Raw genomic sequence first — 72089 nt, 5'->3', positions numbered from 1 at the left:
GTTGTGTATGAGCTCAGACCTCGCACTATTATTATTACTTTGAGAAATAAATTTTACAGGATACTAAAAGTAGCCCCACCTACTACCATCTATTTGATCTCTACTAAGTAATGCAACAATATCATCTCACGGACCAAGAAATTTTTTTTATTTCGGATTCGCTCTCAAAGCAAGGGGAAGATAGTGGCCACATCCATGGCCCTGAGTACGGATTCCCCCACACACTAGAAGTAGGTGGATAATTTCATGGAAGAATCCAATTCCATTTTATCCTCACCCAAAGAGGTAACTTTTCACTGTCAGATCAAGCATTCGATCGATTTAACTCTCAAATCACGTCTACTCAATGGGTTGATATATTGCCTCTCTATTCTAGAGAATGAAGTGTTGATTTATGGTAGCATCAGATGTTCTCTAAGTCTCAAACTTTGTAGGTAGGATTAGACACATGCATTCTCGAATACCCAGAAATCATTTTGGGAAATTCCACCCGGAGACAGTTTTATTAAAATAAATAATTATTTTTAATAGGTGCCTAAGTCTAAAGTTAGGAAATTTAAATAATTAATGGGTATTAATCTAAACTATGGGTGAAACTTCTAGAAGAAGATGGAGATAGAGTCCAAATGATCTGAGCCATTGATTAAAATCTAATATGGGTCGTTGGCTCTCAACTAGAGGATTATAAGAAGGACATTGATGGGCACTTGGAGAACACATCAAGGAGAGCTTAGAAGATCAAATTTCTAAAGAAGAGCAATTGTCGGTGAGAAATTCAAAGTGATATTTTACAGTAAGGGGAAGAGATAGTTCTGGTTGGATATTTCTCCTAATCCAGGAATACTCAATAGAGACAGTTCCAATAGAGGTAGTACAGAGTCAAAGAGGTTGACGCAAGGCATGCTTGGCCAAGCAGAGGTAGCATAGAAGCCTAGAGGGAATCCATAAATTTCTTGGAGAATTGATTTCCAGAGCCAGAAGCTACGGTGTGAGACTGAGAGAGCATAATTCAAAGCCTCAGAGGAAAATCGATCAGTTAGAAGGAGTGACGCAGACCCCAGTAGTTGTGACACAGGGCCTACATAATGATTGCATAGAGACTGCACAGAGGCAACCAGGGGCTCGCCATTAATTGGTTGGATCAGCCAAGATTTTCAGTGATAGTGTGAGGTAATCTCACTCATCTCTCTGTCAGTGATATTATATGTATTGGATAGGGAGCAGGGAATCCAAAGATTGTATTTAGAAATTACTACTACTTAATAATACCAACGCCCAGTTGCTACACTGGTTTTCCCACATTGGGTTTTTTCGGGGACATTTGTCCAGAAATAACTATGTAGATGTGTTTTGTATTTGTTTCTTGTTAATTTTCTTGTTTCCGACTTTTATTTAAATTTTGAAGGCTGCAATGTATTAGTTTCGGTATTTACTGTAGGAAATAGTAAATAATTTGGTTCAGTAATTAACAAATAGGAGAAACATAATAAATTGTTCAGTAGAAATTTAGGCATCGAAATTTTCACATGGTATCAAAGTTGCAGGTGAAGCAAGAGAACAATGTTGGAATAACCTAGCACTGAAGAAAGAAGGGAAGTCAAAAGTGATGCATAGGCAACAAATTGAATCCCCAAAGGGATTGCGCAGTTCAGGTGAGGAGGGAAATATCTTTGTTGGAAATCTCTCTCTGAGTGAATCGACAGAGAGGTAGGATTTCCAAATCAACATTTATCATCAACTGAAGGAGAAGCACAACAGTAACTTCTAGTGTGATGCATTTTTCTACAAGCAGTTGTTGTGCAGAAAAATGTCAAAGGGAAGAAGAGACACTTGAGGGAGACTCTTCCTTAGAGAATTCCTTGTCAAGGAATTCGAATTCTCATTTGCTAAGCAATAATAGGAGAGAGGAGGTCATTTGAATTTTTTGATTGGAAGAGATGGCAGCCAGTGGGTTGAGAGATCGGGATTGGTTGGATGGTGCATCCAACTATGTGATATAGAAGGAAAGGATGCCATGCCTTTTATATGAACATTTTCTCAAGACCTACATTGATAGTGTGGTATCTATGCCCATGAATCCAGATCCTCTCAGGAAGTACAAGGGAGAAATGGTGAAGACAAAGAGAATGATCCTCGACATAGTGAAGGATCATGTGGTTTGTCACATCACTAACAAAGGGAATTCCAAGGAGATGTGGGACGCATTGTCAATGCAATATGAAGGATATTCCGAGCAACAGAAGATGTAATTAGAGAAGAAGATGAGGTCCATGTAGATGCAGAAGGGGGAAAACATTGATATTTTCCTAGAAAAGCTTCAGGAGACCCGAGATGAGCTAGCAGCTATGGGGTCTACACCTTAGTCTTTCGAGATGGTAATACTAGCCCTACCCTTAGTTTTAGAGGAATGATAGGCATTTATTTAGAGCATAGTGGGCAGGGATAACTTACTAGACTAGGAAGGAATGTGGGAAACTCTTAAGAAATAGGAGCTGAGGAGAGACTTGGTCGAGTGTAAACTTGACAAAAGCAATAGCAGTGGGTAGAAGCCCAAGGAGGAGGACGAGCATGTAGCCCTCACATGTAACAGACAGTAGGAGTAGCGGAAGAAGAAGAAATATGTTTCTAAGATCAAATGCTTCAGGTGTGGTGAATTCGGTCACCACGCAACATAGTGTCCTCTCAGAAAGAAGGAAAAAGATGAGAAGAATGATATGAAGGTTGCACCTGCAAAGATCAAGGAGGAGGTGTTTTCCATGTCAGCCGAGATACCTCCAGGAGGGAGGTGGGTTGATTTAGATCTGTATTTCTAAAATACTCTAGATGGGCACGATCCTTAAGGAGTCTACCTCTTGGATCAATTCCTTGATATGGGAGCCTAGATCAGTAGTAGCATGATGGACCAGGTTAGTTGATGCATAGGAGTATCAGAGTGATAGTTGTAGTGGCTTAGAGCACTAGAGATTGAGAAGCACAGAGCTAGAGTTGATAACAATGCAATTGACAAAGAGCATAGGTCAACAACAACACAAAGACTTCAGAGGTTCAACAAAGAGACTAGTAGCAGTCAGACTCCAACAACGAGATGCATCATACTGGACACTTTTTTAGTAATTTGGGATGATTTTCCATTGTTCATGAAGTAGCAGAAGTAGTTGGAAGAGGTTGCAGTGAAGATGTAGTGTAGGCAGTGGCAGGGCCAACAACAACATACATGTAGAATTTCAGAGGGATTTGTAGTACAAATGCAGTGTTGATAATGGTAGGGTTAATAACATTACAGATGCAACATTTGTGCAATAGTTGGTGGGTAGTGATGTTGGACATCAATAGCGTAGAAGGAGATGTTACAAAATAGAGTGAAGATTTTGCAGGTTGCATTCGAAAGAACATTTCTCGCTAAGAGGGAGTCTTGATTTCTAATATCATCAGATGTTCTCTAAGTCTCAAAATTTGCAGGAAGGCTTAGACACATGCATTCTCCAGTACCTAGAAATCATTTTGGTAAATTCCACCTGGAGAGAGTTTTATTAAAATAATTAATGAGTTTTAATGGGTGCCTAAGTCTAAACATGGGAAATTAAAATAATTAATGGGTAATAATCTAAACTGTGGGTGAAACTTCTAGAGGAAGATAGAGATCGAGTCCAAATGATCTGAGCCATTGACTAGAATCTAATATGGATCTTTGGTTCTCAACTAGAGGATTATAAGAAGGATATTGATCAGTACTTGGAGAAAACATCGAGGAGAGTTCAAAAGATCGAATTTTTGAAGCAGAGCAGCTACAGGTGAGAAATTAGAAGTGAGATTTTGTAGTGAGGGGAAAGGATAGTTTCAGTTGGAGACTTTTCCATATCTTTGAATACTCAATAGAGAAGGCAGAGAGAGATCCATTAGATGTACCGTAAAGCCAGAGAGGTTGACGCAAGACCATGCAGGGCCAACCAGAGGCAACGTAGAAGCCCAGAGGGGATCCATAAATTTGCTATAGAACCAATTTCTAGAGCCAAAAGCTGGGGTGTGAGATTGAGAGGGCAGAAGTTGAAGTCTGAGAGTCAAATCAATCAGCCAGGAGCAGTGACCCACATCATAGTAGATGTGACACAAGGCCTACGTAGTGATCACGTAGAGACTACGGAGAGGCACCCAAAGGCTGGTCATTCAGTGGCTAGATCAACCATTATTTCCAGTGATAGTGTGAGGTAATCTCACTTATCTCTCTGTCAATGATATTCTACGTACTAGATAGTCAGCAGGGTATCCAAAGATTGTATTCAAAAATTTCTACTCCTTAATAATATAAACCCTCAGTTGCTACACCTATTTTCCCACACTGGTTTTTTTTAGGGACATTTGTCCAAAAATAATGGTTCAGATGTGTTGTGTATTTATTTCTTGTTTAGTTTCTTGTTTCCACATTTTATTTAAATGGTGAAGGCTACATTGTATTAGTTTCGTTCTTTACTGTAGGAAATAGTAAAATAATTTAGTTCAGTAATTGAAAAATAGGAGAAACGTAATCATTTGTTACAGTAGAAATTTTGGCATCCAAATTTTCGCATGAAGAAATCAAGCAACAAATCTAGGATTTGACGCAAAAAGGGCACACCTGACCAAGTTCCTCACCTTGTGGCAACCTGATTGTTCTTGTACAGAAGAAACATGGAACCTGTAGACTCCGCATTGATTATTGGGCACTAAACAAAATCACTATCCCACATACTGATGACATTCTTTCTCAGATCAAGTGGGCCAAATATTTTAGCAAAATCGATTTGAAGTCTGGCTATCACCAAGTGCCAATAAAACTCATATATGTATGGAAGACCACCTTCAAATCAAAGAAGGACCTTTTTGAGTGGTTGTTCATGCCTTTCAGGTTAACAAATGCCCCTACAACTTTTATGACAGTGATGGATGACATCTTGTGGTCCTTCACCAAATTGTTTGTGGTTGTATATATAGAAGACATCCTCATCTTCAAGAATATTTGGGAAGAGCACCTACAACAAATTTTTAAGGTGCTTCAAACCCTACAACAACACAAACTATGTGCCAATTTGGAGAAATGCACATTTGGCATGAGTTAGGTCTAATGTTTAGGCTGCATCATTGATGAGCAAGATATGTGTGTTGATCCAGATAAGGTCCAAATCATTTGCGATTGGCTAGCCCTAACCACTCTAATAGAGCTTCGTAACTTTTTGGGCCTTGTCAACTTTTATCAAAGACTCGAGTTGGGATTCTATCATATCATTTGGCCTTTGTGTCAGGTTACCAAGGGTGGAGCGAAAGTATCTGAGCCCCAACATAATGATTTTGTTGAGAAAAAGCACTGCCTCTCCTTTTCACTTGTACTCACATTTCTATACCTACAACAACCATTTAAAATTGAGATGGTCACCTCTGACTATGTTATTGGTGCAGTTCTCACCCAACAGAGGAATCTGGTGGCCTATCATAGTGAGACACTTTCCGATACAATTCACAAATACCCCACCTATGATAAAGAGATGTATTCAATTTTCCAGGTGTGCTGACAATGGAAACATTACATTCTAGGGAAGAAGACAGTCATCTACACAGACCACTGACCTCTTTAGTTCATCCAGAAACAAGGGAAGTTGCTGAATGATCAGAATCAAAAGTGGTCTACATATCTACAACAATTCCACTTGATCATTAAATACAAGAAGGGAAGCACCAATAATGTTGTAGATTACCTCAGTCAGCCCCTCATTGTAGAAATGACTACTATTCTAATCTCTTATGGCCACAAGACCTATGAATCACCACAATTGTACAAAAATAATCAAGAGTTTGCCACCACGTACCAGATTCTAGTGGATGGCAAGAAAGTTCCATAGTTACACCTAAATGATGGATTATTATGCAACCTGGGCCACCTTTGTGTTCCTTAAAGCAAGAATTCCAAGCTGATTTTGGAGGCACACTACAATCAATTCGCAAGACGCTTTGGTGTGAAGCAAATTGTTGTTGTACTACAAAACTATTTTTATTGCCCAAAACTCTAAGAAGATGTTGGAAATCATATCAGATCCTACACTACCTGTGGAATTTCCAAGCCAACCATCAAGAAGCAAGGACTATACACTCCTATGCCTAATCCTAGCTAGCCCTGAGAATCCATCTATATGGACTATTTGTTGGGTCTCCCTTCTACCAAGAATGGTAATAACAGTGTATTTTTTATTGTGGAAATATTTTCTAGGATGGTTATATTGACAACTTGTAAGAAGAGTATCATAGTAGAGGACACTACCAAACTCTTCTTTGAATGAGTGTGGGTACATTTTGAAATCCCACAAACCATTATATCAACTCGAGATATCAAGCTCCTGAGCACATTCTAGGGTAGCCTCTGAACATTATTGGACACTAATCTCACCAAGTCAACTACACTCGATCCCGAGACTAATTAATAGAAAGAGATCATCAACACGATGATAGTGCACATACTATGCATGTATAACTCTAAGCATCTATGAACCTGGGATGAGAGCCTTCCTTATGTGAAACAAAGTATATAAGAGCCCTCCATAGCTCGACTTGTCACAGTCCTTTTTAGGTAAGTCTAGGTTTTCAACCATTGTGTCGGATTCATGTTGTCATGCCTCATGCAACTACACAAACATAATCCACACATATACAGTCAGAGTCTAATAAAGCAAGCAGGTTTATTGAATGCATTCAACACATCCTCTAGAAAGTGCAAAACATCTTGAATAAGTCCAATTCCATGTACAAGCAACGACATGATCAACATCAGTGCCAAACAAGTTTCAGGTGGGTGACAATGTTTGGTTGCATTTGTAGAAAGAACACCTTATCAAAGACCATTTGAGGTTCATACCACTACGATATGGGAATTACACCATCAAAAGGTTGTGGGAGACAATGATTTTGAAATCAACATTCCCCCATTCCTTGGCCTCCACCTAGTGTTCAATGTGGCCACCTTCAACCATATTTTCCAGTATTACTTAACACAGTAGACATTGAAAAATAACTAACCCCAACTGATCTAAACAGAGACTACATGGAAAAGACCACAACTGATCGAATCATGGACACACATATCAAGAACACTTTCTAGCAAAATATCCAACTATATCAGGTTGTCAAAGTTGGCCAACTCATGCACCAAGGCAAGTGGCTCACAAGGGGCGAAGTTCAATAGAAGTTTCCCTGTCTCATTGAGGCACTCAACACAATGGATACCATTTCTTCCTAATGGGGGAGGACTAATCCAGGTGGATATTGGTGGCCTCCCACCAATTCTAATTTGACCCCTACCATTATTTCTTTCAATTTCCTTCATTATAGAACAATTTATTGTTTTTCGCTTTCTTTCAAGTCCTGAACTTCCGAAGCTGTTTCGAGGTCCTAAATGACATTTTTTGGAAAACATGCAAACCCAAACCCAATAATAATGGTTTGTAGTTGAAATCTATAGTACTCAAATAGATATTTATAACAAGGTATCATACGCAGCAAACATAGAACATATGCCAAAGTTACAACCCTCGGAGGTGGATGTACCAATTTACCCCAACGTGGCCTACAAAATTTTGGTGCTTCATCTCCTAGGGTAAGGTTTATGGATGTTTATGGTTTTCCATTATTCCTCAATAATAAATAGGCCTTCAATCCACATTTTAACATAGTTCAAAAGGAATGTATCTGCCACATCTACCTGAGCTAGTTTATTTCCATTTTGCATGGAAACAATTTTTAGTGCTTTGTTATTAATGAAACGAAGTTTTGTTTTCACTGTATCTCTTTCTTTTTGTTTATATTTGTATTTCATTTCATTCCTTCATAAATTTGTATCATTGGTATCAAAGTTTTCTTCTTTCTCTATTTTTTTGTGCATGTCCCCAATGAGGTCGCGGTATAAGGAGTTGGGACCTAAATTGTTTGAGATTTTGCATTACCATCCCTGTTGACACGAGTGACCTCCCATGGTAGAAGAAAATAAATATGATGGAGTAGGAGATCTTATCAAACTACTAACTAAAGAAGCCCTAGAAAAGAAAAGGAAATATATGATGGACAACTTTTCCCAGATCCTTCAGCGGATGCCCACCAATGATGCATCTTCATGGAATAGCCATTTCAAAGGCTTTACCCCCTTTTTATATCAATATATTACAAGGTCAAATAGATGTAGATGTTGAAGATAAATGGTTGAATTTGTTGGAAGGTTATTTTTCCATCCATAAGTTTCTCTAATTGGGAGAAGATTACTTCTTCATTACTTAAGGTTGCCCCTCATGTCAAGGAATGGTGGAAAACTTACTATGAGAAAAAGGCCAAGGAACCCTCTCTATTTATAGTCGCCCCCTCTTAGAACTCTTTCCACAACATTGTCAAGGAACAATATTACCCTATGGGGAGTATGAGGACAAGTACATAAATTGGACCACGCTACGACAGCAAAGCAACCAAGACGTGCATGAGTTCATAAATATTTTTCATAATCTACAAACAAAGTTGGGTATCAAAGACTTTGAGTGACATATGGTGCTCAAGTACCATGGTTGTTTTCACAAATACATTCATGAACAAATGGAGTTCCTGAAAATCTCTTCACTTGGTGTACATACTGATATGTTGCCAAGATTGAAAAAAAAATAAACAAAAGAAGCGTGACTTTGCATATGTGAATCAAACGCAAGGAAATAGCACCCACAAATCATAGAAAAATGTACAGAGCCAAGGTGGAGCAACCTAGGACAACCCATCAAAGCCATAAATAATGAATGTTAGCATAAAGACAAAGAAGGACACATGAAAGTGGTGTGAGTTCCATAAGACACCCACACACAACACAAATGAGTGTCGTGTCAATCAGTCATTGGTGGCCGAGTTGAAAGCTTTAGAGTATGATGCATTTTTTGTTTCTTAGAAATAACCAAACAAATGGAATGACAAGGGGAAGAAAACTATTGACACAAAACCTAGTGCCCCCATTACCACCACCAAGGTCCAGAAGATTGGGCCTGAAGATCAAGAGGAGGGGGAACATATCTTCCACTCATACATGCGGGTGAAGGGTTCTTTATTGTAGTTCATTGTCAGTAGTGGGATCCAAAAGAACGGTGTCATTTAATCATATTTTATGAATTGAATGGGCCTACTAACCACAACACACCCACAGTCGTACACCATCGGGTGGCTTCACCAAAGACATGATCTCCGCGTTAGCCAGCAGTGTCACCTTCCCTATAACATCAAGCCCTTCATGGATGAGGTATTATGTGATGTTTCTCCACTTGAAGTTTGTGATGTGTAATTAGGCCAACTATACTTGTGGAAGCATCATGTTGTGTATGAGTCTAAGCCTCACATTATTATTATTACTTTAAGAAATAAGTTATACAAGATATCGGAGGTAGCCCCACCTACTGGCATCTCTTTGATCTCTACTAACCAATGCAGTAAGACCAGTTCTGAGACCAAGAATTTCATTTTCTTTCTTATTTTATCTCAATGTAAGGGGAAGGTAGTGGCCACATCCATGGCCCCCAGGAAGGGCTCTCCCACATAGTAAGAGTAGATGGATAAGGTCATGGAAGAATACAAGTACATATTCTCCTCACCCATAAGTGTACCTTTGCATTGTCAAGTCAAGCATTTTATTGATCTGACTCCCAAAGCACCTCTACCTAATGGACCAATATGTTGTCGCTCAATTATGTAGAATGAAGAAATCAAGCAATAGATCCAAGAGTTGCTGCAAAAAGGGAAGATCCGACCAAGTTCCTCACCTTGTGGGAGCCCGATTATCCTTGTACAAAAGAAAGATGGAACTTGGAGACTCTGCATTGATTGTCAGGAACAAGTATTCAATCCCATGGATTTATGACCTTCTTGACCAAGTCAAGGGAGCCAAGTATTTTAGAAAGATCGATTTGAAGTCTGGATATCACCAACTATGAATAGAACGCACACATGTATGGAAGACCGCCTTCAAATCTAAGGATGGATTATTTGAGTGGTTGGTAATGACTTTTGGGTTGATAAATGCCCATGCGACTTTTATGAGGCTCATGGATGACATATTGCAACCCTTGACCAACTCGTTTGTGGTTGTATATTTGGATGAAATCTTCATCTTCAACAAGAGTTCAAAAGAGTACCTACAACACATTGGGAAGGTCCTTCAAACCCTCCAGTAGCACAAAATGTGTGCCAACTTGAACAAATGCACATTTGGCATGCGCTGGGTTCAATTTTTGGGATACATCATTGATGAGCAAGGATTGCATGTGGATATGGCTAAGATAAAAGTCATTCGGGATTGGTAAGCCCCAACCATTATAACAGAGCCTCACAGCATTTTGGGCCTTGCCAATTTTTATTGGAGGTTCCTGTTGGGATTCTCTCATATCGCTTGGCCTTTGAGTAAGGTTACCAAGGGCAGAGAAAAAGAAAAGATTTTAGGGTATGAGTACCAACAAAAGGCATTTGTTGAGCTAAAGCACCGTATTTTCTCTACACCTGTACTAACATTGTCAAACTCGTAGCAACGATTTGAAATTGAGACATATGTATTTGACTATGTTATTGGTGCAATTCTCACCCAACAGGGGCATCTAGTGGGCTATCACAGTGAGGTACTTTCTGATAAAATTTAGAAATACCCCACCTCTAATAAAGATATGTATCCCATCATGAAGGAATTCTGACAATGGAAACATTACATTTCGAGGAATGAGATGGGCATCCACATAGATCATCGATATCTTCAGTGTATCCTGACACAAGGGAAGTTCGAGAAAAATCAACATCTGAAGTGGTTTACATATCTGGAACAAATCCATTTGAACATTAAATACAAGAAGGGTAGCACCAATCATGTTCCAAATTTCCTTATTTAGCCCACAGTTGCATCTATGACTATTGTTCTCAACTTTTGTGACCACAAGACCTTCATATGGTCACAATTATACAAAAATGATCCAGATTTCACCACCACATGCTAGATGCTAGTGGATGGTAACTAATTTCTTTATTTCCACCTACAGGACACAATATTATGGTACCTCGTCCACCTTTTTTTTCCTTAAAGTGAGTGTGCCATGTTTATTTGGGAGGAAGACTACAGTTGGGTCACATGACACTTTAGTGTGGCGAAAATTGTGGCTGTTCTACAAAAGTATTTTTATTGAAAAAATATCTGACAAGCGGTTGGAAAATATATTAGATCCTGCACTCCCTATGTCATCACCAATACAACCATCAAGAATTACTATACACTCCTTTTCCTACTCCTAGCTAGCCCTAGGAATCCATCTCCATGGACTATCTATCTGGCCTCCCTTCTAGCAAGCATGGTAATGATTGGGTATTTGTGGTCATGGATTGATATTCTAAGATGGATATATTGACGACTTGGAAGAAGAGTATCACACATAGGACTTTTTGAAACTCTTCTTTGAATGAGTATGGGTACATTTTGGAATCCTATAGACCATTATATCAGATTGGGATAACAGATCCTTAAGCAAATTATGGTTGAGTCTCTCAACATTGTTGGGCACTAAGCTCACCAAATTGACTACATTTCATCCCCAAGCTAATGGCCAGATAGAGGTCAACAATAGGATCGTAGTGCACATACTTTGCATGTACAACTCCAAGATTCCATGAACATGGGATCAGATCCTTCCTTATGTGAAACATACTTATAACAAAGATCTATGTAGCTTAATTGTATGCAGTCCTTTCAAGTGGGCCTGGTTTTTCAAACATTGTGTTTGATTGATGTTGTCATGCCTCATGAAACTAAACAGAAAAAATACACACATGTATCGTCTCAGGTTGATAAAGAAACTATGTTTATCGAATGAATCCAACACATCTTCCAGTAGGTACACGAAATCTTAGATAAGTCTAATGCTAAGTACAAGCAGTAGCATGAACAACATCAGGTGCCACACAAGTTTCAGGTGGATGACCAAGTTTGGTTGCATTTGTAAAAATAATCCCTTATCGAATGGCATCATAAGCTCATACCACTTCAATATGGGCCTTACATCATCACCAAGGTTATGGCAGACAATTATTTTGAGCTTAAAATTCCCCCATTCATTGTCCTACAACCAATATTCAATGTGGATTGCCTTTTACAATACTTTGCACCATTACTAGACACATCAAACATTGTAGAACAACTAACACTAACTGAGATAAAACCAAACTACATGAAACAAGACATAACTGATCAGATCATGGACACGTAAATCAAGTAGTGGCCACCAAAATATCCAGTTGTATTGGGTTGTTAGAGTTGGCCAACTCCTGCACCAAGGTAAGTGGCTCACTAGGGACCAAGTTAAATAGAAATTTCCCCATCTCATGGAGGCATTCAACCCAATGGGGAAAATTTCTTCCTAAGGGGGGAAAATTTCATGCATCTTTTGTGAAGTTTTAAGAAAATTTTAGGAAGATATTTTGTCCTCGACACTTTGCAAGTTCACTATATCAAGAGGTGTGATGGCTTATTTTAATTAGTACTAAAAAATGTAGCTCATCATATTTTCCCAAAAGGGTAATTACAATGGGACACACTATCCTTAAGAAGTGTGATGCGCAAAAAGAGTTTGAAATTTTTTAAATTTTAGCCATCTTTTCCCCAAAATTTACAAGCTTGTGATCTAATGCATTTCTACTTTGACATTTGCAGGTGTTTTATTAAACAAAAATGGTGCTATCTTATAGGGAAATAAAACATGAGATCGAAGATGTGATTTCAGCAAATGACATGGGGATTACACAAGAAATGAGAAATTATGGTCTCTTGAAATATTTCTGGATCCCACGCATGAGAGCCCCGATGGATTTATTGAAATATTTAGTGAGGGCTTAGGATGTACGAGGATATCATTCTAGAATTAGTGAACATATAGTCACCATAAATATTTAAGATATATATTTATTGATAAGACTCTCAAGAAGAGATGCTCATATTTCTTTGTCTAGATATCGAAGAGGTAGAGAGTCGATGAAATATTATGTAGCTACAGTGGTGAAGTAAAATTATAAGTGCGGACACAAAAAAATTCCTCTAGCCCGATGATGGGTCTAGCCACAACAAATACATTCTATGGAATATTTCCTTCGGTTAGAACCAATTAAGAGGATCTAACTCTTAGTACTCTTATCCCATTTGATGATGTCCTTGCTCACTTGCTCCAGCTATCTCTCACTTCCTTCTTCAAGCACCTAAAACAAGTAAACAACAATAAACAAAAACCATGCAATAGACAAATTGTAATTCAACTTACTTAACAAGTCAAGAAACATTAAGCCATGAATATGTAAGATGACAAAACATGTAGGAAATCAATCGATAGTTTCATATATATTGATATCAAAGAGAGATTACAATCATTGCCTTGACATTGTTTTTCTCCTGTGACAAGACTAGGCTCCCAAACACTTATGCTAGCATTCCATGATGGCCTCAATCAACAATAGTTTTAAGGCTCTTCTCTTTAGGCTTCACTCCAAACCAAATCACACTTCTCGCGCACACAACTAGATAGCTACAATTATGAATAGCTTGTTGTTTACTCCAAACCAAAATAGCACTAGCACACCAATATTAACACTAGCTTGTGCTTGGGAAGAAGGGAGGTTTATATAGGATGAATGGATGGGAGATGGATCCTCTTCTCATGGGAGAATGTATTATCCCTTGAGGTAGTTCCATCATTATAGGGGAAAGGATCCCAAACTGCAATCCTCAACCCCATCCGACCAAATCATTTATCAGAATTCCATTACGAAGCTTCTAAAGCTGGAAGCTTTAGCTCCTAATTTAAAAAACTTTCCATAGTAGGACTGGCGTGAATGTAACATAGCTCAGTCACCCTATTCGGCACTAGGGATAGTGATGATCTTTGCATATCAGTGCAGAGGAGACAAAGATTCGTAGTGTCAGTCTTGTAAACAGGGCAAAAGAGAAGTTTCAAGGGAAATGGTGCAAAAGGGAATTGATCTCCTCATGAAGAGGGACACAATGGGAGTTTCTTCATGAAGGGAAAGCATGTGGGGTTCAATGTAGAGGTCCTCTAGGATCAAGGAATGGGGAGTACAGGGACAGTGAAAAAATGTTGTGTAACAGATTCCCCCTAAAGAGTGAAGGCAAAACTAGAGTGAGGGATGAAATGCTTTATGAATTAGTGTGGGGAACCATAGTATATCGTCGAAAAACCTGCAAGATAGTACATAAACATATAGATAACTAAGAACTATATGAAATGATACATGAATCATGGCATGGACACATCCATCCAGAGAATGATCATGTAACTAGATCTAGGTATGGGTGCAACCATCCCTCAAAGAGGATCATCATGAAACCAAGGTATGGTTGCAACCATCCAATAATGATAAGGATCACATATGATAACTCACGGTATGGTCACAACCATCCATCTGAAAGAGACATGCATATCAACATAATCATGTCACATCACTTCACAACCTGGACTTTTGTGATCTAAGCCCAGGGTCTTGCGCTCCAACACGACTCAAACAAAGTACAAATTCTAACATGTGAATAGATGTGTTGACATCGAACATGCTAGAAAGTCACTTAATTACCAATCAATGATGTAAACTGTTAACAAGCGCGATAGAAACCACCAATAATGGGAATGGTCCTCAAGGTACTGTCAACACAATTCACAGAATGTGAATAGAGGAACTGAAGTCGAACACCTATGAAATCACTCAATTGAAAGCCAATTATGTGAACTTGTTGCCAAGTGTGAAGAACTTTCCATTAGGGCATGCAAGCTCTAAGGTACTCGAAGGGATTCCCTTGGTCAACTTCCCAGAGAATGAGTTAAAGTCGACAGAAAGCGACGGTGTCGAAGGAGGGCCATAATGTTTCCCACATCATCAACACTAGACGAAAGGATGCAAGATTATTTTGGATGATGCAGAGAATCAGAGGTAAGTGTAACTACAAAAGGACAACTCTTGAACATATCGGCGACACGATTGGAAGTTTGGTAGCTTTTGGATCAATGGGATTAGTGGTCATGATGATGTGGCAGAGATCAAATGGAAGGCAAAAATGAACAGCCCAACCCAGGAAGGTCAGCGATACAAAAGAGGATATCCCAACCTAACACGAAGTAGAAAGTGTCATGTTCAAGAGTGAGCTACCAACACAACTGATTAGATTTCCAAATTTCCCCCCACCATTCGTGGAAGGTACCCTAGTTATTTTTACACAAGCTTAACGGGGATAGCATATGCTTGTATTATAACTCCATCCTTTTGATGGATCCATCCTAGTAAGTTTTACAATACCTAGGAAGGAGAAGCTCACGTTCATCATTGTGATGAATCTGATGTCGTTTAATATTTTAACGAGTCCGAAAAAGGTGTAACTCGGTATCTTTTTCATGTTTAGAGAATTTGAAAAAGACATCAAAAAGAAAACTCCACATGGTGCCTTTTCGTACATTTGTGTCTCTTAAGCCCGAAAACGTAGAAAACGATACTTGAGAGAACCGCTTGACCATTTCAGTAAAGGAGTACATTTCTCGTAAATAGTGCCTCCCAATCGGAAAATGGGGTAAACTTATACTGGGAACATGACATTTCACATTCGTTAAAGAGTTCGAAACGATAAGGGCTCAGCCATATTTTCGCTTTTAAAGGGTCGGAAAAGAGCTTGAAAGTGGACCCCCCATTTTATTCTCTTTTATGAGTCAAAAGGGAAAAATACTTGGCAATCTTTTCATTTTTTACGAGTCATAAAAGAGTTTAAAGTTGACTCGTCCTGGACGAACAAATGGTATAAAGGGTAGCAACTGGCTCTAGAAATGGTGGAATTGCTCAAAACATGCAAGGGTCAGGAGGCTAGCTAATAAAACCACTCATCACTACAGTTCCTCAGGAAAGGAAAAACAACCAAGTGAAAGCATATGATCGACCAAAGAGATGGTGGCGATGGAATGAAACAACCAAGGCTCATCTAGCAGAAATTAGATGATAAAAACGGCAATCATGAGATGTGAATTGGGCACATGGGTTCATTTTTACACAAGCTTGAACCATGGAGAACTCTTCTTGGATTTGGTTTCATGTTTACACAAGCTTGAAACGAAAAACTATGCTTGTTATAAGTTTGCATGCCCCCAACATAATGACTCAAATGAGGTACATTCCCTCCAAGCTTCATTTCATTCAACTAGGTGGATGAAATGAAGGTTCACTTTTGAGATCCAGAAAATACTCGACTCGGATCTTACGAGATCTTAATCAAAGACTCGATTTGGACTAGGGATTTGTTTCATTTTTTAACGAGATTGACATAGTAAAAGAACTATCCATAGACATATGTTTCATTTTTTAACGAGGTAGATATAGGAAGAAACTATCCTCGGACCCTTGTTTCATTTTTTAATGAGCTTGACACAAGACAAGGAACTACCCTTGAACATATTTGGTCATGACCCATAAGAGAACATGGCTCCCAAGAGGTCTTCACTAGACGGAAGAACCACACTTTGGGAGGAATACATGTCATTTGGTACCAAAGATAGGTCGGGTTCCAATGCCCCCAGTACATAATGTACAATACCATATGTGTGATCATCAACAAATGTGAAGATAAAATGGGTAGCCACATAATTGACCTGTGGCGAGGAAGGTAGTACTTGCAAACAAGATCTGATAGTGCGCGATCGTTGCAAAGGAGGTGCTTGGTGACCAATGAACAACAATTGATTAATAGTCACAATTATCCCTTCGCGAGGAAAACAAACCACATGGAAAAGTGAATAAAAAAGAGCTCTCATGACATAAACATAGTTGTGTCTAAGGAGAATATTGAAATCTAAGGGACCTTGGACTACCATCATGTTTATATATACGGTCTTTCCTCCCAAAGTTATAGGGAACTTCGGAAGGATCCCGAAGGATTGATTGGTTCCTTTGTTGAAAGCCAACATATTCTAAGTGACAGGCACAAGCTGTGGGGAGCCCAAAACTTACCAAGTAGTAGAATACATGATGCTAACAGACACTCCTTCATCTAATATAGTGCGATTTACTACCATATTATAGGCTAGTACTGTGATTTGGAAAGGCACATAAGATGGGAGGCGGAAAGTAGTCAATTGAACTCAATCGAAAGAGACGACATAACTACTTGGTGAGGGTATCATATGATTTCTCCCATGTTGTACAGAAATAGGAGAAGTACTCTCCTAAACAACCGGGATCGGAGGGTCATGCTTCGATTGATGAGAATCTGAGGAGACGAGAAGAGCATGAGCAGTATGATCACCACTCTCTTTGGGAACAGAGTGAGAAACTAGAGGCGGAGCCAAGTCAACACTCTTTTCAGCCAATGGTTGGTCAGGAACAGACACAAGAGAGTCACGCTTAGGAAGAGCAAGACAAGCAAGAGATGAATCCAAATCAATCTCTTTACCAACCAGGAGAGGGTTAGAAGAAAGCCTCTGATAACCAATAGGAAGTTGGGGTTGAGGAGATGTAACGTTTTCCAAAAATTTGGAAGCTTTATCCATAAGAGGACAAAGGTGAAGAAGATGCTTCCCTTCACATAACCTATAGGGGAATCTAATCTTCCCTATTTTCTTACCATCACTAATTGAGGGTGCAACATTGATAGGATCTCCAGAGGTCGATGGGGATGGTCGATCCAGATTTTGAGACCATACCTCTAAGACTCTGGGAATGCTAGGATAGTCTCGAAGGAGATGGTCACCCTTGCACAACCTGCAAGGGAATTTTACCTTCTAAGAAGGATCAGAAGGTTTGTCGACGGGGGGTGCATTTGGAGTAATAGGTGCACGGTTGGCTTCTCGCATATTTTACTTCTTCTTATTCATATTCTTCTTCTTCTTCTTAGCCTCTTGGTTACTGGATTTCAAAATTTCACCAAGCGAAGTAGAAGAGGATGGTGAAGAAATGCGGAAAGAGGGTGAGGGGTCAATGTTAGAATCATCATGGCATGATTCGAATGAAGGAGATGGCAGGGCACGACTTGGGACACTCGGGACCACTGAGGTTAAAAATAACGAGACAGGAAAACCAATGGTTAACCCTGGAAAGGACAACGTCGCCATATAAGGAGCAACAACATTTCCAAAAGAAGGAAAAGGACCAGTATACCCATCTGAGGGGAACCCTTGACTGGTATACTCTAGGAATGTTGCCATCGGAATCGACCCTAAAGAATCACTAAGGAAGATAACTTTAACCAGGAATACTTCATGGGCAGTTAATTTTAAGACACTAATACGAAACTTTGCCTTCTCATATTTTAAGAGTCAAGAAAAGGACGAAAGGTGACTCTATCACTTTTGATTTGAAACTAGCTCGAAAGGACAAGTGCTCAGATGATATTTTAAGTTTAAAGAGTCAAAAAGATCAAATGACTACTCAAGATGATCTAGATAAAAGTATTACCAAGTGACCGTGAACTGCAAAATACCTCCTGACAAACCGAGAAGTATGGGCAGGCAATCTCCCCGAATGTTGTGTTCATTATAACATGTTCACAAGGTAGCAAAATTGGGTTCCTACAGATAAAGGATTGCAACCTAGTGGGGTATCCCTTAATATACACGATGGTACAGGGAGCACAAGTCTGTACTAGCATTGTCTAGTGTTGAAGTGAACGACAGCTGCTAGGTTTTAAGATGTTGGAACACATCTCTAGCCTAGACCTCTAAATGTAAGTGTTAAGTTTCAATGCTTCCTTAGGTTAATTTGATAAATTTTAACGGTTGATCTTGAATTAGGTTTCAATTAAAAGGCCCTACCGTTGTCATCTGACAAAACTCCTACATGCATCTATATGAGAAAAGAGATCTTTGTCTTCGATGAAACTTAACACTAATTGAGAGATAGGGAACACAAAACCAATGCAACAATCAAAGAATGAAATATTTCTCTAATAAATCTCCTAAATGCACTTAATCTTCCCTTAACAAAAAAAGAAGTTTCATTTCATTTCCATGCCTATGATGATGCAATTCTAACTTCTCAATAACGCTACTAATGCAATTTTTTTAATTAAGTGAACTAGAATGATCTTCTTCTTTACATAAAATTCAAAGTGAATCTTTCACATAAAGCACTTTAATGAAAATTTTCACAATTCCGAAAAAACAAACATCAATCAAATCCAAAGCATTATAAATGAAACTAAAAGCAAATTCTACCCTGGATTGACTAAACCAAACACATAAATTCTTCAATCAAGAAACCAAGCAATGTAATCTATGCTTGGAAAGAGAAAATAGACACTTGAAATAAGAGAGCAAACAAGACTCTTTCACTCATTCTATTGAAAATGAAGCAAACAAAGCATCCTAATCACTTCTGGGAGGAAGAAGAGAGTCTGAGGGTCAAGACACACTGACACTAGAATGGGAGAAATTCTTATTTTTCTTAACTCAAAGATTGGAGCAACTTTTGGGCCAAAAGTAGCGCTAATCAGCACGATCAGAACTACTTTCAAGCTAAAACTAGTGCTGATAGGCCTAATCAGCATGATTGTTTAGCCAAAAATAGCGTTAATTGAGGGATTCAAAGAAAAATAAAAAAAATAAGAAAGAACTTCACACAATACCAGACTTAACAAATCAAATGGTGGGCTAAACCAAGCAAGCACACAAATCAAGATAAATGAAGCTCTCTAGTCAGGGAGAAGACGGTCTAAAAGGCTTACAGGGTCAAAATCATGAGAGAAAAACACACTGGCCAAGATTGGGGACAAACCCTAATCTTCAATTACAGGCATCGGCGTGACTTCCTAACTAAGAACAAGAGCCATAGGGAGGTCGGCGCAATTGTTTCTCAGCGTATTGCGCTGATCGAGGAAGTTGAAAAAAAATTAAAAAAATTAAAACAGGGACCAAATATGCTACTATGAATTTCAAACTCAGGCCAGTAAGAAGGAGAAAAAAATAGAACCAAAGCGAAAAAGTGGAACTAGAAAATTCATCCTGAAATCATGAAATCCAAGAAAAACAAAAGGATTGGTTCCCCAGTGGAGTCGCCAATTTGTGGTGAATTGAAATTATAAGTGCAGACAAAAATAGATTCCTCTAGCCCGGTTATGGGTCTAGCCACAACAAATACATTCTATGCAAGAATTCCTTAGGTTAGAACCAATTAATAGGGCCTACCTCTTAGTACACTTATCCTGTTTGATGATGTCCTTGCTTGCTCGCTCCAGCGATCTCTCGCTTCCTTCTTCAAGCACCTAAAACAAGTAAACAACAACAAGAAACAAAAACCACGATAATAGACAAATTGTAATTCAACCTATTTAACAAGTCAAGAAACATTAAGCCATGAATATCTAAGATGACAAAACATGTAGGAAATCAATCGATAGTTTCATATATATTGATATGAAAGAGAGATTACAACCATTGTCTTGACGTTGTTGTTCTCCTCTGACAAGACCAGGTTGCCACACACTTCTGTTAGCATTCCATGATGGCCTCAATCAACAATAGTTTTAAGGTTCTTCCCTTTAGGCTTCACTCCAAACCAAATCACACTTCTCCCTCACACAATTAGATAGCTAAAATTATGAATAACTTGATGTTTACTCCAAACCAAAATAGCACTAGCACACGAATATTAACACTCTAACACTAGCTTGTGCTTGGGAAGAAGGGAGGTTTATATAGGATGAATGGGTGGGAGATGGATCCTCTTCTCATGGGAGAAGGTCTTATCCCTTGAGGTAGTTCCATCATTATAGGGGAAAGGAGCCCAAAATACAATCCTCGACCCCATCTGGCCAAACCATTTACCATACTTTACGAAGCTTCTAGAGCTAGAAGCTTCGGCTTCTAATTTAAAAAACTTTCAATAACAGGACCAGCGTGACTGGAAAACAACTCAGTCGCTCCAGTCTGCACTAGGGGTAGTGCTAATCTCTATACATGAGTGCGCGGGAGACAAAGGTCAGTAGCGCCAGTCTTGTAAACTGGGCAAAACAAAAGTTTCAGGGGAAATGGTGCAAAAGGGAACTGATTTTCTCATGAAGAGGGACACAATGGGATTTTCTTCATGAAGGGAAAGCATGTGGGGTTCACTGTAGAGGTCCTCCGGGATCAAGGAATGGGGATTACAGGGACAGTGACAAAATGTTGTGTAACAACTACTCACTATGGCAATTCATTATCACATGTTTGGATGGTAGTGCTTCTCCTCATCTAGCCACCAAATCCCAAATGCAATATGCATTGGAGTATTTGGTACCTACAATTTTTAATTAGTCTGAAGGGGTATTGGCCAACTTGAAGGAACAACTAAATAGGTAAGAACCGGATGATTTAACAACTTTGGATATGGTTCAATTGTAGTCTCATTCTCCCTAAAGAAGATTCCACTATTGCGATCTCAGAGGATATCACGAGAGTTTCCTAGACATAGAGAGCCTCAGATTAGGCAATGGGTGGATAAGATGGCTCTCCATGGAGGAGGATCTATGATGAGGTTCACTCCTACATTCTTAAGATCATTGTGAGAGCAGTTGATCATGCTCAAGGATTATCCTTATGATGGAACATATTTCAGAGGTTATCTAGAGCTTACCCTACTTGAGGGTGAGCAGTGGGATGATGCAGGTAGAAAGCATTATCATTTTTGGATTTTATATTTTATTTTTATTTTTTATGTGTGAGAGACTAAATATTGTATTTTCATGTAGACATTGGACTAGTATGACTAGTGGGCATGTCAGCACTTCATCAATGGCCACAATTGTTGTTCGAATAGGGTGGAGTGAAAGTGACGGATCCAGATTTAACAAAAACATTGGGAAAATTAAAGGCTTGTGTGGAGGGTTTGAAACATTGTATTTCAAATGCAAGTATTGACGATATCCTAATCCATTTACAGAGATATACCATAGGGGTGCTAGCTCGGATTAGTCAACTACTGCGATAGGTTTCTCGTGTTGTTGTCTATTACCATGAACATCATGATTATTCACCTAGGGATTTTAGAGCCACATTTTAGATTTTTTCATGTATTGGTATATTATAGGCTATGAACCATATGTGTCTCAGACACAATTTTTGTAAAACTAAAACACTATTTACAATATATATCTATGGAGACTTTCCACTTATTTTTCTTTCCTGTATAGTGTATGATTATTATTATATTTGTTTAAGGATGTTGCAAATGTCTCTCTAAAAAATAATTAGCTAATGTTTCTCTTAATGTATTTATATGTCTCAAACCATGTTTTTATTCAACATAATTAAAATATTTTTCTAAGAGTCGAACTCTCAAAAAAACTCATAACATTGTTGGACTTCTAACTGAATAGACATTATTCAAATGCAGTTCCACAAGTTGAGAATCAAACCTGACAAACAAACAATCAATGCCATGTGTAATGGAATCGGATAATAGCTCAATAACTTGATCACGTGTTGTACTCAACGATATTCTTAGTTGTGTGACCGATACATATTCCTTGTCGAATTATCAACTTGCTAGTAGGACCATAGATTTCCCATGATCCAAAGAAAGATTCTAAGTACTACGGCTAGCGCCATCAGCATAACCAACATAGATTTGATGGAATGCAGACATTTACAAATCAAATTTAATACAAGATAAGTTGAAACGGTAGAAAAACTCACAAGAAAACTATACTACAAACACACCAGCAAATATGTACATTATGTACAAAGTAACTATGTAGACGAAATTGTATGCATAGTACTTTTTCAAGTACAACCCACTACGAGGTTGTGCCATAGGAACTTCATCAAAATATATTAGCTCATAGGCCCCTTTTGCAAGTACATGTTTGACTATATATGGACCCAACCACACAGGCTCAAGATTCCTAACTCCTAACTTGTCTCTTTCTTGGTGATATAAAAGGACCAAGTGACCTTCTAAGAAGGCACGAGGTTTGAAATTGTGATCAAATTATGTTTTAATGATTTTTTTATGAGCCTCACTAGACATTGTAGCATCATGACAAGTCTCATCTAGATGTGATAGGTATAAAAAAATTTCCTTAGTGGAGGTAGCAACAAGAAGGTAGATGGATAGTTTCAATGATGGGATTTCACATTCAAAAGGAAGAAAAAAATTCTAGATCATACACTAATTGAAATGGTGTGAATCTGGTTGTGGTAAAAATGGAGGTATGGTATTCCCACAAGGCTGAAAAGGAATGGTATTCCAATTCAATCTATGAATCCCCTCAATGCGTTGAAGCATCATTTTGTAGAATTTATTCATATCTTCCACTTGGGCATTGGCATGTGGGTTGTACATGAAAAGTGCACAAATTTTCCATTGTTATCAAATGTAGGCATCATGTCAGCCCACTTAGTGAAATAATTGATTGCAACGATAATATAACCATGCCCCTCGGTTGAGCGAGGGTTACATGTCATAAAGTTGATACCCATTTAGCGAATGGTCCAATGGTGACTATTGTATGTAATGGAGCGGGTGGAGCACAGGCATTGCGAGTATATATATGGCATGCATGACAGTTTTGGATGACCTAGATAAAATGTCTAAACATGGTAGGCCAAAATTAACTAACATTTAGGATTTTTTTTGCGGTAGCATAACTAAACATACGTCCATCGCATGCTCTAGCATGACAGACATTAATGGCTTTCTCAGCTTCCTCATGTGTGATACAACATCAAAAAATCATGTCGACACTACAACAATGAAGAGTATCACCGATTATAATATAGTGTCGATCCTGGTACTAAATACCATGTCGGTCAAAATGAGTTAATTGGGGCCAGAAAGTCTATGATTGTAGATAAATGATTATATCCCAATACCACAGCTTATAAGAGATAATAAAAACAATGTGTCATCAGGAATAAGATATTCATCGATTATTTTTTCATAAGGGTGGGGAAAGTCACGTATCAATTCAGTAAATACTAGTGATTTCTTAGATTTGGATTTGAAAATTTCCAAATCAAACTCTTGGAGTATCAAAATCCACTTCAAGTACTTTCCCCAAAGTAGTTGTCATGATAGTATGTAACTCATAGGGTTGTAATTAGAAACAATAGTATTCTTGGGAAGAAATATATAACGACAAATTTTTTTAGCAGCATGTACTTGTTACATAGTATTTTGTCACACCTCTTGCACTTCCCTATGACATACCCCAAAGTTCCCGAAACATGACCATCATGGAGTGTACTCATTCATATATGCATCTTAGATCATCCCTAAGACATTGATTGGAAAATTCCTTGAGCTCCCCATGAAGGAAATAACTCTAAAACCCTAATTTGAGAATCAACACTCTTATGAGACTAAAAACTACGATGGTCGCCTATTGCATTATACTCAACCCATGATGGCATCACTTTATTTACTTGTATACCTACGATGATCCCAAAAAGGCAATTTTCCCAAAGAGTATGAGAAGCTTCGTGATCTAGAAGCTTCCATAGTGGTGAGCTGGAGGTTGTTCGACATAGACGAGGTAGAGTTCTCCCAACTTGGCCTCTTGGTCTTATCCCTATGAGCTACCTCCTTGAGATGAGGGAATACTCCTATATTTGGAGAGATCCTAGCTCCCTTTCCCTACCTATATATTCATCGTCTCCAATTCCCAAATGGTTCATCTATGTCTATTTGCACCCTTATGCTAATATTGTGCCTATATGCTACTCATTTGGCTTGGAGAAGGAGTGCTTGGAGAGCTTAAGCTTGGACTTGGACATTCATTCAAGGAGAGCCTATTGACATCAAGGCTTGGTTGTATGCTTCCTCATTTATTCTATTAATATAAAACTGTTGGTTCATTTTCCCTAAATGTGTATGTTCATGTATCATTTAGCTTAACGCTCCTTGATCTGTTAAATAGGTTACTTTTTAATATGTTATTTGTATTTTCATGCCTTGTTGTGCCTTGATCTCTTGTGCAGGTGTATAAGCATTGTGAGAAGAAGGAATGAGCCTGTGATACAAGTGATTCAAGGTCTTCAACAAAGGACGACAGGATAGCATCAGAACGAGGTAGGCCATCTTCTTAGTCTCTTTTCAATTGTAACTTAGGAAAGTGTCCAGTAGATTGTCATGTAGGTTGCTAGTCCCCCTCATTGGGCTAGATGGATCGTCTTTGTCCGCAAAGAGGATTTATCTCAACAATAGTACTGCTGCAAAAGAAAACTTTTCGACATGTGAATACTTGTTCTTAGTATTTGTCAAATTTCGACTCAAGTAATAAATTACATGTTCATCGCCTGAGTCATCCTCTGTACTAATACCATAGCGATAGTAGTATCATATGAAATGAGATATAAGAAGTTATTTGAGTGGCAATTAGGGGTTATAACAATAACACATGAGCTATTACAGTTTCCAAGGCATTAAATGGTTTTTTGGCAGCATGATACCAATGGCAGGGTACCCCTTTTTTGACAATCAGGTAAACCCCTTAGTATTTTTGCGTAATTAGGGACGAACCAGAATAGAAAATTTTCTTTCCCTTTTAAACATCGTAGTTGAATGGGGTTTGAAGGAGCAGGAAAATCAAGGATTTCTTGAACCTTAAATAGATCGATGAAAATTCCATGCTTAGACACAATGAAGCCAAGGAGTCGATCAAATTCTACACAAAAGACAGATTTGTGGGGATTCAAAACTATTTTGTAATGTCAGAATTCCAAGAAAATTACTTGAAGATGCATAGGGTTATCTTGACGATGTTTTGAATGGGTAGGTAGGTCATCAAGGTGTGGCTACACGATGTGCTTAATTTCATGAAAAGTGTAATTCATGGCTCGTTGAAACGTTTCCCCCACATTTTTTAGTACAAAGGGGAATTTTCGATATGAAAATGTGCCCCATGAATAGATGAATATGATTTTATGCTGGTTGAAAGGAAGTATATTTATTTGATTGTAGCCGAAAAATCCATCCATAAATGAGAATATTTTGCTTCTAGCGCAATCATTAATAATTTGGTCGATAAAGGGAGTCATATAATTATCCTTAGGACAAACTCGATTAATATCCCTATAATCGACACATGCATGAATGGTTCCCTATTTATTCATCACTAGGATGATATTTGAAAGTAAATCAGTTAATTGAACAAGATATATAAAACCAGCTCGTAGAAGTTTTTCAACTTCTACATTGATGGCGACAACTTTCTTCAAGTGTATTGGACGTAATTTTTGTCTAACAAAGTTTGCATCCAGGTACATCTTTATTTCATGTACCACAAGTTTCATATCAATACCTTGCATATCTTCATGGGTCCAAGTGAATATATCACAAAATTATTGAAATAAGGGCTTATAAATTTGAATCTCGATATTCCCAAAATTATTTTTAGAAATGACATTGTATATAAAAACCATATTTTGGGAATGCTCCATAATATTAGGTGAAAATAATTCATCAAAACTATTCTTGGGGATCTCCAACTTAGGTAAAAAGGAGGAAAGATGATGGTTATCGTCCTACAGTTTCTCATCTGACGATATGATTTCCACAATGCTCTCATCAGTAGGAAAGATATCATTGAAAGGGTTAGAACATGAAACATAAATTAACTTTGAATCATGAGAATGTTCACCAATCATGTTCACTTAGTTGCTTGTTTGAGTAATTTGCAGGGAATCTAGGTGAATAGTTTGGCTAATTCATTAAGGTTGAGCGGAATGGAGTCACCAAAAGATTTTATATTAGAGTCATCAGGTACTATCAAAGGATCGTATGGTTATTAAAATGATACATTACTAGACATGATCATATACATTGGGGCGACCGTAATAGAAATGTCGAGATGCGGAAGTAGAAAGGTTCCCATTAAAGATGGATATTTTAATAACCTACCCCAACATTATCATAAGAAAGCAACATTTTATCCACAAGTGTAATATTTCCAGTGGTCTAGGAATCAACATTGTAAATGGTGAGCTGGTAAACAGTCATGATATTTCATCAATGATGGAAGAGGATCATTCAAAAATATAATGAGGGTACATCTTCCATAGCATAAGTTCAATTACGACCCAATAAGGGTTTATATTCTAATTGATCATTGACGAATTCTACATATACTAACGTTGTTTTAGCTACTAATTCAATGGGTAAAGAGTTCAATATTACATAAGACTTGAATCCTCTCCTGTTAAATGCTTTGAGGGTTGTTCAGGATCGAATGATCGATGGAGAGCCCAAAGCTTTCCAACATGATAGCAAAATGTAGAAGTGGAGGAACCTTCGTCCATTGTTGTTCGAAACACATTATTGCCTCTATAAATAACTTGAATCATGAACGCAAGTTGATGTGGTAGTCGGGGTGTATGGTTTTCTAAATTAAAAAAGATCAGGCCTGAATCTGAAGGATCCACCCATCCAATTATTCCTAATAATGATTTCCTCTTTGTAGGAAAATTTTTCAAGACTTCAAGGGTCAACATAGAAAAAGGATCTAGGGCCATATATTCAACAATGTTGTAGATTTTGGTGGCTCTCACATGATGATTAAATGACGACTTATGAAAAACTCCTTTAAGAGGAGCTTTAAAAGTCATTTGAGCAACTAGTCTCTTAATTTGTAGAGGACCAAAACCAAGTGGGTGTAGAAGTGGAAGGTTGATCAATATCCTTTACATTTGGAATATTCGAGGAACCATAGTCCTTATTCTAGGTAGCCACCAAGACATCTTCGTTGCACATTAGTATGTTGGAAGAATTTTGGGAAGAGGAGGACAAGTCTTGTGCAACCATTTTGGTCTCCTGATTAGGGAAATGATCTATCAACACAGGGAGTGTAGTAGATGAAAACTTTAAGAATCAATCGATTTCTCCACGGTGAAGACATTCCTTGGTGAAATGATCCTTTTTACAAATGAGACAAGGATACGTGGTTTTTGCTTCTCATCAAGAGACTTAGTTTTTTCTTTGTCTTGTCGATGGATTTATTTTTTGTCTTTTCATTTACCCTTCTTTTTACTTCCCAGATGTCGAGATATTCCTTTAGTAGCTTGGATGGTGTCAATCTTAGATGTATTCATAGGTGCACAAGGAGAGGGGCTTCCTGTTGTCAAAGGAGTAGGTTTTAGATTGGATTGACTGGATTTCACATAACATGCTTTAGGGATATTACACTCCAACCTAGATGAAAGAGAATGCAGTGAAATGATTGAACGAAGTGAGCATCTTATGAAATTTGTATAAAATGGGATTTGAATTATGTGAGCATCTAACAAAGTCGACATTGATTAAAATTTGCATCAAATTAGAACTGAAACGATCCCTCTAGCCATACAGAAAATTCAAAAAGATCAAGGAATGAAGTAGACAGACATTTTGCCACAAGTAGAGGGTTGAAACATAGCAACATGTTATTGATCAGATTTTCTAAGTTGTCTATTAGACTTTCAAAGTTTTAAAGAGTAATTAGAACCTTATATATGTGATGAAGTGCAAGAATATGCCCTTCTCACTTACTTATTGATGGCCTACTTCACAATAGGCATTCCATAATTTCAAATTTTTTTTAAATAAATAATTATGGCCGGTATAGATTTAATGGTATGAGAATATTTTTAGTGTATACACAATTTAATGGATGAAATCAAAATATTGTTAATCATTTTTTTTTTTCCAAAATATTGAGATATCAAGTATCTGTTGGAATTTCAAAATATAATTATACACTAGAATTTCAAAATATAATTAAAAATATTGTAAACACTCCACTTATCCTTCTATCTGTTTCATTGCTCAACATTCTGATTCAACACATCCCATGAAATAGAATGGAAGACAAACAAATTATTGAGAATCTGTGAGGAGCTCACAGGTGAGGGATTCACCTGGAGACAAGCTCCTGCAAAATGCTCTTCTATAATTCACATTGATCTCAATAATAAATAGTTTACAAGTAATTAGGAACATGAAACTAATCATCCTAGAAAATAGGATCTAAATCCTAATGAAAGAAACTCACGTAACTAAATAACAAAGGAACTTTCTCCATTAATTCTAACACTCCCCCTTAATGAAGAAAGGATTTTGAAACACACCTAACATGTCCCTAAATGACTTAAATTTTATTCTTCCTAGAGGCTTTGTATATATATCAACTACATTATCACAATTACTACAGTATTCAACAAATTTCTTTTATCTGCACCTTTTCCCTAACAAAATGTAATTGTGTGTCAATGTGCCTGGTGTTTTTGTGGAACATGGATTGTAAGCAAGTTTGATGGAACTTTTATTATTGCATCTGATAACTATGGCCTCTCTTTTCTCTTCTCCTGCATCCTAGAGAAGTCTTCTTAACCAAACTGCTTCGCACATTGCTGCACACATAGCTTGATATTCTGCTTCTGTTGAGGATAAGGCTACAGTATTTTGCTTCTTACTGCACCATGAAATGACCCTGAATCCAATGTTGAAAGCATATCCTGTAATGGATCTCCGATCATCTAAATTTCCCACCTAGTCAGAGTCTGTGAAACCTGCCAGTCTAACATCAAATGAATCAGAATATAAAATGCCAAAATCTAAGGTTCCTTGCAGATACCTTAGGACTCATTTTGCTGCAACCCAGTGGTTCTCATGAGGCTTTGACATAAACTGGCTTAATACACTGACTGCATAAGCCAGATCAGGCCTAGTTGTAGTCAAATAAATAAGACTACCAACTAGTTGTCTGTACAATGTTGCATCTGCCTCTTTGGAACCATCATCAACCTGTAACTTGTTGTTCTGTTGTAATGGTACTGATGCAACCTTACACTGATCCATTCTAAACCTATTCAACAAATTTCTGACATACTTACCTTGGGATAGAAAAGTCTGGCCAAAATCCCTCCAGACTTCTAGACCCAAACAATAATGTAGCTCTCCAAGGTCTTTCATTTCGAACACTTGTGACAATTGTTGCTTGATTTCTTCAATGATTTTTCCTACATTTCCTGTCATGATGAGATCATCTACATACAAAGAAATCAACACAATCTGCTCCTTATCATCATACACAGTGTACAGATTAGGGTCATTTTTACTCCTGATATAACCATGCTTAAGAAAAAATGAATCAATTTTGTCATACCATGACCTGGGGGCCTGTTTTAGTTCGTACAAATCTTTCTTTAATATGCAGACTAAATGTTCCTCCCCCTTTCTGACAAATCCCTCTGGTTGCATTAGGTATACTTCTTCTTTTAAATCTCCATTTAAGAATGCAGATTTGACATCTAGCTAGTGTATTTTCCAATGATATTTAGTAGCTAATGCAATTATCATTCTGATTGTGTTTAACTTAGCTACCAGGGCGAAGGTTTCTTCATAATCAATACCTTCTTTCTGAGAATATCCCTTTGCAACCAGCCTAGCTTTATGCTTATCTATAGTTCCATCTACCTTAAACTTTAATTTATACAACCATTTGCATCCTATGGGTTGTTTTCCAACATGAAGTTCAACTAAATCCAAGGTATTATTTTTAATGATTGAATGATATTCCTCCTCCATTGTTGCCCTCCATTCACTACATTTACTTGCCTCATTATAATTAGAGGGTTCAACAATATTTAACATACCAATTATGAGTGCATGATCCCTATATCTCACTGGAAACTAAATTTTCCTACTTGATCTTCAGAGTGCTGGTGTGACGTCCAATCTATTTTGATCTCCCCTTTTCAAACTGGTTTCAAACTTGATTTGATCAGGAACTTCTTCTTTCTCCTACTGTTGTTTTTGCTACTCACCGGTCCCTGTTTCATCACCTTCTTCTAACAGTAAAGGCACATGCCATTCTTCATCATTCCGAATAGGGTTCTGATCATCTAATTTTTCATGGAATACAATGTCTCTACTTGCAAACACCTTGTGAGTAGAAGGATTAAACAACTTATAAGCCTTAAACTCACTACAGTATCCAATAAAAACACACTTAATGGCTTTTGAATCTTACTTCTTCCTATCTTCTTTCGGGACATGAGAAAAATCCTTTCATCCAAAGACTCTAAGATGACTTACTATAGGCTTGAAGCCAAACAATGCTTTGAAAGGAGTTTTATAATCCAAACACTTAGTAGGACTCCTATTCTTAAGGTACACTGCAATATTTACAGCTTCTACCCAAAAACCATTGGTCGGATTATTACCTTTCAACATACTGCGCACACACTCCATGAGGGTTCTATTTTTCCTTTCCGCAACCTTGTTCTACTCAGGAGTGTAAGATGTTGTGAATTTTTGTTGTATTCCATGTTTTTTGCATTATCTCATGAAGTCACCCTTCTTGAATTCTCCAACTTGGTCTGAACAAATAATTTTAATGAATTTTCATGTTTGCTTCTCAATCATACTTCTGAATTGCTTCAAGTATTCAAAAGCATGACTTTTCTACCTGAGGAAATACACCCACGAGAACCTTGTACATTCATCAACAAAAATAAGAAAATAGTAAGCCCCTCCTAATGACCTTGTCTGCATTGGCCCACATAGATCAGTGTGTACAAGTTCAAGTATATCCCTTTGCCTCCTATCAATAATGGCAGGAAATTCTTCTCTATGTAATTTACTAAGGGCACATGCTTCATAGTCAACATGCATACTCTTCAAAACAGGAAGGCCATTCACCATACCTTTTTTCTGAAGAAGTAGTAGGTCGCTTAAATTTCTATTTCCAAATCTCTGATGCCATAGATTATCTGCAAACATTCTTGACAATGTCAACGCTTGATGTGACACACTTCTGACATCCATTTTATGCAATCCTCCTACATGTACACCTGTTGCAATGGACTTCATATGATCCAGCAAGTCTTAAATTACACAATAAGATTTAAAGAACTCTACTTTAAGATCTTGATTTGTTATTCTAGATACTGAAATCATGTTCTTTTTAATCTTGGGTACATACATAACATCATGAATATGCCTAATGTTTCCATCAGGTAATACGATAGGGACATCACCATATCCCTTGATTTCATACCCTCTATCGTCTCCAAGATAGACCTTCGTACTAGTGTTGGATTCTCTAAAAAAATTAAACTATTGCCTCTTACCTGTCATATGGGAGGAGGCTCCTGAGTCCACGAACCAAATTTCTGCTTCATCCTCCTCAGTCGACAGCACAGAATCAGATACAAAAAATCTGATATTTGAATTCTAACCTGCATCAACCATATGACCTACATGCTTCATGTGTCTTTGTTGACCTTCATCAAACTTCTTCTTCTAGCAATGTTTAGCTATATGACCAACTCTACTACAATAAAAACATTTTGGTCCTCAATCACTTCTGTTTTAAGACATACCTTGAGATGGAGGTGGCTTTCTTTGTGGGATTCCTCCGCTTTTGTGTGCTGCATTTTCCTTTCCTCTGGAGGGCTTCTTCTTTTCCATTAGGGCAAGATCTGAGCTCTCAGGTTTTAAAGTCATCTGCCTTTCCTCCTCCTACATTAGGATCCCTGTCAATTCTTCAAACTTGGGGAATTTTTCTCTCACATTCAACCCGGCGATCAACATCTGATAGTCGTCGGTGATACCATTCATGGTAATCATGACCAGATCAGTGTCTAACACTGTTTCGCCAATGTCGCCCAATTTATTCTTAAGTTCCTTGATATGAGAGATGAACACTGCTACTTATTCATTCTCCTCCATTTTAATGGAGAGAATCTTGCTCTTTAGAAACAGTAGGTGATTTGTGTTCTTGATCTCATAGAAGTCTTTGAGAGTTGTCCATATGTCTGTTGCAGATTCCCAACCTCGAATATGAGGAATAATTCAATCTTTCACAGACAATTTGAGCAACACCTTTGCTTTATTCTCCCTCTTTTCCCAGTCCTAGATTGTTCCCGTTGTTCCACCAGTAGCTAGGGTCAGCTTCAACTTATCACCGGTTGCAATCGCCTATGCGTTATACCCCTCCAACAGAGTCTCCAACTTAAATTTCCAATTGGAGTAATTGAAACTATCGAGCTTATTGCTCTCGTTCAAATAATCCTCCATCTGGTTGTTCATCTTGACCAGTTTCCCTCAAAAACAGAAAAAACAAAAAATGACCTACAGCAATTAAAAGACGTATCTAGACACTCCCAAGAACAATTTCAAAAAAATTGAATGCCCTCTACAAAAAAAAAGGATCCCTTTCATTTTTTTTTTATAAAAAACAACCTCACTCAAATCCACCGAACAGAGTATCGGCACCTTCATGAACACCCATGTCACTAGCATTTGCCAACATAAATCTGTGTTCTTTGACGTCAATATACCCCCCGGCAACTGTTGCTCATCAATTGCCTTTGGATTGCGGTACACCGCATTGATCGAAGCACAAAATTAGGTGTTCCAAAGTCACATTACCAGAGGACCAATGAATCTTGTGCAAGCTCCCGGTCAAGATGAATGAGACGCACACGAGAAGCTTTTACATTCAAGCAACTTCGCAATCACTCTTTACGCTCCAACAGGGTGAACGCATTCTCCTCCTCACGGCGGTGACAGAGGGATTCACCGCCACGGCGGGCTTTTTTGACTACGGGCTCCTTTGCTCGGCCTCATGTTCGATTTTGTGGTGGTCTTACAGGCAATCTCAATGTTCAAACGTTTTGATAAGAAATCTCAATTGGTCAATAGCCAACAGATGTATTTCCTAGTGGTGGACTCTTCTGAGATCCAACTGAGCACGCTGCAGATAAAGAAATCCCAAAAACTGATGGCATTGATATACAAAGAGTTTCGAATGCCCGAGTGCATCAAGACATGGCAGGTTGGTTGGTGAGTTCTATTCGTCTTAAAATAAATAAACTCATGAAGTTTGTATTATGAGATGGAAATGCATTAAAGTTCGTAATTGATATCATTCTCAACTATCTACGATTATGACAATGAAATTCATACTTTTCTAAATATACAGGGCGGTTCTGGCTATGCACGGAATATCATATTTGAAGACATAGTTGTTGATTGATAATGTTCAAATTCCGATACGATTATACATCAGATTTGAGGATATAGTCGTTGATAATGTCAAGAATCCGATTATCATTTATTAGTATTATTCGGATTCGTTTTGACCATGTAAACTGCAGGTGATCAGCTAAGTTTTCTGGGTAGTTTCATATTTTCGCAACATGTACGAGTGAAATATATGCATTGCATAGTTTTTAATTAACTGGGGATCGGAATCCTTTTTGTTCCTTTTAACATTAAATTGAATGTATGTGTGTTTTGTTCCAGCTGTTCTTGAAATATCAGTTTGAAGTCCGCGGGTATGCTTGCAATGGTGGTTGCCACCAACATTCATTCTGAAATACTCGTTTAAGTGCACTTAATAAGACTACATTCCTCTATATCCATTTTGTTAAATTGGTAATTAACTCTAAACTTTTTCTTTTTCTTTTTTTTTTTTTTCAAAAGAAAAAATCAGAATGTAATTATATTAAGATGATAACTCTAAACTTATTATGATCATTAATTCGAATTACTTTACCCATAAAAAAATTCTATAATAATAAACAAACATATATTGTTTCCATTATCATATAAATTTTATTAATTAGGGGAAAACAATTATTGACTAATCGGCATCACATATATATGTAAATTTTTATTTTGTGAACTTTACCGACATACATATGATTTAGTCTGAATAAGTACAAGTGAAAACTATGATATATCATTGTATTTTGGACTCATTGATTTTGAGGTTTGGAATCAATAATACTGTCTTTGATAATGTTGTTTGCAGCCCATCAATAAATGATGTCACATACAAAAACACGCACTGAACGTCATCATCGAATGTGGCTGGGAATTTTTAGTGTAGCGAAACAGTTGCCTGCGCAGGAATTACTTTGACAAATATTAAGACAACTTCAACGGATGCAAATAAGGAAAAGTCGTGTGTGCCAATGGCAATGGCTTTTGGGATTATTTTGCCAACGCCCTGCTTTAGAAACTAGTGCAGTCCCATGGATGTATTCAAAAGAATCACAATAATTCATGGCCAAACTTAACAGGATTCATCTGTGTTTTTTCGTAATCATGTATATTTGTCATCATTGTATGGGAACTCATAATAGTATGAAATGGTGTTTTTGACCACTTACGTTCTATTCTGTTTGACAATATATTTGTATTGGATATGATTTAAACTTTAAATTATAAATTTAAAGAACATATTTAAAATTGAAAACATTTATAAATATATATTAACTGTACAATTTTGAAAAGAAGAGTTGACTTTTACCGATTGAAATAACTTGTTTTCTCGTATATCAAATCTTATTTGAAACTTACCTCTACTTATCCCACATGTAAGTACTCAAAAGTAGTAATTGAAATCCTATTGGGGTAGGGTATTTGGTTGTGTTAGTTATATGGTTAGTTAGTTATAAATGGTGTGTTTCTTACATCGATCCTCAAGGCCTTTATATTCAAAATTAAATATGGTTGGAAATTGAACTTATTCGCGATTAGGTTCAATGTTAGTGGCTCAACAAGCTTTTGAATCTTGATAGAAGTTATTGAACATAAAAAGTTTGACTGCGCTAACCATATTGATTATAATTTAGGGAACTGATTGATTATAATATTGATTATAAGCGATTGAATACATTAATAAGATTGACATAAGTTATTGAACATAATAAGTTTGATTAATTTTGACTGCGTCAAGTTGGTCATACAAATTGATGGAGTAAAGTTAAATATGATGGTTCTTGATTTTTTTTGGTCAAGTTGGTTTTTCAGGTTTAATATGTCTTTGGTGCGTGGAGGTTTTGATGATCCAGGATTAATATTAAAAATTATTAATAATAATTAATATTAATACTCTTATATATATATATATATATATATATAAATTTAAATATTAACACATTATAATCATGATTGATTTGGTCAAATATAGCCAATATAAATATCATCTTTAATTATAATTAATGATATGAATTATGTTTAACATCCCTATAATTAATCATAAACACATATATAGAGTCAACACAATGATAATCAAACATGGTTAACCTTTTTTTAAACCTCTGCAACCAATATATAAAAAGTCAACCATGGTCAATCTTAATTGATCATATATTTACGATAATCAATGATAGTCAACCTTGTACATACATAGTCATCATCATTCAACCTTGGTTGACCATATTCAACTATGGCCAACCATGCCTATTGTTAAACATGGCCAACATGACTATAGTTAACCATATTCAACTATTGTCAACATGCATATAGTTAATCATAGACATCATGCTTGACATACCTATAGTCAACATGATGACATAGCCGTCCATGGCCACCTATAGTCAATGTTTAAAAATGTTTAATAATATTAATATTAATTTGGTTTAAAACACATTGGTTTATTAATGTAGTTATGTTCCACTATGTTTGGGAGTGAACACCCTTCAACATTAGTAAGATAGTCACATATTATTATTATTGATTAATATTAATACTCAAACATAGTAAACCATATTAGTCAACATAGTCAAACAAAGGCAACCTTTATAGTCATTATTTAAGTAGTTGGCCATGATCAAATTTGATCATCTCTTTGTTTATCATATTGAACAATAGTCAACCTTGTTCGGCTAGTCATCCTCATTCAACAGAACTTAACCATATTCTATTATAGTCAACACCAAAGTAAAATATTATCAACTTTAGTCAACTAAGGTTATCCTTGGCTGATAACAATCAAGATTTATAAATGTTTAATAATAAAAATATTAATATTAAGAAGGTTACAGTATTAATAAGGTTGCAATATGATTAATAATAATAATAATAATATTGTTACGTGAGAATGATACATAAATCTATGCATCGTTACAATGTTACAAACATTGTTGCAATGTTACATTAGATTGCAATTTATCCAATGTGACAATGTGACATTGCAAAATTAGCCAGTGATATTTACTAATGTGGTTGACTATGTTCGAATATATTTGACTATATTTTGATAGTCAACACTCTTCAAATTTGGTCCAACATAATCGTCTATTAATATTTTTATTACCATAATGACATTAGTAAGTGTGGTTGATATACGACGATAGACATTTATCACGTACATGCACAACCACATTAATAATTATTAGGTGTATGGTAGGGATTTAATACTACTATATTTTTTAACTCAAAGGGTAGATTTTTATTTAGAAAAGTGCAACCAATTGCATTATGAGCTCAGCATATTCTATGAGAGAACCAAACTTCATATAGAGTGATGAGGCCAATGAATGTAGATCTGTCTGCTATAGCTTGGTTAAGGCAGAGGATGAAACAAGCAGGGTCCTCCATTGTGACTAAAGCTTCCTTGAGGCAGCATACATCCTTTGTTTGCCAAAGAGTCAGCTTGCTTGTTTAAATCCCACAGAATGTGGTAAAAGTCAACTCTATAAAAATCTTTCAAAGTGTTTTGGATTCGCTGCAGAGTTTTTTTTAACGAAGGATTACAAAAATGGTCTTCGGAGTTTAAAAGTTTAATCAAAAGCTCTGAGTCTCTAAAAATTTGTATTATTTTATATCTGAGCAACTTCGCAATCTAGCAAGCTTTTAAAATACTATAACTCTCTGCTTGGTTATTCGAGCTACTTCCTATGCCCCAACTGAAACTGGTTTCACTCGATCTGTCTGGGGAAAGAATCAAGCCCCCTGCACTTGCAATTCCTGGATTCTCCTTGGACGCTCCATCGAAGAAAATCATGGCTTTTGAGATCCCCTGCCACCACATGTGAAAGTCACCTTCTGTGAGTCACAAGTGCCAAGTAGGAGCGTTCAACAGTTTGTTGACTGATTATTTCCTCTCACTAGTCGAGCAGGATCCCAGCCACGCAAAAGCTTCAAGAGGTAAACAGGAGGCGAAAGCAGATTGACCTGCAGATTCTAACAAGAGGTCTTTCACTTTGGCTGCCACTATCACTGGATTCAGAAGTCTATTGTTGAGGATGAAGTCATTTCTAGCCAACCACACTTTCCACCAAAGGCATTTTGGAATAGCTTGCTAGATGTTGTTCCAGGCTGTGTTTTTGGCTTTTTTCTTAGGATTTCAGTATGTCCTGGAGATGTACAGAGAAACAATAGATGTCTGAGAGGGGGAAGGAGCACAGAGGCCATGAAGGACCGAATTCCATACTTCTTGAGTGAAATCATAGTCAACCAATAAGTGATCAGAAGTTTCAACATCATAGTTGCATAAGCAGCATCTAAAGGGGCCGTGGAACCCTATTTTATTCAGATTTTCACCTGTTAGTGCCCTTTTATGCATGAGTAACCAAGTGAAGAAATTCACCTCTGGTAGGTTAAAGCGGGACCAAACTGATTTCCAGAGCACCAGTGTCAGAGAAGGGGCATGAGGAGATTGTAAAGAGGAGAATCTTTGAGCTGCTGTGTAATTTATTATTCTTCCCCACCCCCATTTGTCCTTGGATGAGCATGTACTGGGGCGAGGCAGGAGAGAGCTGTAAGCAACAAGTTTTTTTGAGCGAGAAGAGGTTATGGGACCTCCGGAAATGTCCATCCTGCCCAATTCCTTTTGTTATCACAAGAGGATATGTTTGCAAGCCTAAGGAGACCTTTTTTCACTAACCAAATATTTATCTCATTCAAGGAATTTAAGGAGGCCAAAGGGGCATTCCCTTGAATAGTATCCTTCCATAATAAGGTTCTCAGGCCATTGCCCGAGATTCTATACAAATGTTGCTGTAAGTGATCGATGCATGTTCTACTTAAGTTTAAAATTTTTGTTCCTAAAGGAGTAGATGTTGTTGTGAGGTTTCGCAAGGAGCCTCCATTTAGTTATTTCATCCAAAGAAGCTTGCTGACAGGATGCTTTTTGTTTGCATACAACTGCCAAATGATTTTTCCACCTAAAGCCAAATTTGCCAAGCCTGGATCCCGAATCTGTAACCCACCTTCCTGAAATGGTCTTTTAAGGATATCTCATCTTACCAGATGTAACTTTCTCTGATTGCCCTTACCCTCGTTCCATAGAAATTCTTGGAGGAGCTTGGAGATCTGTTCCGTGATAGACTTGGGTGCTAGCAGGAGGGAATACTAGAAGATGGGAAGGGCAGGGAGGACTACCTTTATCAAAACTAACTTCCCGGCCTTTGTTAGCCAATGGCCTCCCCAAGATACTGTTTTTGTTTTTCTCTTGCTTATTACTACGAGCCAGAGGGAAGGAGAGCTTGGTCCCAAGGTTAAGGGAAGGCCTAGATATTTGATCTTTTCCCATTTGTCATACCTAAAGAATCTCAAGGAGAAAGCTATTCGAAGCATGGATAAATGATCTACATTCCAACCATAGACAACACTTTTTCCTTTGTTGATCAAGGCTCCTGAAATTAAGCAGAAATGTTGAAGAATTTCATTCAAAGCCCTTGCTATATTAATCGAGGCCCCTCCCAGGAGGAGAGAGTCATCCACAAAGAGAGCATGATTTATAGGATCCACCTCTCTTGCTGCCTTAATGCCTGAGATAGAGCTTGCTTCCTTTTCAATTATAAGCTTTCTTCTTAGGGATTCTACTAACAGGATAGAAAGAAAGGGTGATAGAGGACACCCTTGCCAGAGCCCTCTTGTAGCTTGGAAAAAATTAGCAATTCTACCATTGATCAGGGGTACTATCCAAGCCCTATATGTGTAGCCTTTTATCAAGTTTAAAAACTCAGCACTAAAACCAAAAGAGAGAAGGATTTTGTAGAGGAATGAGAGTTAAACGCGGTAAAAAGAATTTGACATATCGAGCTTGATGAGCATGCCTTTTTCCTTCTGGATGTGACTAGAGTGGAGGGCTTATTGCACTTGGATCACATTGTCTATGAGGTGCCTTCCTTTGACAAACCTGCCCTAGGGATAGGAAATCGGCTTCCCTAATAGAGGCTTGAGTTTATTGGCTAAGAGTTTTGAAAGAATCTTATATGAGGCATTGCAAAGTGAGATAGGCTAGAACTATCAAAAGTCTCTGGATTAACTTCTTTCGGGATTAATGTGAGGAAGGTGGAGTTCATACACCCTCCCACATTGGCCTTCTTTTGGAAGGATTTTATCATTCGAAGAAGATTGAATTTTATTACATTCCAGTAAACTCTGTAAAAATGGATGGAGAAGCCATCCAGCCCAAGGGCTTTATGCAGCTCCATTAACCATATGACTTCCACTATCTCTTTTTCAGTAAAAGGCTTCAATAAACCAACATTTAAATCTGTAGTGACAAGTGAAGGGATGTTTGACAAAAAATCAGTAGCCAGAACATCATCAGAAGTACCATCCTCTTGAAAGAGTTCTTGAAAATGAGATGTGGAAGCTTGTTTTAAAAGAGGGTGACCTTTGATGACTTCTCCCTCCCTGGTGGATATTTCCAGGATGTGATTCCGAGAGAGACAAGCTCTGCATTGTTTGTGGAAGAATGAAGTTTTTCTATCTCCAGCTTGCAGCCAGTAGCTGCGAGAGTTGAGGCACTAGTCCTCCTCTTCCTAGCGAAAGGAGATAAAAGAGTTGAACTATCCATTCTATTTGATGACTAGTTGAGCTCTGATGGTTTCAATTTCTTCCATGCTAACTAGATCTTGGCTAAATTCTGCACCGTCTTTTGTCTATTACTCGTTGGAGTGGTGAGGGGTTTTTTTGCCCAGCTTTTTAAGGCATACTTAGTGTACTTAAGTTTTTCCTCCCACACTAAGTTGGGGGATCCTTCAATTGGTTGTGACCAAGCTTGAGCCACTATGTCCATAAAGCCCTCTCTCGCTACCCAAATAGGACTAAATCTAAATGGAATAGGGCCTAAGTCTTCCTCTTTTTCTAGTAGCAGAGAGATGGGGTTATGGTCTGATGTTATCTTGGGCAGAATTTTTGAAGAGATTAAATGCTTCCCCTCCATCAATGAACTTTGAACTAGAAATTGGTCTAGATGAGAAGCAATGTTGGCATTACCTACTCTATTGTTGATCCAGGTATAACGACCTTTCTTAGGTTTGAATTCAAGGAGGTCCCAAGCAAGAATTAGAGACTCCACCGAATCATGAAAGGGATCTTTACCTTGAAATCCACCTTTTTTCTCTTTTGAATCTAAAGTGATGTTAAGATCCCCCACCAGTATGATCTTTGGGGGAGTGTAGACTTCTAGGAAATCTGAGAGAGAAGTCCAGCAGTCCTTCTTTTGCAAAAAATTAACTCGAACATAAAGATTGAAAAGAGCCAAAGAAATCTTACTTGAAAGATGTTGAAGTTCTAAGTATATCCTGTTTTGGGTTGCGAAAGAGCTTTTCAGCAGAAACATATCCTCTAACCATAAGGTTGCAAGACCCCCTGAAGTAACTTGAGCGTTGACTACTTTGCCTGCATTCTTCTTCCACTCAATTCGACTTAAGGATAGAAGAGCATCCTCTTCTATCTTTGTCCCTTGGAGCAGGAGGATATCTAAGGGTTCAATTCTTAATAGATCTTTAACTGCTTCTTCTTTCAATGGGTTCCCCAAACCCCTGCAATTCCAAGAGACAATCTACATTATTTACCGGAGTAAGAAGGAGTAGGGTGTTCCTTTAGGGGTCTAGCCCTCGTGTTCCTGCCTAATGACTGTTCGATTGTATACTGACTTCCCTGCATCTTTAATCTCTCTGCCTCTTCTTCCCTAATATCCTTACAAGACTTCCTTCATGCCTTTTTGGTGGATCGCTCAAAAGAGTCTTCTTCAAAAGAACTAGAGCTTTCTATCGGCTTTTTATTTATGATCATTTCTGCATAAGAGGGTGGGGATATGGTGCCTACTGGAGAGCCATAGGTCTCCTATGGGGTTTCATTTACGCAAGATATTTCTGAAGTGGTTGTTCTAGTTTATTCCTGTGATCCTGAGTTTATTTCAGCATCTGTAATCTGCTCAATTTGTTGCTGCACCTCGCCCACTTCAAGAATAGGTGGGGTATGATCTTCTAGAGGGTTTAAAACAGAAAAATGAATTGTTGAAGTGGTGGCATTTGTTGTGGCATGATCTTCAAGTAGTCTCTTCCTAGTAGTTAGTCCTTTGATCCCCGTATTCCCTCCTTTCCCTTTCGCTCTGTTGGTCTACTTAGATGTGCTCGCTTTTTGGGCTTGTATCCATTATTCGCCCTTCTCTTTTTTAGATTCTTCCCCAGATTTCTTCTTACAATTTCAAGAAAAATGGCCATAGCCATGGAAATGTCGGCACTTGAAGGGGAGTTGTTCATAGTTGAGTTCCTCTATGTGAGACTAACTAGCTACGGTTAGCTTGATCACCTCTGGCAACCCTATCTCCAAGTCGAATTCAACGCAAATTATGACACACAAATATTTTTCTCTGCTTTCATCCCTATCGATGTATTTGCCTAGTTTGTTCCTGATGGTTTCCATAGATTCCGGATTCCAGCAATTAAGAGGGAGGTGGGGTAACCTTACCCAGACAGGAACAGCTGAAGGAATATCCTAGGAAGGATCAAAGTCCAGCATCCATTTATTTAGATAGAGCCCCTGAGGGCCCATGAAATATGGACTGTTTCGGAAAATGAGATCTCAATCTTCAGCTAAGTCGAAAACAAAAACATAATAGCCTCTACCTACCAGATGATTTTGGAATCCTTAAGAGACGAGGGGCCTCCAATTTCGCTGGACCCAACCATCGATAGCTTTGGGAGAGGGCTAGAGGCCCGTAAATTTTCCAATGAGCTTGTGTTCTGCTAGGTTCAGCGTAGTCTAACACAAGCATTCCATAGGCAGTTCAATAGAGGGGATGGATTCGATTTTCTTTAAAAACTTCTTAGGTTCAAATTAGCTTTCCTCTTTCCACAGGAGGAAACCAACTCCTTGAAGGCGTCGATCTCAGGAGGTGGAGGAGGGGGAGGGCCCCCTCCGGCGTCCATGGGGGTAGAACCTTGTAATAATATCAGAAACCCCGATTACCAGATCTCCAGAGCTCCGCCATCGAGAAAAATAATATTACTATTAATTAATATATAATTACAATATTTATATAATTAATAGTTAGGTTTTATAATATTAGGTTTAAAATATTTAGTTTTAGTATAGGGTTTTAATATTAAGGTTTTATTATTGGGTTTTAACATTTTGGGTTTAATAATAAGATATGTTAGGGTCCTATAGGGTCCTATAATATAGGTAATATATTTGTTTAGTTATCTATTTTGGAATTTTGTTGGTAAATTTTAGACTATGAATCACTAGGTGTCGCCCTAAAGGTTTGCTTATCCAAGGAGCCATTTCGGTCTTGAAGACTGGTGCCAAGACAAAGTATGGATGTTTGGGAGATTCTTTGCATACACGTTCTAGGTCAGATCATATGATAGTTTTTTTCATAGTAAAGTGCTCAAAAACATCTTTCTAACGGTATATCTAGTGCTAAAATCAGCTTCCAGATTAAAAGGTAGATCAAAATGAAGTTTGCTTCTCAAAACCACAAGAAAAGAACTAAGCCTATGTGAGAAATTGTTTATTGGAATTATCAAAATAAAAAAATAATAAATAAATCCAAACTCTAAAACATTAGAAACATATTTATCATGCTTAAGCCAAATCCATATATTCAAAAGTCAAAAGCTATTGCCCCACCCCACACTTCATGCATTAATTTTCCCCAATGTTAAAAGGCCTCGAGATATGTGCAAATTAAAATCAATGGTTACAAATACATTTCGGACAAAGTTGTTTTCACTTTTACCTTTTTTTTTTTACAACTATCACCCTCTTGTTAAATTAGATCTAATCTTGGATATATTTTTGAAATGAAGCTGTAGGTAAAAGTAAAATGAGGATGAGTCAAATAGTATGGGTGAGGTTAAAGGAAATTTACAAGTGCCCATAAGTTACGAGTGAAAACAAAACACTAATGTAAATGAGTTTATGGATAGAAGGATAAGTAAAACGGGACTTACAGGTGTAAATAGAATTTACAAGTACATGTAAAATGAATTTACAGAGGAAGGTGAAAGGAGAAATCATGCATGGTTTTTGAAAACAACAAATGGTTTTGGAAATCCATTCAAATATTCTACAGGGTAAAAGGAAATTACATAAATAAAGTTATGAGTGAAAACAAGACACTAATGTAAATGAGTTTACGTATAGAAGGATAAGTAAAATGGGACTTACAGGTGTAAATAGAATTTACAGGTACATGTAAAATGAATTTACAGAGGAAGGTGAAAGGAGAAACCATGTATGGTTTTTGAAAACAACACATGGTTTTGGAAATCCATCCAAATATTCTACAGGGTAAAAGGAAATTACAGGTATGAAATGCATTTACAGAGGAAAGTGAAAGGAGAAACAACACATGGTTTTTGAAAAGAACACATGGGTTTCAAAGTCCATGGATTTAGAAAACAAGCCACGGATTTTGGAAACAACACATTGATTTGAAAATTGGTTTATAAATCATTCAAAATAAATACTTTGAAATTTAAATTATGAATTTCATCAAAATATTTGGAAATATTATTCAAAAATATATTTCTTTTCCCAAATATTTTGTGACAAAATAAATTATTTAAAGGATGATGAAAAAATGACAAAAGTAGAACTCAAAAGTAGAGAAATCAGATTTAAGATGGCAATTAGTGATTAAAGTAGAGAAATCAGATTTAAGATGGCAATTAGTGATTTTGTAAACCAGATTTCCAGCATTGGGTGAACCAATTCCATATTTCAATGCACGATACTTGTAGGTAGTTCAAAGTTTCTAGCAGATAAATTAGATATATTATTTCATCTCTGGTTTATTAGGTAGAATTTTTCGAGAAATAGTCATAGTTAGAAACTATTCACTTTAAAGTCTAAACAAAAGATTAGAAATAGTATGGAATTCCTATTATTATTTCATCTCTGGTTTATTAGGCAGAATTTTTCGAGAAATAGTCATAGTTAGAAACTATTCACTTTAAAGTCTAAACAAAAGATTAGAAATAGTATGGAATTCTTATTACTTAGTTATATTTTGGAAATATTGACATGTTTTTGGTACATATTATTTGTAATAAATTTTATTCATATTTTTCCAGAAATTATTAAAGAATATTTTATAAATGAATTCCTTTTGGGAATCTTATATTAGTTTAGTAGAAAATCTATAAATAAGTTGTAATAAGACTTATAAGTTGTTGGGACTTGTTTTGAAGAAAATGAATTGTATTGTAAAACAACTCACAGAGCCACCATTGATCAGATTTTTAGTAATACAGTGCAATCATTAGAGGATTCTTGTGTGATTTTTATTGGTGAAGTGCATCTCTCTTTGTCAACTCCCCTGTAAGTTTAACTTGTAAACTTGTGTGTTACCAAGTTAGTGATGAGGGTAGTCAATCAACTCTTTCTACTTTTCATTCATTTTCTCTCTCAATCATTAAAAGAGAAGAGGTTATCTCATATCCTTTTGAAGATAAAGATGAAATTAATGTTGAATTGAATAAAGGGTCCTTTTTAGACAATCCTATTACACATTATATTTTTTTACATTTCATAATATTCAACATTTAGAGTGCTTCCCTGTTGTAAATGGAAATGATGATAAACTAACTATTTTTTTTTTCATTTGAAAATGATTTTATGTTTTATAATGATCATTCTGATAAAATAGAACAAGAAACAATTTTTCTTGGTTCTTTTGAATATCAAAACAATATTTCCATCGAAATACATGGGGAGATTTTTTCAAATTTTCCTCAAACATGTGAGGAAGTTGTTTCATCTAAATATGTTCAAGTTTATACAACACATCTATGCATTGTGTATGATGAGAGTAAAAAATAGTTTACTACCATTCTATTCGAAGGGGATCAGTTTCAACACATAGAAAAACTAGTAGTTTGGAATGAGGTTTTATTTCCTGCTTTAAATCATCCAGAACATCTTATGTTGCATGTTTTCCATGATACTTTGGTCATTTTATGACATTCATCAGTGAAGGTAGAATTTTCTTGGTTCACCAATACATGCATTGGATCCAGAGTGTGAGTTTCTATTCTTTGAGTTATTCTTTTTCTTTGAAGACAATGTGAGTAGGGGTCAATCCAGCAACCACTTACTTGATTGATTTCATAGGAACTTTTATGTCACTTAATTTAGCAGTTGATATAAGTTATTAGAGTGAGTATGTGTGATGAATAAGCTCTACTCTTCGAGCATTATTTTTAGTTTTCAGTATACAGTTCAGATTTTAGTTTAGAGAATGGATTTGATTCAGTTTGAAGAGTAGACCAAATTATCAATTGATTTTCAGTTGTAGTTGTTTCATGGAAGAGCATGTTGCAGGATTAAGATCAACATAATGGATTCGGCTACTACTCTATGATGTTATTTGGCACCTCACTAGGAGGATACCATCCTTATTGGAGCCACTGTTAAATATAGGTAATATGTCTGTTCAGTTATCTATTTTGGAAATTTTTTGGTAAAGTTTAGACTATGAATCACTAGGTATCATAGCCTAAATGTTTGCTTGTCCAAGGAGCCATTTAGTTCTTGAAGCCTGGTGGCCAAGACAAAGTATGGATTCTTGGGAGGTTTTGCATATTACTTTTGGTTCAGATCATATGGAAGTTGTTTTCATGGTAAAGTTCTTAGAAGAAGATTTACAATGGTATATATGGTGCTTCAAATCAGCTTCCAGATTAAGAGGTAGATCAAGATGAGTTTTGCTTCTCAAAACCACAAGAAAAGAAGTAAGCATAAGTGAGAAATTATTTGTTGGAATTATAAAAATTAAAAAATAATAAATAAATCCAAACTCTAAAACATAGCAACATATTTATCATGCATCAGCCAAAGCCATAAGTTCAAAAGTCAAAACCTATGGTGCCACCCCACACTTCATGCATTAATTTTTATTGATGGGAAGCTGAGGGAAAATGACACTAATGTAAATTATTTTTATAGATAGAAGGATAAGTAAAACAAGACTTACAGGTGTAAATAGAATTTACAGGTACATTTGAAATCAACTTACAGAGCAAGGTGAAAGGATAAAGAGCACCTGGTTTTTGAAAACAACACATGGTTTTGAAATTCCATCCAAATATTCTAGAGGAGTAAAAGGAAATTACAAGTATGAAATGAATTTACAAAGGAAGGTGAAAGGAGAAACAACACATGAGTTTCAAGGTCCATGGATTTAGAAAACAAGCCATGGATTTTGGAAAAAACACAGTGATTTATAAATTGGTTTTATAAATCATTGAAAATAAATAATTTGGAATTTAAATTATGAATTTCATCAAAATATTTGGAAATATTATTCAAAAGTATAATTTCTTTTCCCAAATATTTTGTGAAAAAATAAAGTATTTAAAGGATGATGGAAACCAAAAAATGATAGAAATAGGACTCAAAGGTAGAGGAATAAGATTTAAGAGGGCAGTTATCTGATTTTGTAAAGACAGTTTCAAACATGTTTCTAGATTTCAAGGGCATGAAGATCAATCTAAGACACCTTGCATCAAAATATCAGTAGATTAAAGATCAAACACAAGGTTTCCAGCAGGCAGTTAACTAAAACCAGATTTCAATGCAAAATACTTGTAGGCAATTCAAAGTTTCCAACAAATAAATTAGAGATATTATTTTATCTTTAGTTTATTATGCACACTTTTTCCAAAAATAGCCACAGTCATGAACTATTCACTTTAAATTCTGAACATAACATCATAAATAGTATGGACTTCCTATTACTTAGTTATATTTTGGAAATATCTACATGTTTTGGGTAGATATTATTTATAAAAAGTTTTATTCAGATTTATCCAGAAATTATTAGAGAATATTTTGTAAATCAATTCCTTCTCAGAATTTGATATTAGTTTAGCAACAAATCTATAAATATGTTGTAATAAGACTTATAAATTGGTGGGACTTGTTTCGAAGAAAAGGACTTGTATTGTAAAACAACTCACAGAGCACCCATTGATAAGATTTGTAAAACAACTCACAGAGCACCCATTGATAAGATTTTTAGTAATAGAGCGCAATCATTGCAAGATTCTTGTGTCATTTTTATTGGTGAAGTGCATCTCTCTTTGTCATTTTGTTTTCTTTTTATTCTCATATGTGATCTTAAAATTTGATGATGGGGACCCAGCCCACGTGTCCCTCACTCCCAAACCTTACGTGGACTTGTGTGATTATTTCGTAATTGGATATTTGTTTGATTGTGCTTTTATGAATTAGGTGATATTTAATCGCCCGCCTGTACTTCTCCGCCTCTCCACGCTCCACCTGTCCGTCTCGGGATTTGGCAAAACCCTAATTCTCACTTGGCCCTTTTCCCCGGCTAGTTCGCGCTCATTTGGTCATTTTCACTGTTATGTTTGCTCTCTGTGGCTCTGCTCTGGTTTTCGGCTCTGTATATGGGTTTTGTTACTCTCTGCAATGTTCCACTCTCTGTGGTTCTGCTCTGGTATTCGGCTCTGTCTATGGGTTTTGTTCAGAGGTTCGGCTCCGTCTCGGTGGGAAGCTCAAGGTTGCAACTCCGTCTCTGGTTTCAACCCATCATTCAACTTCGTCTGCTCAGGTAAGGGTTTCGTTTCATGCTGTATGCTCTTGTCCTCAACTCGAATTTCGCCTAACCCTTCACAGCTCCTCTATGGTTAGGTTGTCACTGAGCTTCTGCGACTTATGGGCCTGGTTACAACTGGTAAGGTTCCACACCGTGGCTCTATACGAGTCTTTCCTCCCTCTGTTCTTTCTATTCGTCTTTCACTGAGCTATTTGCTGTTGCATGAGTTTAATTACATCCGCGACCCTAACAATATATGTCACGGTGGTTGCAGGTAACTGGTTCCGTGGCCTTGCAGGGGATTCGACCGCCTATTCTCCGGGTAGCTCTGTTTCTATTCCACCCTTTTCTGTGGCTTTTGGTCTGCACTGTATTTGCTTGCTATGGTTGTCTGTACACGTTAATGAGTCAAGTCTGTGTGAGGGTTCAACCCGCTTTTGTGATTCAGAGGGTTTCTGTGCTAATTTTCAGTTAATGCTCCGGTCCTTGGCTCTCTCGTCACTCGGTCATTCTATAGCAGTGCTAGGTAGTCTTATGAGTTCTCGCTTGCTTGGCCGTTGGCAATTTTATGACCGGCAAGATTTATACACAGCGAATGTAATAATTTTGGGGTTTCAGTGTCGTTGCTTACCTGTGGTTTGAGGACCATGGTTTTCTTGCTTGATAGCCCGACTCCTTTCGTTCTTCACTTGACCTCGGCTTCGGCTGGTCGTGAGATGCTTGTAATTGGAATACCCTGTTACTGTGTCGACCTGCAATGTATTTTCATGAACAGAACTTGATGTATGTGTGCGTTTACCTCTCGGAGTAATGATACTTGGTTACAATACTACTTTGCAATGTGTGAATATAAACAGTAAATGAAAATAGATGAATGTGCGTGGACGCTGTGTGAAACTCTGTCACGGTTGTATTTGTATTAGATGTAATGAAAAGAATTCACTGTATATGCAAGATATATCTTCGAGGACATAAAATCACAATCTGTAAATTTATTTAGGATGCACTGAACAATATATGAAGGAAAAGAATTGTATTCTGCTATTTCTCTTTTTTTCAATGTCACACTCCAGAACCTTTTACATGTATTTTTCCTGTCTTCTTATACAATAGTTCAGTAGTTAGGTAACTGTTAGTTAGTTCCAGATTACAGTTTACTTGATAGTTACTCCAGTTACGTGACTTGGCTATTGTTAGTTTGTCTGTTCCTTCTGTCTCGTAAAGGTTTGATGCTTTACAATGATTTATGGTCTTTTTGTCTAATTCTCTAATAATCTTAATTCAAAGCCTATAACTACAAGCCCTTAACAATTTTAGTTAGGACCTGTTATTACAATTGCAACAGAAACAAGTTAATAAGACACTTAAGCTAGTAAACTAAATGCTGTAGTTTAATCCTTAAAGAACAAAATGATAATATAAAAACAAAAACTATGACAGTCTTGCTGTCCAACTGTTGAAATATTCACTTCTCCCAATCTTCTTCAGAAACCTGGTCTGCCTCTTCTCGGTCTGTGCCCTGTCGACCAGATGCTCCTGCATCAGGCTGCCGGGGTAAAAGAGAGTTCTCATGGCTCCGTTCCATGAGTTCTTCCACCGAGTAACCTGCCTTTCGGATCTGCATCTCGTCAAGCCAAGAACTGTCCTCCATTGGACAGTCCTTCCATTTAACGAGATAACGCAGATATTCCTTTCTGCGTGTCTTTTTGGCCACCTGCGTGCTGATGATTCCTTCTATCTCATGGGTCTTGACCGATGGTAACTGTTTCTTCCAAAGATTGTCCTCGAACTAGGTGTCCCGTTGTGGCTGTACCACTCGTTCTTCCTCTGCCTGGGCATGATATGGAAACAGGTCTGCCACATTAAATATGGGTGATATGCCTATATCAGGTGGCAGCTGAATTTCATATGCATTCGCTGAGAATTTTCGCAGAATTTTGCATGGGCCGATTTTTTTGAACTTCAGTTTGTTATACGTACCCTTAGGAAACCGCTCTCGGCGCAAATGTGCAAGGACTTCGTCCCCAATTTCAAAGTTTACCTCTCGCCGCCTTGTGTCTGCATGTTGCTTATATTTCTGCGTGCTGTCCTGTAGTCTCGTCTTGACCTTTTCATGCAGCTCACTCATTGCTTCTGCAAAATCTTCCCCGTCTGCACTCCTTCTTTCTAGCTGTCCCAAATCTCGTAATTCATGTACTCCTCGCGGATGCATACCATACAAGATTTGAAATGGGCTAAGACCGGTGCTCCTATTTGGCGAATCGTTATAAGCGAATTCTGCCTGGGCAAGAGCTCAGTCCCACAATCGTGAGTTCTCCCCCGTCAAGCTGCGTAATAAGTTGCCCAAACTCCTGTTTACCACCTCTGTCTGTCCATCAGTCTGCGGGTGATACGCAGAGCTGAAGTTTAATTGTGTGCCCAGCTTTTTCCACAGGGTGCGCCAAAAATGTCCTGTAAATTTCACATCCCTGTCTGAAACAATAGTTTTTGGTAAGCCATGTAGTCGAACTACTTCCGTAAAAAAAAAAATGTGCCACGTTCGTGGCGTCGCTTGTCTTCCGGCAAGGAATGAAATGAGCCATCTTTGAAAACCTATCCACCACCACCATCACTGAATCATACCCCCTCTGTGTTCTAGGCAATCCTAGGACAAAATCAATGCTGACTGAATCCCACGGCCTACTTGGAACAGGTAGGGGTGTATACAGCCCCGTGTTCTGGCTGTGTCCCTTCGCTAGTTGGCAGATTTTACACCTGGTTATATACCGCTGCACGTCTCGATTCATCCTTGGCCAGTAATAAAAATGCGCGAGCTGCTCCACTGTCTTATTGACGCCAAAATGTCCCGCTAGTCCGCCACTGTGTTTCTCTCTCACCAGATTTTCCCTCATCGAACAATCTGGAACACACAGCTGTCCCCCTCGAAACAACAATCCTTCCTGTAGATTGTAATCTAGCCATGGGCTTGTATTCCTCAATACGGGATTCTGGCATGCTTCAAAAGCTTCCTTGAAATCCGCGTCCATCTGGTATAAATCTTTCAAGTATTCAAATCCCATCACCTGTATGCCACTTTCCTGTAAGAGCAGGGCTCTTCTACTCAAAGCGTCCGCCACTTTGTTGGCTTGCCCACTTATGTGTTTCAACACAAAGGTGAAACTTTGTAGGTACTCCACCCACTTGGCATGTTTATGGTTCAGTTTGTGCTGCTGAGTTATGTACTGCAAAGCAGAATTATCAGAGAACAAAACGAACTCATTTCCCAGTAAGTAGTGCCTCCAATGTTTCAAGGCTTGAACCACTGCATAAAATTCCTTATCATATGACGAATACTTCTGCCGACTCTCATTCAGCTTCTCACTAAAGAATGCCACTGGTCTGTCCTCTTGACTGAGTACAGCGCCAATAGCTGTCCCGCTGGCATCACATCGAACCTGAAAAGGTTTGCTAAAATCGGGCAGTCTCAAGATTGGCCTCTCTGTTATCTTACGCTTCAGGAGTTGGAAACTGTTTTCTGCCGCCTTAGTCCAGCAAAAAGGTTGGCTGGCCTTCTTGATGGTGTCCAACATGGGTGCGCAGATTTCACTAAAATTCCTGATAAACTTCCGGTAAAAACTTGCTAAACCATGAAAACTACGTACCTCGAATAAACTTTTGGGTGACGGCCAACTCATGATCGCTTCAATCTTCTCCGGGTCCATCTTCAACTCATTCTCTGCTACCACGAATCCCAGATAAATCAACTCCTTCTGCAAGAAAGTGCATTTTTTTAAATTTACCAGCAGTTTGTTCTGCTGCAGCTTTTCGAACACCCTTCGGATATGCTGAAGGTGTTCTCTTTTCGTCCTGCTGAAAATCAAAATATCATCCAGATAGACTATTACAAATTTTCCTATAAACTCTTTTAACATCTCATTCATTAATTTCATAAAAGTGCTTGGAGCATTACTCAATCCAAATGGCATGACCAGCCATTCGTACAGTCCTTCGTTGGTCTTGAAGGCTGTCTTCCACTCATCTCCCTCTCTAATCCTGATCTGATGGTACCCACTTTTCAGATCTATCTTAGTAAAATACGCTGCCCCACTAAGACAGTCCATCATATCATCCATTCTAGGCAAGGGAAACCTGTATCGAATGGTGATCTTGTTTATGGCCCGCGAATCTGTGCACATTCGCCATTCTCCCCCCTTCTTGGGTGCAAGGACTGTAGGTACCGCACAGGGGCTTAAACTCTCTCTGATCAGTCCCTTGTCTAACAATTCCTGCACTTGTTTGCGTACCTCCTCGTTGTCCTTGGGGCTCATTTTGTACGCTGCCTTGTTCGGTAAACTTGATCTGGGTATAAAGTCAATATGGTGGCTGATGCTCCTCTTGGGAGGTAACTTATCAGGTAACTCCTCAGCCGCAATATCCTGGAATTCTTCTAACAGCTCCTGGATCTCCTTGGGCAATTCTGACCTTTCCACGCTCAGTAATACTGGCTTCATCCTCCTTACCACTGCAAAATTAATCTCATTTTCTTCAATCTGTTTTATATACTGCTTTCCTCCAAGTAATAATGCTTTTGTCCCGCTGGATTCAGCTGTATCTTCCTCCTTGATGGGTACAAGTGTATGTTTGACCCCATCCTTCGTAAATTTATAACAATTTGTTTTGCCATCGTGTGTCACCTTCCTGTCATACTGCCATGGCCTTCCGAGCAGTATGTGACACACGTCCATTGGCATGACATCACAGACCACTGTATCGTGGTACTTGCCAATGCGGAACTCCACCTCACATTGTTCATCGACCAACAACTGGTGGCCTTTCTGCAGCCACGACACCTTGTAAGGTGTGGGGTGCTTCAGCCGCTTCAACCCCAACTTTTCCACCATCTCCGTGGCTACCAAGTTGTCAGTACTCCCGCTGTCGATAATTACCTTACAGCACTTTCCATGTGATTTACAGACTGTCCGGAATAGTGCTTTCCTCTGGGTTGTTTCAGCCACTTCCTTGGTTGGCTTTATCAGTACTTTATTCAAAATTAAAGCTTCCCCCGTTTCTGCCATGTCTTCCACTTCCCGGGGTTGTGCTTCAGCTTCTTCAGGCTGTGCCATCAGCGTTCCCCTTTGACCAGCTTGTTCAGCTTCTGGACACTCAAAGGCTCTGTGCCCCCATTTGTGGCACCTGTAGCACTGGACATTCGCCCCTCTTCCGCGGCCATTCCCTCGTCCTCTCTGGTATGACCGACCTCCTCTGGTGCTATCTCCTTTTTCGGCTGTCCCTGAAGCTTTTGAACTGCTGCTTTCTTCGCTGTTTGCAGCACTCTTACCTCTTCCGTAGGACTGTCCTCGTCCTCTGCTACTTCCTCTCCCTCTTCTGTTGTTCTGTTTTCTGTTAATCTTTTCCTCAGCCTTAACAGCGCTCTGAAAGGCTTCTTCAATATTCTGGGGAGAAAGAATACTAATTTCATCTAGTATCTCCATCCTCAATCCATTTACGTACCTTGCTGTCTTTTCTGGGTTATCATCAGTATAACCAGCACGTAAATTTACCCTGTAAAATTCTTTTGTATACTCCCTAACTGTCATCCCTTTTTGTCTTAGGCTCTGCACTCGCCGATATAATTCCACCTGGTAATCTTTCGGCAGAAATCTGCCCTTCAACTTCGCTATCATTCTGGACCATAGTCGTATCGGCGACTTGTTCATTTTCTTTCTGTCTGCTTGGACACTATCCCACCATAATAGTGCGTGTCCCTTCAACTTAGTGGCAGCGAACTTAACCCTCTTATCCTCACTGACTTCTTCATTTTCAAAATATTTATCCAGTTCGCTTATCCAGTCCAACAGGACTTCCGCAGACAGACTGCCATCATAATTTGAGATTTCTGTTTTTGGTTTGCTGCTGGCCATCAAAACCTGTCGCAGCAACCTCAATTCTGGAGCTTCCTCATCAGCCCCTTCTGCAGCAGTCATCACCTCCTCTTCACTGGTGTCTCCCAGTTCTGGGTCTCTTCGTCTACCCGCTTCTACTGCTTCCAAGCGAGCTGTAAGAACTCTAATTTGTTCTCGCAATCCTTCATCTGCTCCTCTACGTGCACCTCTTCCACGTCCTCGTCTTGGCACTTGTCCTTCTCCCATCTTCTCTTAACTAAAGAAAACTGCTCTGATACCAATTGATGGGGACCCAGCCCACGTGTCCCTCACTCCCAAACCTTATGTGGACTTGTGTGATTATTTCGTAATTGGATATTTGTTTGATTGTGCTTTTATGAATTAGGTGATATTTAATCGCCCGCCTGTACTTCTCCGCCTCTCCACGCTCCACCTGTCCGTCTCGGGATTTGGCAAAACCCTAATTCTCACTTGGCCCTTTTCCCCGGCTAGTTCGCGCTCATTTGGTCATTTTCACTGTTATGTTTGCTCTCTGTGGCTCTGCTCTGGTTTTCGGCTCTGTATATGGGTTTTGTTACTCTCTGCAATGTTCCGCTCTCTGTGGTTCTGCTCTGGTATTCGGCTCTGTCTATGGGTTTTGTTCAGAGGTTCGGCTCCGTCTCGGTGGGAAGCTCAAGGTTGCAACTCCGTCTCTGGTTTCAACCCATCATTCAACTTCGTCTGCTCAGGTAAGGGTTTCATTTCATGCTGTATGCTCTTGTCCTCAACTCGAATTTCGCCTAACCCTTCACAGCTCCTCTGTGGTTAGGTTGTCACTGAGCTTCTGCGACTTATGGGCCTGGTTACAACTGGTAAGGTTCCACACCGTGGCTCTATACGGGTCTTTCCTCCCTCTGTTCTTTCTATTCGTCTTTCACTGAGCTATTTGCTGTTGCATGAGTTTAATTACATCCGCGACCCTAACAATATATGTCACGGTGGTTGCAGGTAACTGGTTCCGTGGCCTTGCAGGGGATTCGACCGCCTATCCTCCGGGTAGCTCTGTTTCTATTCCACCCTTTTCTGTGGCTTTTGGTCTGCACTGTATTTGCTTGCTATGGTTGTCTGTACACGTTAATGAGTCAAGTCTGTGTGAGGGTTCAACCCGCTTTTGTGATTCAGAGGGTTTCTGTGCTAATTTTCGGTTAATGCTCCGGTCCTTGGCTCTCTCGTCACTCGGTCATTCTATAGCAGTGCTAGGTAGTCTTATGAGTTCTCGCTTGCTTGGCCGTTGGCAATTTTATGACCGGCAAGATTTATACACAGCGAATGTAATAATTTTGGGGTTTCAGTGTCGTTGCTTACCTGTGGTTTGAGGACCGTGGTTTTCTTGCTTGATAGCCCGACTCCTTTCGTTCTTCACTTGACCTCGGCTTCAGCTGGTCGTGAGACGCTTGTAATTGGAATACCCTGTTACTGTGTCGACCTGCAATGTATTTTCATGAACAGAACTTGATGTATGTGTGCGTTTACCTCTCGGAGTAATGATACTTGGTTACAATACTACTTTGCAATGTGTGAATATAAACAGTAAATGAAAATAGATGAATGTGCGTGGACGCTGTGTGAAACTCTGTCACGGTTGTATTTGTATTAGATGTAATGAAAAGAATTCACTGTATATGCAAGATATATCTTCGAGGACATAAAATCACAATCTGTAAATTTATTTAGGATGCACTGAACAATATATGAAGGAAAAGAATTGTATTCTGCTATTTCTCTTTTTTTCAATGTCACACTCCAGAACCTTTTACATGTATTTTTCCTGTCTTCTTATACAATAGTTCAGTAGTTAGGTAACTGTTAGTTAGTTCCAGATTACAGTTTACTTGACAGTTACTCCAGTTACGTGACTTGGCTATTGTTTGTTTGTCTGATGCTTTACAATGATTTATGGTCTTTTTGTCTAATTCTCTAATAATCTTAATTCAAAGCCTATAACTACAAGCCCTTAACAATTTTAGTTAGGACCTGTTATTACAATTGCAACAGAAACAAGTTAATAAGACACTTAAGCTAGTAAACTAAATGCTGTAGTTTAATCCTTAAAGAACAAAATGATAATATAAAAACAAAAACTATGACAGTCTTGCTGTCCAACTGTTGAAATATTCACTTCTCCCAATCTTCTTCAGAAACCTGGTCTGCCTCTTCTCAGTCTGTGCCCTGTCGACCAGAAGCTCCTGCATCATTTGAATTATTCTAACAAGATAAAGAACAAAATTTGTTTGAATGTACACTCTATCTATGGCTTAAGAATAATGTTTATGTATTCTACTGAAGATTAAAATCAGAATTCTTAACTGCTCTATTTTTTAACTAGATCTCTAAATATTTTCTTCTCTTTCACACTATAGATCTTAAAGGATCCAGTGAATTTTCATAAACTGCCATGTAAGTTTAGCCTGTAAACTATGTATTTAATCACCTCAAACCTATGACTCAATTTTCCCAATGGCATGTCTTCCCAGCTTCAACCCAACAACCCAAAAAACCCAAACCTGAACTTAATAGCTAGCCTAATACCTTCAGTCAAACAAAGCTAAATCATAAAGATAGATCACTCTCTGAAACGGGAAGGGTTATATTACCAGTTTCGAAAGTGGTTTTATGGTTACCTATGTGATTTTTTCCACAACCTCAAAAATTATGAAGTGATAACATCCTCACGACCATACTAGGGAGGAATGGTTTAATCTTCCACGTGGTGACTCCAAACAAGATCTAAAGACTCCACTGACAGCAGAATCTAGAAATCAAGATGATTTCTCAATATAGAAGGTATGCATCTATGAATCAAGATCATATTCTAAGATTTCCAGATCAAATGCCTTGCATAGATTAGCAAACTTATTTACCAAAATTCTAGGTTTAGGAAAAAGAGGATGCTGCTCTTCACTTGGTCAAGATTCACATGCATGTACATAGGCTAAAAATTCATTTTCCAAAAGACTGCCTCATGAAGATGTTCATGGCATCTTTCGAGGGAAATGCAAAATCTTGGTATGAAAATTTGTCTCCTACTAGTATATGTTCTTTAAATGATTTTCATATTATTTTTTATGTTGAATACAAAGAAGATTATCCATCTTTGTTGCTATTTCAAAATTGTCATGATCATTTTGAAAGTTTTATTCAATATCTAGAAGGTTACTATGAAGATGATCAGTTCATGGACGAAGAGATACTAGAATCTTTCGATGGAAATAATTTTCAACATCATGAATAGAAAGTAGAAGCTAGCTGCTATAATAATCATGAAAATTCTTAGACATTATTTTCTTCCTTGGTCTTTGATGAAATAAGACAAAATGCTATTGGAAGTCATGTTCCTTCACCTGAATTTGATGAAAGTTTGCAGCTATCTTGTCAGCTTGTGTGTTACCAAGTTAGTGATGAGGGTAGTCAATCAACTCTTTCTACTTTTCATTCATTTTCTACTTCAATCATTAAAAGGGATGCGGTTATCTCAGATCCTTTTGAATATCAAGATGAAATTATTGTTGAATTGAATAAAGGGTCCTTTTAAGACAACCCTATTGCACATTATATTTTGTTATATTTGATAATATTCAAGAACATTCAGAGTGCTTGCCTATTGTAAATGGAAATGATGATCAATTGACTGTTTTTTTTCATTTGAAAATGATCATATGTTTTATAATGATCATTCTGATAAAATATAACAAGAAACAATTTTTCTTGGTTCTTTTGAATATCAAAACAATATTTCCATGGAAATACATGAGGAGCCATTTTCAAATTTTCCTCAAACATGCTAGGCATTTGTTTCATCTAAATATGTTCAAGAGTATACAACTCATCTTTGCATTGTGTATGATGAGAGTAAAAAACAGTTTACTATCATTCTATTCGAAGGGGATCACTTTCAACACATAGACAAAATATTAGTTTGGAATGAGGTTTTCTTTCCTGCTTTAAATGATCTAGAAGATCTTATGTTTCATTTTTTCCATGATCCTTTGGTCATTTTATGGCAGTCATCAGTGAAGGTAAAATTTTCTTGGTTCACTAATACAGGTATTGCAACAAGATGGAATTTTGAGTTGCTATTCTTTGAGTTTTTATTTTTCTTTGAAGACAATGTGAGTAGGGTGAAATCGAGAAACCACTTGCTTGATTGGCTACATTGGCACTTTTCTATCACTTAATTGAGAAATTGATATCAATTATTAGAGTGAGTAGGTGTGATGAATAAGCTCCACTCTTTGAGAATTCTTTTCAGTTTTCAGTATATAGTTCATATTCTAGTTTAGAGAATGGATATGATTTAGTTTGAAGAGTAGAACAGATTGTCAATTGGTTTTCAGTTGTAGTGGTTTCATGGCATAGCATGTCGTTGGCTTAGGATTAGCCCAATGGATCGGGCTACTAGTCAATGATGTTTTTTGACACATCACTGGGAGGATGCCATCCCCATTGGAGCCACTATTAGGGTCCTATAATATAGGTAATATGTTTGTTCAGTTATCTATTTTGAAAATTTGTTGGTAAAGTTTAAATTATGAATCACTAAGTGTCATATCTTAAAGGTTTTATTGTAAAAGGAGAGCCTAAAGGTTTTCTTGTCCAAGGATCCATTTAGTTCTTGAAGCCTGGTGGTCAAGAAAAGGTATGGATGTTTAGGATATTGTTTGCATATAAATTCTAGGTCAGGTCATATGGCAGTTTTTTTCATGGTAAAGTGCTCAAAAGAAACTTTCCAACGGTATATATTGTGCTTCAAATCAGCTTCCATATTAAAAGGTAGATCAAGATGAAGTCTGCTTCTCAAAACCGCAAGAAAAAAAGTGAGCCTAAGTGAAAAATTATTTATTGGAATTATCAAAATTAAAAATTAATAAATAAATCCAAACTCTAGATCATTAGAAACATATTTATCATCCGTCAGCCAAAGCCATAAATTCAAAAGTCAAAACATATGACCCCACCCTGCAGTTCATGCATTAATTTACCCCAATATTAAAAGGCCTCGAGATATGTGCAAATTAAAATCAATGGTTATAAATATACCTCAGAGCCCCGAGCCCCTCGCCCTCCTCTTAAATCGACCCCCCTCCTAAACCACTGCCTACCTACCTCCCTCCGAAATGTGTTAAATGTCATTATATTTGGTGGGAAGGACATTTATGATATATGGTCGGAAGTTCATTTTCCATTCGATTAATTGGATTTAATCTTGGATATATTTTTGAAATGAGTCTATTGGAAAAAATAAAAGGTCAATAAGACAAATATGTCTTATGACTGAGGTTAAAGGAAAATAAATTTACAGCTGCTTGTATATAAAGTTGCGAGTGAAAGCAAAATTTTACAAAGTTGGAAAGTATATAAAGAAATATTTCATACATTTATGAAATATTTTCATGGACGGGAAGCTAGCTAAAATGACATTAATGCAAATGAGTTTTACACATAAAGGATAAGTAAAATAAGACTTATAGGTGTGAATAGAATTTACAGGTATATGTGAAATGAATTTACAGAGGAAGGTGAAAGGAGAAATAGCACATGGTTTTGGAAATCCATCCAAATATTCTAAGGGGTAAAAGGAAATTACAAGTATGAAATGAATTTACAGAGGAAGGTGAAAGGAGAAACAACACATGGGTTTCAAAGTCCATGGATTTAGAAAACAAGCCATGGATTTTGGAAACAACACATTGATTTGAAAATTGGTTTTATAAATCATTCAAAATAAATACTTTGAAATTTAAATTATGAATTTCATCAAAATATTTGGAAATATTATTCAAAAATATATTTATTTTCCCAAATATTTTGTGAAAAAATAAAGTATTTAAAGGATGATGAAAACCAAAAAACGACAAAAATAGAACTCAAAGGCAGAGCAATCAGATTTAAGAGGGCAGTTAGCTAATTTTGTAAAGACAATTTCAAACCTGTTTCTAGATTCCAACAGCATGAGGATCAGTCTAAGACGCCTAGCATCAAAATATCAGTAGATTAAAGATTGAACAACAAGTTTTCTCATTCAGTTTTATCAATCAATGAACCAATTCTAGATTTCAATGCATAATACTTATAAGCAGTTCAAAGTTCTGAGCAGATAAATTAGAGATATTATTTTATATTTAGTTTATTATGCAAATTTTTTCCATAAATAACCACAGTCAGCAACTATTCACTTTAAAGTCTGAACAGAAGATTAGAAATAGTATGGACTTCCTATTACTTATTTATATTTTGGAAATGTCTACATGTTTTTGGTAGATATTGTTTGTAATAAATTTTATTCAGATTTTTCCAAAAATTATTAGAGAATATTTTGTAAATAAACTCCTTTTTGGAATCTAATATTAGTTTAGCAGAAAATCTAAAATATGTTGTAATAAGACTTATAAGTTGTTCGGACTTTTCTTTGAAGAAAAGTACTTGTATTGTAAAACAACTCACAAAGACACCATTGATTAAATTTTTAGTAATACATTACAGTCATTACACAATCCTTGTGTCATTTTTATTCGTAAAGTGCATCTCTCTTTGTCAAATTGTTTTCTTTTTATTCTCATATGTGATTCTAAAATTTGAATTATTCTAAGAAGATATAGAACAAAATTTGTTTGAATGTACACTCTCTCTCTGGCTTAAGAACAATTTTTATATTTTCTACTCAATATTAAAATTAAAATTCTTAATTGTTGTGTTTTTTAATTGGATCTCTAAATATTTTCCTCTCTTTCACACCATAGATCTTAAAGGATCTAGTTAATTTTCCTAACCCGTTGATCTAAAAATGAAACTACTTGTATTTGTTGTTGAGGGTATTCATTTCCATTAAATTATATGTGCAAACTATTACTCATGTCTTGCAATTGAAATAAAGTGGTTTTGGTAAATTTCTAAGTCTTATGTGTGAACGAGTATTATCTCATTTTACTGTTTAGCATATTAAATCTAAAAAACATAGCAAGATAAAATCACATAATATAACACAGCAACTGATGAGGCAGTTCACCCCTCCTGGGCTACATCTGCCGAGTCCAAGGCCCCCAAATGGGCATGTCCTTGCTCTTATTAGATGCTCAAAATTGGTTATACAGTGATAAGAAAGCCCAAACAGGAAAAATACGTTGTGGAAATGAGCTCAGAACACAGAAAACAGTAAAGATTAGCTTTTGTTTTAGCTCCAATGGTTAACCATAGCCCAATACAGCTCAAACACTCCGTAGGCCCTGATGGCTCTCCAAGATTCTATGCTGAAAAAAGTACCTAAAGATCAGCTCTATTGACTTTGAAACATGTACCATTAGCTCTAGAATGCTCATAATACTCAAAATCAAAAAAAAAAAAAAAATGCTCCAAAAGGTTCTCCCTAGTGAAAGTTATGACTCCCAGAAGTTTTGTCCAATCTGGCCTAAAGAAACTCCACCAAATCCGTCAAACTCCACTTAACTGGAGTTAAATTTGGCATATGGTGCTAATTTTGGCAGTCTCACCAAGTGAAACCACCGGCTGACCATAACCATCGACGATAATTACGCATGTGATCAGGGCTATCAACGATGGTTAAGTTTTCATGCTAGTGGTTGGCGTGATTGTCGGCGTAACCCATGCATGTGACAGGTAGATCAGGTGGCAATTACGGTCTGGCTGGTGGTATGGCTAGTGGAATTTCTAACACCAACAACGGTGTGTGAGCAGGCTATGTGGACCGTTGGCGGTTATCCGTTGGTGGTCTACCCCCAAACAACAACTACTAACTGTTTAAATACAACCGTGAACCCAATATGGTTAAGAAACACTTGTACCTTACCTGGTTAGGCCGCCTGGCTGGCAGCGCGGAGACCCATGATCGAATCCTGCGGAGTGCCAAAAATTTTACACTACAATCGTTTCTCCAACCACGAGCCACGTGGAGACCTCCTGGCAAGCCACGTGGCGCCCATTGATTGGTCTACAATAACACAGTCAATCTCATATCCAACCACAGAATGCCAAGTGTCAAAGCAAGATTGGCCAGTAAGGAATATTCCAAGGAATATTCCCAAAATATTCTTTTTTAAATATTTGCCAAAGTCAAAAGTCAACCCTGGTCAAATTGATTTTTGAAGGAAATCGTAAACTTCAAACTTGAATAAATTTCATATACATTGTCAGATTTAAGTGTCGTTCACGGCTACATGGTCATATCGACGAGGCCTATACTGTCGTTCTGGTTTCAACCAATTTTGAGCAACTCCAAATTTGAGTATTTTTTTCCACTTACAACATGATTACCTGATCACCTGCCCTGTAAGTTTAGCTTGTGAACTCTGTATTTGATCACCTCAAACCTGTTATTCCATTTTCCTAATGTCCTGTCTTCCTAGTTTCAACCCAACAATCCAAAAACCCAAAGCCTGAACTTAATTGCTAGCCTAATACCTTCAATCAAACAAAGCTAATCATAAAGAGAGATCCCTATTTGAAACCGGAAGGGCTAGATTCCTAATTTCCAAAGTGGTTATGTGGTTACCTTTGTGATTTTTTCCATAGCCTCAAAAATTACAGAGCGATAACAGTCAACAGAGTCAAACAAAGTAAATCCTGTTAGTGATTGTTTAAATATTTAACCATGATTAAACTTGGTCAACCTTATGTTTATCATATTTAACAATAGTCGACTTTGTTCACTCATAGTCATCCTCAGCCGACATAACTCAACCATATTCAATTTGAGTCAACCATGGTTGACCAAAGTAAAAAATTTTGAACCTCACTCAAGTAAGGTCATCCTTTGTCAACCACAATCAAAATTTTAAAATGTTTAGTAACAACAATATTAATATTGAAAAAAATTATTATTAATAATACTATTCTGACTACTACTAATAATAATAATAATAATAATAATATTGTAATGAAAAATTACATTGAAATTTATCCAACATCAGAATGTGACATTATAAAATTAGTCAACCACATCTACTAATGTTTTCAACTATGCTTGACTATATTTGGCTGTGTCATAGTCAACACTCTTCAACGTCGATCAAACAGGACGATACAATCCACCCTTCACAATAAATTGATACAATCCACCAATACTGATCATATATGAGGAAATGCTTTATAATATTAGTGTTGTTTATAATATTAGGTTTTATAATGTTAGGTATAAAATATTTGGGTTTGTAATATTAGATTTTAATATTAAGGTTTTAGTATAAGTTTTAAAATATTAGGTTTTAGAATATTAGGCTTAAAATATTAGGTTTTAATATTACTATTTTAGTATTGGGTTTCAACATTAGAGTTCTAGTATTAAGGTTTTAGTATAGGGTTTTTCTATTTGTGTTCTAATATGAGCATTTTAATATTTCATTTTAATAATGGGGTTTTAATATTAGATTTATTAACCTTAATATTACTAAACAATAGTAATAATATTTACTTTGTAATAATTATTAATATAATTATTACTAGTTTTATTTATTAATTAAAGTATTAATGACTATTGAATTGAGGCTTATGTGATCCATATTAAGTTTATGAGAGATTTTTAGGTGTAAATCACAAGATATTTCATTCGCCGACGAACCAACTAGTGTGGTTCATTGTCAGGATAAGTTGAATGAGTAGATCAGGCTTTGCATGATAAATAGATAGATCAGAAACTCCAACGGCTATATTCCTTGACCAGGTAATGGCTATATTGACAACGGCTAGATTTGATTGGTTAGTTAGGATAGGATTAGGGGTATAACCATTATTTAATTAAAAAAATTAACTTTGGTTAGTTAAATTCTTATTAAAACAAGAGTAAATGGACCTTATTTTTAACCACTTATAATTATAAATATATATATATATATATATATATATATATATATATATATATATATATATATAGATATTAAAAATAAATTGTAACCTAAATTAATTTACATTAATAGTTAGTTATCAAAGTTATTATATCTAAATATTAGAGTAATTAATAGTTAGTTATAAAAATTATTAAATATATAAATATACATAAATATTTAGATATATTTTTAATCAAATATAAGTCAAAAGAACCGTTCCGTATACTAATAAATATTAAATTAATTATAAACTAAATTAATTTTAAATAATAGCTATTTATAAAAGTTAAATAAATATATAAATAATAGAGTAATTTAAGGTTATGATAATAGGGTAATTTAATTATATATATATATATATATATATATATATATATATATATATATATATATATATATATATATATATATATATATAATTAAATTAAATTAAATTAAATTAATAGTATGTAATCCAAGTTATTAAATCTAAATATAAAGGTTATAAATATTAGGGTAATATATAAATAGTAAGTTATAACTATATTAAAATGTAAGTTAAAGGGACAGTTTATTTATAATTTTAAAAATATATTAAGATAAATTAATTAAAATAAATTAATTTTTAATTCAATGGTTATTTATAAAAGTTAGTTAAATATATAAATATTAGAGTAATTTAAGGTTAGAAATTTTTAATATTTAAAATTAAAGGTTTATTTAAGGGTTAAAACTATAAAGATTAATTTCAAGCTTATTTTCTTTAAGTTATTAGCATAAATAAGTGCTACTACAATACCCCAAACTATATGAACCTCAAGGAACAAAGACCCCAAGAAACAGAAACCAGGGGAAAAAAATCATAAAAAACAATAAGAAAAAAAAAACAAAACAAAGGTAAGGGAAGGTAGGAAGACCATGACTAGGAGGAGAGGGCTGGGACCCAGTAACTACTGATCTTCCAGCCATCCTCTCTATTGAGATTCTTCAGCCTTTTTTCAATCTCAAGCACTTCCCTAAATTTCTGGTGATGGAATTGGGATACTCTAGCAATCACACTAGCCTCCTCGATGCAGACGTCATGATTGGTTTTCCCCACATGCTCTGCTAAAGCAGAAGACTTGGCTCTTCTATGCTTAAGGTCAGTTGTGTGCTCACTAATCCTTTGATTAATGGAGCGACCAATCTCACCAATATAGGGTGTCCCACATGAACAAGGAATAATATAAACCTCTTTCATGTCCTTAGGGTTGATAGGATCCTTCACAGATATGAGAGACTTACAAATGGTATTAAGAGGTCTAAAGGTCGAGGGGACATTATGCTTCTTAACAATCCAGACTATGAACAAGATTGTGAGAATTCTTAAGAAGCATAATGTCCCCTTGACCTTTAGACCTCTCAATACCATTCATAAGTCCCTCAAATCTATGAAGGATCCTATCGACCCCAAGGACATGAAAGGGGTTTATATTATTCCTTGTTCATGTTGGACTCCCTATATTGGTGAGACTAGTCGCTCCATTAATCAAAGGATTAGTGAGCACGCAACTGACCTTAAGCATAGAAGAGCCAAGTCTTCTGCTTTAGCAGAGCATGTGGAGAAAACCAATCATCATGTCTACATCGAGGAGGCTAGTGTGATTGCTAGAGTATCCCAATTCCATCACCAAAAATTTAGGGAAGCACTTGAGATTGAAAAATGGCTGAACAATCTCAATAGAGAGGATGGCTAGAAGATTAGTAGTTGTTGTGTTCCAACCCTCTCCTCCTAATCATGGTCTTCCTGCCTTCCCTTACCTTTGTTTTGTTTTTTCTTGTTGTCTTTTATGATTTTTTCCCCTGGTTTCCTGTTTCTTGGGGCCTTTGTTCCTTGAGGTTCATATAGTTTGAGGTATTGTAGTAGCACTTATTTATGCTAATAACTTAAAGAAAATAAGCTTGAAATTAATCTTTGATAATTTTAACCCTTAAATAAACCTTTAATTTTAATATTAAAATTTTCTAACCCTTAAATTACTATAATATTTATATATTTAACTAACTTTTATAAATAACCATTGAATTAAAAATTAATTATTTTAATTAATTTATCTTAATATATTTTTAAAATTATAAATAAACTATCCCTTTAACTTACATTTTAATATAGTTATAACTTACTATTTATATATTACCCTAATATTTATAACCTTTATATTTAGATTTAATAACTTGGATTACTTACTATTAATTTAAATTAATTAATTTATATATATATATATATATATATATATATATATATATATATATTACCCTATTATCATAACCTTAAATTACTCTATTATTTACATATTTGTTTAACTTCTATGAATAACTATTATTTTAAATTAATTTAGCTTATAATTAAATTAATATTTATTAGTATATGGAACAGTCCCTTTGATTTATACTTGATTAAAAATATATCTAGATATTTATGTATATTTATATATTTAATAATTTTTATAACTAACTATTAATTACTCTAATATTTAGATATAATAACTTTGATAACTAATTATTAATGTAAATTAATTTAGGTTATAATTTATTTTTAATATATATTTATAATTATAAGTGGTTAAAAATAGGGTTCATTTACTTTTGTTTTAATAAGAATTTAACTAACCAAAGTTAATTTTTTAATTAAATAATGGTTATATCACTAATCCTATTCTAACTAACCAGTCAAATCAAGTCGTTGTCAATATAGTCGTTACCTGGTCAAGGAATACAGTCGTTGGATTTTTTGCTCTATCTATTTAACATGCAAAGCCTCATCTGCTCATTCAACTTGTGCTAACGATGAACCACACTAGTTGGCTCGAAACATCGACAAATGAAATATCTTGTGATTTACACCGTAAAATCTCTCATAGTATTAATGACATTAACATTAATATGCATACTTATCAATAATGTGGCCTTCGGTATTCTTTTCACTAGTAATCACACATGACGGATCATTATTGTTTTTTTCTTTTCTTGGTAAAAACTAATTCTATTAAGAGGAAATATGGTACAATAAGAAGTTACAGCCAAGAGAAGCAAGAGAACGGGCAGCCGGAAAGGATTGACTATCCACCTCGGCCCCTGAGAGAAACTAGGAAGAGAACATTGCTAAACAAGAAGTAACAAGAGGAACAGAGAAACAGGCGCAGAAACAAAGGATTCTACCCAACGTGGGTAGGATCAACTATTCGGCATTTTTTCCCTTTCTTTTTACCAACTTTGACCCAATCAAGATGACTCTGCTGAACTGGCATGATTTGCAAACTAAGCTAGGCTGACGGAGAGGACTCCTTGTCTGAATCCGAGGGAGAGGACTCATGAGTTCTTTTCTATGAGTTTGGAGGAACAGAAGATTCCTCATGACCAGTCGAAGGCGGATCCTATGCCTGCTTTGTTTCCATTCCTTCTGCATCCCCTGCCTCTTCATCTGAGCTAGAATCAAAATCATCCATAGGAGGAGGATCATGAGGCTTCCAGCTTTTGGATTTCGGCTTAGGATTGGCTTTCTTCTTTTGGGCAGGCTGCGAGGGACAAGAGTTCTGAAGGTGCCCTGTGTGATGGCAATTTCGACAGCGAAAGGCTGTGTTCTCGTAGTCTAGGGACTGGGTCCAATGGAAGTCTCCAATTTTGAGATTAATCTGATCCGGTAGACCTTTGCTCATGTCTATTTCTGCACAAATTCTAGCGTAGGTGTATATGCATTTTTCCCCCCTAGAGGTGTCTGTTGCTAGAAAGCGGCCTAGAGAGTCGCCGATTCCTTGGAATACAGCAAAGTGCCATAGATGCGCCGGGAGGTTAGGAAGTCTGACCCAGATGGGGAGCTTGGTGATGATCGCTGAAGAAGGATCAAAATCTGGGAACCAAGGGGTGAGAAATAGTCCTGCTGAGCCCCAAAACCATGGGCCTTCAGTTAATGCTTTTTGGTAATCTTCGCTGAAAGCAAAAACTACAATGAAGAAACCTTTTGAGAAAAGAAGAACCTTGCAGTTGTTGGTCCAGTGAGAGTGGATCCATTGGTAGAGATCCGTTGTGCGAGGCCATAGTCCATTGAACCTGCAAATAATGGCATGCTCTGCATACTTTTGGATTTTCTCATCCAGCGAAGGATGCATTATTTCAATGGAGGGGGTTTCCTCCAGTTTGTCCACCAAAAACGGTTTAGGAGCCTGAGCTGGTGGAGCAGCTTTCTTGGGCTTCTGAGCATGGACTGCATCTTTGTAAGAAAAAGCCGCAGCTGAAGATGTCTGTCCAACAGCTCCCCCTTTCAAACGGAGGGTAAGAATGATGGAGGCATTTCTTCTAATGCTGTAAAAAGAAAGGGGATAAAGATCCTCAAGTTGTTTACCTTCGTGGAGGAGTCGTTGAAAAGCGGAGGGAATCCCCAGCCTAAATTCCAGAGTTTGCTTGAGGTTCTGAACTAGATCTGAAGCGCTTACCCATTGTAGCAGAGTTTTTCCAGAAAGGAGCCCGATCTGGATCTGGAACGGGGTTGAGAGATCCGACTGCTGCTTTCCATCGCTTATTTTCTCCACAGGAAAGCGGGCTGTCTCGATTTCTTGCTCCGGAGCTGCTAAGTTGGCATAGGCCGGGGGCATACTGGGGTATGTCTTCGTGACTGGCTTCACACCAGCTGCCTGCATTTGGATAAAGATCTTCATTGCCTCCGCAGCTTGCCTAATCTGTGCAGATCCTGAAATCACTGCCTCCTCGGCATGCCCATTCTGCATGAACCCCGAAATCATTGCGTTCCACGAAGCCATTTTCTTGACATCTCGATCAGGCATTTCATCAAACAGTTCGCGTGCAATCTTTACCCTTCCACATTTTGTATACAAATCTAGGAGGGCATTCGCCACAGCCGCATGGAGCTTACACCCTCTTCTGCTGATTCGGCCATGGATCTCCATGCTAAGATGCAGAGATGGCCAGGCGATACAAGCCGGAAGAACATTGGCGAAAGTGAAGAGATTCTGCAAGACTTCTGTTTCTGTCATCTGGTGGAATAGATACAGGATCTCCTCGGGAGGGCCAATCTTTGCGGAAGATCCATTCATCAATGTCCTAAGACACCCATCGCGTTTGGGCTTTTGGTCGAAAACCCTGCAAGCTCCCACCATGCTACCGCCCGTCTCCATTCTCCGCTGCTGCGGGTCTTGTGGGAGCGACGCGAGGATTGTGTTGCAATAGTCGCAGTGAACGTAGCCGAGGTGATTCGACCCGACTTCGAATCCGCTGGTGGACATGTCTCTTGCCATTCGAAACTCGCAGAACCCATCAATCGCCTGAAAACAAAATGTTATACGCATTCCCTGCTTCAATTCCCAAGCTCCCAGTGCTGGATCTGACCCACATGCTGACAAAATATGGCCCCATTGTGTGCGGTGTAGAAGTCTGAAGCTCAAAATTTGCTTGTAGATACTGGTGAACGACGAGGGTTCGAAACCTTTGCACGCCATCACGCTCTTACTCCCGACCCCTCCTGACGGATCATTATTTTTAATTGCAAAAATAATTAGGATTACATGAATAAAAAATTAAGATTATAAAAATTAAAATAAATAAGGACTAAAAACTAGACTTTCAATGTTAATACTTAGTTGAATACTTAACTTATGCTTACTTATATTAAAACTTTACTATTAAAACACAATATTAAAACCTATACTAAAACCCAATATAAAAATCCAATACTCTAAACCTAATATTATAAAACTTAATTATTACTTATATAATTATTATAATAATTAATATTAATATTAAATATCTATCATACACTTAATAATTATTAATGTGGTTGATATACACTTATTAATATATACTTACCTTCCTAGCTTTTTACAATGTCAAAATTATAGTGAGCTTAGGAGGTTTCTCTCCAAGCTTTTTGAGCATAAGAATAAAATCTTAAATCAAAATAAATAATTTGTTTCTTTAGGTCCGATAAACCAATGTTTGGTCTCAGCGGACGTTAACCATCATCATCATCATTATCATCATTAACTACATTTTAATATTAATATATATACTTAACAATTATTAGTCTAATTAATATACCTATTCCAACACATATCAACACTATTTACTATATTTATATTAGTATTATGGGTAAGGGTGGACTTTTTCATTGAAAAAATAAAATTGTGAAAAGCACTTTTGCAAAATAAATAGACCTCATGAAAAAGTAATATTCACTATAAAATTCTAAATTATATATATTTCAATTTAATAAAATTCTTACTTAGAATATTTGAGAGGATGTGGTATATCTTCCAAATTATATATATTTCAATTTAATAAAATTCTTACTTAGAATACTTGAGAGGATGTGGTATATCTAATGTTATATGAAAAAATCTCGTAAGTTTCTATGATATATTTAAATTAAATTACCTTACGTTTTATGATATATTCAAATTAAATTACCTTACGTTTTTACTCATAACTAAGATAGGATAACTTTCAGAAAATAAGTTAAGATTGTGAACATATATGTGGAGTGTACTCAATATTGCTTCGCATAATGATTATAAAACCTTACCTATGTTGAGATTTTCTGTTTTAAATAAAATAGGCAAAAATCTCAGTGTGTGACAATAATAGGAATTTGTTGCTAGATTAGCTCCAGGTTGTTGGGAGAGAGTTAATGCATCCTAAATTTGATGTGAGAGGATTTATGAGGCAATTAGATTCTCCTTGCTATAAAACAGGTATCCATACGGATGGTTTGAGAGGGTGAGAGTTTGTGAGGAATTGATTTATGCAATCTCCTGTTTAATTAATAAAGATTGCCGATGCCTATGTTTGGTGGACGTAGCCCAGATTGGTTGGGTGAACCACGTTAAACCTCTGTGTTTCCTGTGCATAATTTATTTGCTGTGTATATGTTTTTTATTGCTGTGCATCTTGGCTCTAACAAGTGGTATCAGAGCATGTTAGAGGCGTCGTATGAGCCTGCCTGGAGGTGTGTATCTGGTTGAATGATGCCACGAGAAGCTGTATACCTGCGTGTTAATGCGTGAGGGTGCTTGCGGTGCCTGTACATTGCTGCGTGGAGGTCAGTGTTTTACACTGCTGTGTGGAGGCCTGTACATTGGTGCGTGGTAAACACTGCTACGTGGAGCGCTATTTGCCACAGGAATTGTGGTCCTAGGAGTCAAAAAATGAATGTGCTGACACTGGGTTTATCTCGCATCCACTCTGCGTGAGACGTTTCTTCAGATGGGTGTTCCTATATTCTTGATGTCGTTCTCTATTCTTCCCGGCAATCTGCAACTCTCGGCTACGGACAAAGGATTTTGCGATTTGGTACGTTGTGAGTTAACTCTAGGAGATACGATATCTTCTACCGCTTTTGTTGTTTCGTAAACGTGATATCATGTCAATTTAATACACTGGCATTGAGTTTTCAGTTTTGTGGTGCGCCTCAAACCTGCATGAAGTGTTGGCTGTATGGAGCTGCATAGCCGCTTTATTATGTGTTGTGGTATTAAATAAGTTTATTGACATTGTTAAATAACTTCACTGAAACTTAGGCGGGAGATATCAATTAACGGGCGCAGATTCATCGAATGGTGGGCGGTGGTCTTTAAATATTTGTAATTTGCACAGCAAATGAAAATTGTTTGTTTGGCATAGGCATTCTTTTTTTTTGAGATTAATTTATGTGATTTAAAGATCAGAGATAAATTGTTCAGTTGGAGCACGACTTTGGAGTATTGC

The sequence above is a fragment of the Pinus tabuliformis genome, chromosome 3_2, assembly GCF_031772625.1.
Source record: "Pinus tabuliformis cultivar Carrire ecotype Pingquan chromosome 3_2, CPIR1, whole genome shotgun sequence".
NCBI lineage: Eukaryota > Viridiplantae > Streptophyta > Pinopsida > Pinales > Pinaceae > Pinus > Pinus tabuliformis.
This window is presented reverse-complemented; position numbering follows the sequence as displayed.